Here is a 72,089-nt window from a genome sequence, read left to right as displayed (position 1 = left end):
CGTAGGAGGCTCGGGAGGCGGAGCCCAAGAAGGCTTGCGAGGCTTGCGAGGTGGAGCCCTGGGAGGCTCGAGAGACTTGAGGGGCGGAGCCCCGGAAGGCTCGAGAGGCTTGAGAGGCGGAGCCCTGGGAGGCTCGAGAGACTCGAGGGGTGGAGCCCTGGGAGACTCGAGGGGCGGAGCCCTGGGAGACTCGAGAGATTTGAGGGGCAGAGCCCTAGAAGGCTCGAGAGGCTTGAGGGGCGGAGCCCTGGGAGGCTCGAGAGGCTTGAGGGGCGGAGCCCTGGGAGGCTCGAGAGGCTTGAGGGGCGGAGCCCTGGGAGGCGGAGCCCTGGGAGGCTCGAGAGACTTGAGGGGCGGAGCCCTAGAAGGCTCGAGAGGCTTGAGGGGCGGAGCCCTGGGAGGCTCGAGAGGCTTGAGGGGTGGAGCCCCGGAAGGCTCGAGAGGCTTGACAGGCAGAGCCCCGGAAGGCTCGAGAGGCTTGAGAAGCGGAGCCCTGGGAGGCTCGAGAGGCGGAGCCCTGGAAGGCTCGAGAGGCTTGAGGGGCGGAGCCCTAGAAGGCTCGAGAGGCTTGAGAGGCGGAGCCCTGGAAGGCTTGAGAGGCGGAGCCCTGGGAGGCTCGAGAGACTCGAGGGGTGGAGCCCTGGGAGACTCGAGAGACTTGAGGGGCGGAGCCCTAGAGGGCTCGAGAGGCTTGAGGGGCGGAGCCCTGGAAGGCTCGAAAGGCTTGAGAGGCGGAGCCCTGGGAGGCTCGGGAGGAGGAGCCCTGGAAGACTCGAGAGACTGGAGAGGCGGAGCCCTAGGAGGCTCGGGAGGAGGAGCCCTGGAAGACTCGAGAGACTTGAGAGGCGGAGCCCTGGGAGGCTCGGGAGGAGGAGCCCTGGAAGACTCGAGAGACTGGAGAGGCGGAGCCCTGGGAGGCTTGAGAGGTGCTGAATCTTGGACGGGCATGACCACTGGCACTGGCTCTTGGACGGTCATGGCTACTGGCGCTGGCTCTTGGACAGTCATGGCTACTGGCACTGGCTCTTGGACGGTCATGGCTACTGGCACTGGGACGGTCGAGACCACTGGTGCTGACTCAGTGACGGTCGAGGCTACAGGCGCTGTCTCAGGGACGGTCGAGGCTACAGGAGCTGGCTCAGGGACGGTCGAGGCTACAGGCGCAGGCTCACTGACATCGGGTGCTAATGGCTCTGGCTGGTTGACCGTGGGTGATGCAGGCTCTGGCTCGTTGACCGGGGCAGGCGTGGGCTCTGGCTCGCAGACCGGGGCAGGCGTGGGCTCTGGCTCGCATACCGGGGCAGGCATGGACCGGGAGGCGGAAGCCCGCCTTCTCTTCCTCCTCCGGGCAGACGAAGTGGGCCGTGCAGGCTCGAGGATCGCGGATGCGAGGCACACCGGCTCTGAAGCGGACGAGGTTGGCAGCGTGTAGGTCAGGACAGGCGTGGAGAGACGAATCGTGGCGGACAGGGGGAGTATCTTCGTGGGAGGAGCGTCATCCTCCAGAACGCCCACAGTGGGCGGCGATCCGCTGACCCGCAGGGTCTCCTCCACGAAACCGAGGAGCGTCCAGCAACGACTCGCCAGCGGCAACCGCTCCCTCAGAGACTCGTTCAAGTTACCCCGGAAGAATGCCACCAGGGCGTGGTCGGGGAAGTCAGAGATGTGTGCCAGCTCCAGAAAATCCTGGATGTGGTCCTCCAAAGGGCGGTCCCCCTGCTTGAGGCAAAGGAGCCAGTAATTCGCCGAATAGGCTGCTGGATCCATGTGTGTTGGTCAGTCGTTCTGTAACGAATGAGGCAGCGAAGGCAGATGAGGAGAGTGGATCCAAATGCAACTTAGCTTTATTCAAACAAACAAACAAACAAACAAACAAATAAACACAAAGGAAAAACCCACAATGGGAAAACAGGAAACTTAAACGCGATGAAACAAAACTGAGAACTCGGGCAGGGAACACATACCAGGCTTAACTACATTCAACCATTGACAGCGGGGAGTGAAAACAACCGGGTTAAAATACATGAACATGGGAAAATGGGAGCCAATGAACAAACAGAACTCAAACAAGGTGACAGGGTAATAAACAGAAACCAATGGCAAACTAACGAGGGCAGGTGAAAACAATGAACAGAGAACACGAAAGCTAACAAGGACACTATGGAGCTACAAGGGTGACAAAAGTGAAAACTTAGGAACTAAAAAAGTGACAAAAATGACAAACAAAGTGAACAGAGAGACAAGACAAGGTATACATAACAGCGCAACACTGGTTGACCACGTTGTCAACCACGGCCTGACGCTGAGGGAGGCTGGACTGCGAGTACAGCCAAATCTAAGCCGATACACAGTGGCAAGTGTGATAAGAACATTTCGACTGGAAAATAGGTATTGTAAAAATATCATCATCATATCAAAAACATCTGCACGGTTTCAGTAACTGCTTACAGTACTGTATTCTATGCACTATCAGCACTTCTGTTACCTTTTCCTGTGAAATTACTGTACTATTGTATACTGTTTTTTTTTCTACATAGGATTGAGGGTCAGGAACGACAAGGGGGAAGGGCTCCTATGTTCACAGAACAGCAAGAGAGGGAGATAGTAAACATGGTTTTGGCCAACAATGCTATAACACTCAATCAGCTCCAAGCTAACATTGTCAATAACCACACCAGTTTCAACGATATCCATCAGGTCTCAACATCAACACTGGCACGCATCCTAAAAAAAAACATATTCAAATGAAGCAAATTTATCGAGTGCCTTTCGAGCGCAATTCCGAAAGGGTGAAACGACTGTGGCATGATTATGCAGAGGTATGTATTCACTTTAGCAGTGTGATCTTGCATATTGTCTCATAATCTTTTACTGTACTGTAATATGTATACTAGATCTACACTGAACTACACAATTTTGCCTGACACTGTTCTTCAGAGAGTTTTACGAATGGATGGAGAGGAGATCCAGCATGAGTTCATTTACATAGATGAGGCTGGGTTCAACCTGACGAGAACACGAAGGAGGGGAAGAAACATCATTGGCCACAGGGCTATAGTCAATGTCCCAGGGCAACGTATAACACTCTGTGCAGCCATTACACAGAATGGGGTCCTCCACCGCCATCCCCATATGGGCCCTTACAACACAGCACTCATACTTACATTCTTGGACCAATGCACAACAGCAGCAAATCAAATCGATCATATGCAATACACTGTTGTCTGGGACAATGTGTCTTTCCACCGCTCTGCTCTGGTTCAGAACTGGTTTCAGCAACATCCACATTTCACCGTCCTATATCTTCCACCATACTCTCCATTCCTCAACCCTATAGAAGAGTTTTTCTTGGCATGGCGGTGGAAGGTATATGATCTCCGTCTCCAGGCTGAGGTACCCCTCATCCAAGCCATGGAGGAGGCCTGTGACCTGATGGAGGTAGCAGCAATGCAAGGATGGATTCGTCATTCAAGACATTTCTTTCCAAGGTGTCTTGCTAATGACAACATTGCCTGCGATGTTGATGAAATTCTCTGGCCAGATCCAGCTAGGTGAAGAAACAATGTCTAGGTTTTTTTTTATTTTTTGTTGTTGTTTTATTTTTACAGTAAAGTTACAGTACAATACGTAAAGTGACATTTTGTTACAGTATTATGAATCTCCATGTCAACATTTTGGGCGTGTTGAGAAATAAATGAGTTTCTTCAGTCTGCAACATTGGTCTTGTGTAGTGTTTGGTGAATTTACATTATATTTGTACTTTGTTGAAGGTAGCCTACTCTAATCATAGGGAAGTAGAAGTGCTAAAAGTGTTTTAGGTTTATCACAGCAGAGTGTAACTCGTGCAAACAGAGTACAGTAATGTGAAATGTGTGTGTTTCATATGGTAACAAAGTGTGGTTTTTAAACAGAAGTGTACAGTTTTTACAAGAGTGGCAAAGGATCTGTAGTGTTTTGCTAATTGGGTGTGCGGTTGTGCTAATTGTGTGTAGTGTTTTGAAAACATGGGCCCTGTTTTGAAAATCGTGCTTAAGCAATCCAAAAAAACTGTAAAATCATCAAATTCAGCAGTCACAGAATAAATACATAAAGCAATTTAGACAAAACTACAGACAGAGAAAGCACCTTTTGTATTTGTTTTATTTCAATAGAAGCTATTTTTCTATGGTGAGGAATGAGGACATGGGGCTCGTTGGTTAATATTTAAAGGTAAAACAAAAATCTGAAACAGTAAGTTCAGTATCCTGTCAATTATATCCGTAGTAATCATGGGGACACACAACACACAGATTCCTGAGAATTATCTCATTTTTGGGATCACACTGGGTTTTGGATCTGCAATTTCAATGATTACATTACCACCACCACACCATCAAAATGTGTGTGTGTGTATTTGTGTGTGTGTTTGTTTGTGTGTGTGTGTGTGTGTGTGTGTGTGTGTGTGAGTGTGTGTGTGTGTGTGTGTGTGTGTGTCTGTCTGTCTGTGTGTGTGAGTGTGTGTCAATTTGAATTAAATTGTATGTGTTTACTTTTAGATGTGGGCTACATTTGGCTAAAGTACAAGCAGAAATGGTAACGTTTTATTTGTACCTTTATGTGTGTGGTTTACACATGACATGATATCTTATTCATCAGCTGATTTATGTACTGTTTAAAATATATAGGTATTGCTATATTCTGCTAATGTTGTGGTTCAAGAGTTGAAGCGTCTTACATATTTGCATGTGTTTGAGGTGCTGAAATATTAGTAATTAGCCAAAGCATCAAGAGGATGAAATTCTGTCAAACAAAAAACAATATCACACCACTCATTTTACAGCCATGCAGAATGTGAGCGCGCGCACACACACACACACACACACACATGAACACACACACACTCAAATGACTTGTCTTTTTAATGTAGCATGTTAAAGATAAAAAACGTGACGGAATGTTTACCATCCACAGGATGTTAGGTAATAATAATAGGTGTTGTGTTATCAACTGAAGCCATTATGACATGGAAGAGGCGTGTATCAGGCTTGGATTGTGTTGCACTGGCTTGAAACTCAAGCTCGTCTCATAACGAGGCGCAGCCAATTAAGATGACAGCTTGAACTTGGTGATGGAAGGGTCATTTTTTTATAGAAATGAAATAATGGATTCGACCATGAGGATAAAAAAACATCTAGATATCAGTGATTGAAGTGCAAAATCAATATTTGTATCTGTTTATATTGTATCTAAGGGGTAGCAGGGATCACTAATAGTGCGATCACCCCGTCCCTGGCCAAGTGGCTCCTTTATGGGGCCCGATCCGTTATGAGTCCTCTGCTTACGCATGATGCTTTCGGATCAGGCCATGTATGCACTGATTCCTGCCGCACTGCTCAGGTGTGTAAAATGGGCACAGGGGTTAGCTCCCCCTGTGCCGTCAAACCTCTGCTACAAATCTAGAAAGAAAGCCTCGAAACAAACGAATTACCCAATGTCGACCACTGCATGGACCACGACTACGAATTAACGAATCCGATTTGACTATCCTTGAAGTGAACATCAGAGGACTACGGTCCAATATTGGGGATCTTGCCAACTGTTGCTCAGTGAAGAAACCCTCCATAGTCATCATAGTCGAGACTTTTCTTGACTCCACCACTCCAGACGGGGCTGACTCCATCCAGATCCCTGGCTACTCGCTCAACTGTCGCAGAGATCGCACTCGAAAAAACGGTGGTGGCCGTTTCACAATCCAGGGTCCAGCTAGAGACCCTGATGACCTTGAGCTTATGTGGTTTACTGTTGCTCTGAAAACCAGGACACTCCTGATAGGTGCTATTTACCGCCCCCCAAGTGCCTCCTGCGATATCATGGACTACCTTGATAAGAACACATTCGCAGTGATGGACGAATATAGAGCACAGTCCGTAATGCTCATAGTCGACTTCAATGTACACCACCACGAGTGGCTGGGCAGTAACAAAACTGACACTGCTGGACGGCGAATCTTACAACTTGCCAATTGTCTGTGACTAGATCAGATTGTCATGGAACCAAATAGAGGAGATAATATTCTAGATCTAGTTCTCTCAGACACACCAGCAACTACTACCACCTTAGCACAAATGGTATCCTCTGACCACAACCCTGTTCTAATACAGCTACAAATCCCAGTCTTCAGAGACAAGCCATACAAGAGAACAGTATGGAGATACGATAAGGCTCACTTCTGGGAAATGAGAGGTTACCTCTCCAACATCAACTGGCCCTGTATTCTCAAGGATGAAGATCCTGAAATCATCTGCACAAACTTTACCACCATACTGCGAGACGCCATGGCATTATATATTCCCAACAAGACCATCACCAAAAAGCCCGGGGATAAAGCCTGGTTCAACGCAGAGTGTAGAAGATTAGCCATGGTAAAAAGAAAGCTTTATTACAACATACGGACCTCTGATGACCCGGCTATGAAACGGAAGTTCCTCAAGGCAAGAGCAGTTTTCAATCAAGCTGAAAAGAGGGCAAAAAGGGAGTATTACATCAAATTGAGGAATGAACTTGCAGACAACTCAATAAGCTCAAAAAAATGGTGGGGCATAGTAAATTCACTTTCAGGCAGAAGTGGTTTCACAGACATCCCGGTCATTGAACACCGGGGTCCCACCCACATCAGTGCCAGTGCAAAGGCTAACATTTTCTGTCAAACCTTTGCAGAGAAGTGTACTTTACCTGATGCATCTGCGCACTCGTTGCCTCAGTGCCAGCAACCAACATCCTCTTTTGCCAATGTGCACTTCAAACCCAAAGACATTAGAAATATTCTTCGTAACCTTGATCCAGCAAAGGCAACGGGATCTGATGAAATACCAACAAAAGTCCTTAGAGAATGTGCAGCGGAATTGGCCAGCCCCCTCAGTCGTCTCTTTCAAATTCTCTTTTCACATGTCGTGTTCCCCAAACGATGGAAAAACGCCAGAGTGATTCCAATACATAAAAGAGGCTCTAAATCAGATCCAACAAATTATCGTCCCATATCCCTCCTTCCAGTCCTTAGCAAAGTGATGGAATCCTCAGTTCATAAACAGCTCCAGGGCTACCTCTTCTATCATAATTTAATTTCTAATAAACAGTATGGATTTAAACCGAACCACTGCACAGCAGACCTCCTTACAGTTCTATCGCAGACGTGGAACAACATCTTAGACAAAGGAGGTGAGGTGTATATTGTTGCACTAGACATTAAAGGAGCGTTCGACCAGGTTTGGCACAATGGCCTTCTTGATAAGCTTTCTGCTAAAGGCATAACTGGGCCATTACATTCTTGGCTACAGAATTACCTGGAAGGAAGGTCCATCCAGGTCGTGCTCTCTGGTCAGTCCTCATCACCTAAACCAATCAACGCCTCGGTGCCCCAGGGATCCATTATCGGCCCGCTATTATTCTTCATCTTCATTGACGATGTTGTAGAACAGTGCAATAATAGCATTTTTCTATACGCGGATGATTCCACCATTTATGGCCCAGTAACAACACTTAATGGTCCCAATGTGGCAGCATCCCTAAATAAAGGTCTGGAGAATATTTGCAGATGGGCAGATACTTGGAAGGTCACGTTCCAAACCCAGCAAATGCAAGGCTATGGTTCTGCCCGGACCTGTTCTTTGGGGCAATCAGAATTGACCTCTTTGAGCAGTTGAATATTCTGGGACTATGTATCGATAAGAAGTTGCTATGGACTAATCACCTGTCAAACATCGGCAAGCGTGCTGGACAGTGTCTTGGAGCTCTGCATGGGTTGGCCAACAAGCTTGATGTCAAAGGTAGGGCCAATGTCTACAAGGCACAAGTCAGGAGTACCTTGGAGTACTCATGCCTTGCCTGGATGAACGCATCACAGACCACCCTTGGGCAGCTTGACAACATCCAGAAAAAGGCACTGAAAATCATTGGGGAGGATGAGGACACTGCCCTAAGGAAATATGCAGTCAGTCAGCTCAGCCATCGTAGAACTGTTGCAGCAACAACTGTGCTTTTCAAAATGCACACTGAGAACTGTCCAGAGGATCTCAAAGCTTTGCTACCCCCACCAGATCTCGTTTGCCGAACCACTCGAAGAGCATGACCAAGTCACGCCCTAAAACGCCCCAAGTCTAACACCAAATGCTTGGGAAGGAGCTTTCTTAATTCGGCTGTAACAACCTGGAACTTCCTCCCCTCTACTGTAGTAGGTGAAATCACCTCAAAGAATGTTCAGGCCTTCAAGAAGAGACTAAACAAACATCTCCTTAGTAAAAATAAAACTGTAATTTCTTGATGCTTAATGTCACTTATCCCATATTCTTAGTCCTGAGTAGCTGCAGATCACGATAGGCTTTCGGGCCACGAACTGCTAAAGCCTGTATCTGCACAAATAAAAAAAAATAATAATAAATCTCCAATCTACTAATAACTGTATCACAGAGGGATCCCTTGAGCAAATTATTATGTGGTTTAAGTGCGACATATGTGAATATTTATATTACTACATCACACAGAATGGCCAGTTGAAAGTATGTATGTTTATGGTTCTCGCTGTGTAAATGATCCAAGATACACAAGGAAATATTTCATATTTTGTAATGCTAAAGATCACACATTTTCAAACTTGACTGTTTTACACACTTGTGTATTGTCGGGATGTTAAGTGTCGGTAATAGCACATACAGTATATCTAATTATACAGTATCTTAAACAAATGTTGTTAATGAAATGGTGGGTGTGTAATTGAAAATTTCAGGATAATTAGTGCTTGGTGTGCACAGGGCATGGACAATTGCATGTGCAGAATGCTTTCCCAGCAGGCCACGAATGACTTATGAATATTACCATTTTAACATAAATGATATGTGCGCTATGAAAGAGAGAGAGAGAGACAGACCTCACTGTATTATTACTGTACTTTTGTAGATGTCTTCCAGTGACTTTGAAGCTCAGCAAAGCAAATCATGAAATGAGACATAAAATATGAAGATGTAAAAATTATTAAACTTAATCCAAATTAGGATCCTCATAATCAACTGTTATGTTCAGGTTTGTAATGTTGGTAAATCTGTGTCCACTTAAGGTACATTTTCATAGGTTATGAAAGTGTTATTAAGCATTAATTAATTAATTATTATTACTGCATATCAATCATATATTGAACCCCTTTAGAAAATCTTAAGAAATGAAACATTAATGTAAAGTGTATCAAAAGTATCACTATATTATCACAGCACAAGGAATTGAAATAGAAATTGATTGATCGATTGATTGCTTTATTATTATCCCCTTAGGGAAATTTTTGTTGCTTGTGTTTCAACATGCGTACATATAAGACCAACAATATACATGTAACAAATATGCAGATTTATATACAAAATAAATAAAAACAAATTCTAATCTTCACTGAGACCCGCTCAGTGAACACCCACACTACCTATCATTTAATAATTTTACTGCCTGTGACAAGAAGGAATTTTTCCCCCTGTTTTTAAAAATTGCTGGCATCCTGAATCTACTATCTGAGGGTAATATCTCAAATGTATCAAACAGAGGATGTCTATTGTCTGATATAATTTGTCTTACTTTACTAAGGCATCTAGTTTTATAAATTTGTTCAAGACCTCTTAAAGGGATACCAATTAATTTACTCGCAGTAATCAAGACCTTTCTAAGCGAACTTTTTTGCTTCACTGTGACATTTCCAAACCAGCAGGTGATGCAAAATGTAAAAACACTTTCAATAAAAGAATCATAAAATACTCTTAGGATTGAAACATTTACATTAAATGTCAGCATCTTCCTAAGCCTTTGCTGTCCTTTTTTGTGCACAGCTTCAGTCCATTTATCCCACCTTAGTTTGTGATCAAAGACTACCCCAAGATATAGAAATAGAATGTATTATTTTGGACAGTAAAACCTCAGTACATGTTTCCTGATTTTATTACTAGAGTATTATCTATTACAGTTTTTCCCGATCTAAGGTCACTGCTTTCAAAACAATTAACAAAGCCATCAGGGGGTCTGTGTATCTCAGTGAGTATTGACGCTGACTGTCACAGCTGGAGTCGTGAGTTTGAATCCTGGGCGTGCTGAGTGACTCCAGTCAGGTCTCTTTAGCAACCAAATTGGCCGGTTGCTAGGGAGGGTAGTGTCACATGGGGTAACCTCCCCGTGGTCACTATAATGTGGTTCTCACTCTCGGTGGGGCGTGTGGCGGGTTGTGTGTGGATGACGCGGAGAATAGCGTGAAGCCTCCACACGCGCTACGTCTCCACGGTAACACACTCAATAAGTCACGTGATAAGATGCGCAGATTGACGGTCTCAGATGCGGACGCAACTTGGATTGAGGCGAGTCACTACGAAACCACGAGGACTTAGAGCGCATTGGGAAATCCAAATCGGGGAGAAAAGGGGAGGAAAAAAAACACACAAAAAACAAAGCCATCTGAACACTTTGTAATTGTAAATTGTTCTTGATTTTCATCATTTTCTCTAAACACTACACACAAATCTCTCTGATCCAAGATTCACACTTTCAAAACTCAACTAAATGAAATTCATATTGTCATGTATATATGGATGTGTTGTGCTAGTGATGCACACAGCACAGAAAATGCCATTTACTATATTTCAATCTTTCACACAACTATCATATCTTTCATATCTATAAAAAGGGTCAAATATGAAAATTTAGAGCAAACAAACAATGAGGATGATGATGATGAAGATGTTCAAACTGAGAAGAGGTAGATTAGGTAATGAAAGAGGAAATAGGAGGAAGACATTATGAGAAAAGGGGAAGGCATGATGTTTCACGTAGGCTCATACAATATAGCAATATTCTTTATTTATTTTATTATTTGACAACTTCCTCCACCTCTTTGTAGAGGAAGAGCAGAACAACTAGAAATGTTGATACATTTGACAAAAACAGATGGAAACTTTATTGTGTATTTTTAGGATGAATGTGTTGTTTGTGTGTCTACAGCTGAAAATGTTATGACTTCAATAGAAATCACATCTATAGTTTTAATACATGCATTATCAGAAAATAATTCATTGATTCATTATGTTGTGTAATGTCTCTGGTCTGCAGAACTGAGTGTCTGTTTCGTCGGCCATGTGACAGTAGTTTGGAGAAATGTATAAAATCAATTGAGAAAAACTGTAACGTCTGATATTCTTGAGATTGAGAGATGTTATAGAACTGAACTATTCAGTGAGCTGTCAATCAAATGACAGCTGTGACTGACAGTAACAGACTGCTGGGAAACTGAATACACACGTTGACATGACAAGAATGGATTTTTGTGTAAAGAAAGAATAAAAAAACAACAGTAGGAATTGTGAAGAAAAAAAAACCAATACAGCAAAATACAAAATAGTTTGGATTGCAAACAAATTGCGGACAGTGGAGAACAGGATGTTGACCGGAGATCCGTACATGTCTGGTCCACTGTTTCTTGCTCAACAGAATTTGTACTTTATCTGCCTGTAACCAGTGAAGTGTATACGTGAAATCCTTAGAAAGATAGGTGTGAATACACTGTATACTCTTCAAAAATGAACAACAAATATGTTTTTGGCTCGTAACTTTTCAATATACTAAAGTGATCACACAGCATGGCTGAATGAATTGTGATTTTGTGTTATTTTAAAAGGGGTACAGAGATTCTGTCTAAAGGACTTGCACACCAAACATGAGTTTCACCAAGATTTCTCGCCACGATTAACATTGTGAATAAAAACATTGGATTCATATGAAGCTCATATGGAGTGAACATTTGTGAGTTTTACATTTTCTTTCTTTGCCCAGCAATGAAATGCCCTGAGCAATAACATGAGCTTTAGGTCACATGTCAGGAGCCACTGCAGTTACTAAACCCAGCACAACCGGTGGCACTTAAGAACAGAAAGCAGTTTTGACCACCAAACTTAAAATCTGCAAAGTAATGTGAGGAAGAAATCCTGAACCAGCAGTAAGGATGTGTATTTTGTTTGCATCAAATGCCTTAAAAATTCTCTTAATATGCAAATGATATTGCTGCATCACTGACTTGCATCGCCTTTAACCCCCTGAGACCCGAGCATGACCTTTTAATTGTTAACTAGTAGCCCCAAAGAAACATAATAAATAAATATTTAGACCAAATAGCTTTCCTAAAAATGTATGTCACATATGTAGACAGCGGGACAAAGTTGCAACATTTTAATCATACCAAGCTATAGAAAGTACGATTTTCTTTCAATCAAATTGTATCTTTATGTTTCCAGGAGTGTTGGTTATTCATGTTTTTATAAATAATTCTGATTCAAAGTAATGACCAGGATCATCCCATCACTGGCAAACTTGTTAAAATAAAATGACACATTATAAAATTCTGAATTGTGAGCGAATGCACTTAGAATCCTGAATAGAGAGCTATAGGATGCTCCCTTGCTCCCTATTTAGTGAATGACTTAATCTCCAGTGTGCTTTCAGAACAGTTCGAAATGCACCTTATTTTCATCTTAACTCTATATGAAGCCTCTGAAAGCAACATTTTGCAGCTTTTGGATGAACTCATTTATTCTCAATGTGATCATGTACAGTAAATATAGGAATGCATTTATTAATGTAATAAATAAAGTGATAACATCATCAAATTGAACAAAATGTAGTTTAAAATGTAGCAAAGTGTCCCACAGATGTTTTAATGTTGAAATGTTGTTAAAATAACTCACTGATTCTTGAGATAAGGGACAAAATCTGTTTTTGAGTTTTGAATTTTCATTTGAAATGGATATATTTGTAGAAAAAGGTCTCCGCTAACGAATGATGTAAGGGAAGACATTTTAATAAAAACATTTATTCAATTCATAACATGCATCTTACTGTCATTTGTGTCCACTCCGTCAGACACACCAAAAAGTATGTTATTTTAATATGATTCATCCAGCAAGTGTAAAATGTTGAATGATTTAATAATATTGTTCAGTAAAGGAGTTAAGTGATCTTAACCATGTGTTGTACCCTCAGTTGAAGATGCCTCTATAAACTAAAATGCCAAAATTGATCACACAATTCTAACAGAAATGATAATAATGGGAATGATGGAGTTGACAAGTTGAAGCTGTGACCGCAGAGACTTGAAAAATACGTACCAGACCACGTGTCCTACTGTTGCATCCACCATGAGCAGGAAGTGGGAAAGGGGTACTTGGTGTTAAAGCTGATCAGGACATTTTCTGATATATTCATGATTTTAAAACAAATCTGACGGAGTTGACTCAAAGGGAGGACACTTTTTTTGTTGACAATATAATTGTACGTTTTCTCAATGTATTGTTTGATATCTTTAAACACTTTGTTTGGCAGTTTAACATCGTGACCTCTGGATGAGGACAGGTTAAATTAGCATGCATCTTAAAACATTTGAATCAAATTATTTTAAAATCTAAGTAAAAAAATGCCCTGAGTATATACATTTGCTTAAATTGAACTTTTGCAGTATTTTCATTGTTATGAGTTTCTTGATTTTTTAAATAAAGACGACTTTTGTATAAGATATGTTTTGTCCCTTATCTCAAGAATCAGTTAACTATTATGTTTTTCAAATTTTGAGGGAATAATGACCCAAAACAATGTATGTAGTCATCACGCTTATCAGAGAGCTGACACATGAAAAAGTTTTTAAAGCAGCATGTCATTGTCATTTCCTGAGAAATAGGTAATTGCACTGAGATAAGACCTGCTCTTAAAATTCAGTTCCTGCATTTGCAGTTTGGAGAGTCCAAACTCTGAAAATAGAGTGGAACATCAAATGTCCCTGACAATTGCCATTTTCATGAAACATAAACGTATCTATAGGTCATGGTTTATTTTTCAAACTTTATTCTATATATTTTTGCAATATTACACGAGCAAAAGTGCGATATGCCCCTACATCAGCACTGCTGTGATTCGGCCGCATGCACGAGGCCGCAGGTAATTACAGCAGTGCTGATGTAGGGCCATTTCGCATGAGTGTGATATTGCTTATATACAACAGTTTAATGAACAAGTACATTTAAAAGGTTCTAACCCCACGGCCACCACCATTGTGTCCTTGAGCAAGACACTTAACTCCAGGTTGTTCCGGGGGAGATTGTCCCTGTAATAAGTGCACTGTAAGTCGCTTTGGATAAAAGCGTCTGCCAAATGCATAAATGAAAATGTAAATGTAAATGTAAAAAAACACATTTGTGTATGGAACTACATTCTTACCGGATGGATCAGAATCTGCTGTTGCTGGTTCAAAACTAATGATGCCTCCAAGCCTTCATTAGTAATTCAAAAATGTCACTTCAGAAATAGTATCTCGGTTGTGCTGTTTCAACAGGTTATTGGATAAACATGGATGTGTGTGTGCGTGTGAGGGTGCGAGAGACAGAAAGTGGGAGAGACAGAGCGTGTGTGATCACCTGTTGCCACACCCAAGCAAAGATGCTGTCAGCTTTCTGAAGATCAGCTCAGTGGAAAAATAGCAGCCAAACGTGAGTATTTCTCCCTATTGCGCGGTAGCCTGTGCGCAAGAGTCGATCACTGTAGAAAACGCAATGTCCTCCGCCATTTTCAGCAGCACCCATTGTGTAATTAATCAGTCTGTCGTGTCTCTCATCTGTGTCTGTTCATTTAACGCCATTTAAAGCTATTTCCTAGCTTTTGTAGTGTAGTAGTAATACAAGCGATCACTGTTGTATTTAGATGCAGATTGACTTCACGTCACATAACTGGCAAATATTACACACAAAAATTATCTTTTGCCACCACCTGCTGGCTAACATATGTAATGTAAAAAATAAAATAAAAAAAAGAAGCTATTAACAGAGCTACACTGCTCTTACACTTTAGTTTAGAACGACATGAACACAAGCAGAGTGATACACACAGTAAAGCGTCACAGTGATGACGGTGTCAGACCATCCGTGCACATGGAACGTCTCTCGTCCAATCAGATTGGAGGACTGGAACTAACTGTTGTATATACATATATACAGTATATATATATATATATATATATATATATATATATAGAGAGAGATATACTGTCTCTACATTACTGCAGAGATTCTTTCAGTTCTGAAGTAGGAATGATGAGATCTTTTGGATTAAGGATCTGAATGTTCGTTATAAATGAGGTCTTGTCTCAAATTACACTTTGACAGGAAATTATAAGGTGTAATGTAATGGCACTTTACTCTACTTCACATTTCAGTTAATTTCTACATCTGATTACCATATCATTATTTCAATTTATTAATAATATTCTGGGCAATCGATTCATCTCATAATATTCCGCTGCCATGAGAAATCCTTATAAAGTCTTTGTGTGTTCAGGTGAACAAACACATTGGACAGAAATCAGCTGTTCATTGAAATATATCTATATTGTAAAAATACATAATGACTACAAAGCCTTAAACTGGTCAACTTTGAAAAATCCAATTTGTTCATTAGGAACACAATCAATATCAGGCGTTATGTTGAGACTGATGTGTTTAGTAGTGATGAAGGGTTTGTGTACATTACATTTGTGCTATTTATCTGTGAAGCATTGTTGAATATTCATTACTGTAAAATGTATGTACTGTAATACAGAAGTGTTTGCTTCAGCAAAATATTGTTTTACTAAACACAAAAAATTATTTATTATCTACCACAATAACTATTGATCACACTGTGCAGTATTTGATTCCTGTGTATTTATTGAGTATTAAACTACATGTGATTTATGTGTTATTATTTAGAGATGCTTCTTGAAATGTTATTTCAAAACACATTGTTATTGTAAATATTTCTAGTAATGTAATATGTGTAACATGAATATGAAGTGTTATTAAAAATCAGAAAACGTTTTATTTTACAGTGTTCATGTTACTGCGTATTTACGGTTATTACTGAGTAATACTAATGAACTAGATGTATTTTCTGTTTCATTATTCTGTACAGCTGCTTGTACTTTCAATTGTTATTACTATAGTAATTAATAATAGTAGCATGAAAAAAATAAAATGTTACCGAAAATGAGTTCTGATAATGCGGTTCTTCATGCATAATTATTTATTTTATGTAATTACAATCAATCATATATATATATTTGAGGGAAAATATCAAAATGACACCAATTAATATAAACTAACAGAATATTATATAGATTATTTTTGTCAATAAATGATACAAATACAGCTTTAAATCTACTTATAGTCTGTAATCTGAATAAATAAGTGAAGAATAAAAGAAGACAGGCAGCTCTTGTGTTGTGCTGTTTTATTGTAGATGAAGCACATCAGTAACACTGATCTACATGTGCAGCATGGAATAATATCACACAGCTCTCTAATGATCTGCTGTAAAGGAAGCTCACGGTCAACTGTCTGAAACAAGCGGACGTGAGTTAGTGATAGTGATCTGACCACCAGCATAAGCTCTACAATTTCACTCTTGTGCCTCAGGACAGAGACGAAGAGCTTCGCCTGGTGACCATCACCACCGGCCTGCAGCGGAGCACCTACATTTGTTATGTTAAAGCCGGATGCTACAAGTGTGTTTCATTTAGAACACTTTTCCTATATTGACAGATTTTTATTTTTCTCATCTTAATCCAAGATGCGAATGCAGAAGATCTTGAAATATTGTTATTCTGATTTATATTTGAAAAGTTTCACTCAAAACACACGAGACTGAACTGGCCGAGTCCAAATAGTTGACCAGCACATAAAGACAGAAATGAAGATATTCTGCTCAAGTTTGTGTTCTCGTTGTCACCATTTACAGAAATTGCTTCTTTGTCTCTTACATTCACAGATGATCTTTCTGTGATAACATGTTCAATATTTATGCATCCATTTAATCCAATAAAATAAATATTTGACATTTTTATATTTAAAATAGTAATAGAGAAAGGACTGAGGGCTGATATTTAGTCAGACAGATGTTATTAGATCTTATTAGGATTTTACTTATTTTTCACCATTGGTCAAAAGTACATAATATATATATATATATATATATATATATATATATATATATATATATATATATATATATATATATATATATATCAAATATAAAATGTATAAACATTTAATAAATACAACATTTAAAACCTATAATACTAAAATGATTTTTTTTTAGGTGTAAATTGTTGATAAGTGTTCATCTAGACTATTCAGTGTGTATTATCAGCTTAAAATCAGGTAACATTGTCATTGATATTACTATGAAATAACATAAGAAGAATCATTTATTTGACAACTGTGAAATCATTGAATTCTTTTTGCCTTTTTTTAGTCCCAAGACGATCCAAAACAGCAAAGGAGCAAAACAGAAAAAGCTGAAAGGCCATGAAAAGACGACAAATCTGGTATTTGCATTTAAAGTACCTATCTAACATCCAGAAGCCCTGAAAATAGGATCGGCTTCCTGTCGGGCAGATTTACCGTGCTGGTTTGCCTCCTGCATCATCATAGTGCAGCTCTCGCTGGATCAATGACAATATTTACAGCCGCTGTTTCAGAACCGCTCACAGCATCACACCGATGTAAGACAGCATGCTCACAACCACAAATATCTCAAGAAAATATGATTTCATTGTTTAGTGTAATATGTTGGAACTCAGCTTCCCTGTCTTAATATATTACCTCACAAAAGTCAGTATTCTGTAAAAGCCAAATTATTATTGGATGAACTAAGCGTACATATCTGCACATTTGCCTTTTGGGGTCCCCAAAAGCATCAATTTGATTTGTGTTATATAACAGTAACAGTGTTCCACAGTAAATACAGCACTGCTGCTCAATCCTCATCTAACACCATAATTGAAATCACGGCTTCCTTTCACAAAGTGCTATTATAACTTCTACATATTAAATTATATGATAACATTTCATAAGATTACTCCATTCTCAGACTAGAACAAAAGTCTTTATATTTTAGCCAACCTTAGTGATTGTTGCCGATAAGCACAAAGGAATGGCTGGAATGCAATCGTCCAAAAAAAACACAAAAGAAGCAGAAAAAGCTGTGTCAGATGGAGAGAATCGAGATATTCATTCTCAAAGAATGTTTCGAGTAATGTTTAGGGTACGAGGCTTTTGGGAGGCACAAATGTAATAAAAGGAAAATGGATTCACATGAGTTCCATTAGCACTTTATCACAACCTCTTCTGTTTAGTTTCAGTTCATTAGCACAAGCTTTAACTGCTACAAGTCTGTGAGTATATTGAGGTCATATTGCTCTCAAACAGCCCCATGCACAGGTCATGTTTCAGAGATATGTGAAAGTGTGAGTTTAATCTTAATGAGAGGCTTAAAACAAGAGATTGTTGACATTTCTTTATTATTAACTACACTGAAAAAAAAAGCACAAACCTACGATTGTTACCTTAAGGAGCTATTTCTACCTGATCTAAACTTCAAATATTGACTTGAATAAAAGCATTTCATTTTTTTAGGTGTATATGTTGAACTGTAGTTATATGGCTATCGTGTCGCTCATTTCACTATACTTGCTGCGTTGTGATCAGGCTCACATATTACATTTTATATGATTACATCAAATTTCGAGTCCCTCATTGGATCAAGCAATTATGGTGTCTGCAGCACGGTCATGAATATCATCTGTTGAATGTGGCTGTAATTTCATTCAGTCTGGTGTTTACATGCAGCGTTCCATAATCATATTTGTCATCTGTATCATATTCAAGGTTTTTATTTTTATCTGGGGCTGATCTTATTTTATGCTTCATGCTGCAAAGTTCTTCAATTTACTTAACATCTGAGATTTGTTGCTCGATTATAATTAGAAACCAGGAACTGCTTGAAGTATTCTGGAAACTCACAATTCTTGTTAAACATAACTCCGATGGCATTAATATAATGTAACACATGGCAAGCTTAGTGTTATTACGATGAGTGTGAGCTCTACAGACAAGTTTTCTGGCTTTTTTCAACGAGGTAATTCATTTATTATTTGATTTGTTAAATCATCAATGTATACATACTGTATGTATATATTATATTTGTAATAATTGTGAATCAGAAAACAACTTTTCTGCTAAAAACGTCACCAGATAAATCTGACAAAACCTTCATGTGGACATCAAAAGGAAAGGTTAAAGCAAATACTACTTATTATTCTAAAAGTACTGTTATGGGTAAAGTTCATTACAGTTTGTTTTATTTAAAACATCTATATATGACCTTATTTAGATAAGTGTGTGTGTGTGTGTGTGTGTGTGTGTGTGTGTGTGTGTGTGTGTGTGTGTGTGTGCTGATGTATAATGCCAATTTCAGAGACAGATGACCACCTGCACATACTAGATGTCATGTACAGCACCTAACTCAACTCATAACACATTTCCAACACACACACACACACACACACACACACACACACTCACACGCAGTGTCTCAAATATCACAAAATATATATATTGTATTAAAATGTTTTCTTTTGTTTTAAGGCTCTGAGCTGTGACATAAACATCAACCCTTTGAAATATATCTGCAAATGGGCATTGATAAAATGATATACAGTGGGTACAGAAAGTATTCAGACCCCCTTACATTTTTCACTCTTTGTTATATTGCAGCCATTTGCTAAAATAATTTAAGTTCATTTTTTTTCCTCATTATTGTACACACAGCACCCCACATTAGGACCATGTGATATTTCAGTTTTTCTTTTTTAATAAATGTGCAAAAATGTCAACAATTCTGTGTTTTTCTGTCAATATGGGGTGCTGTGTGTACAATAATGAGGAAAAAAATGAACTTAAATGATTTTAGCAAATGGCTGCAATATAACAAAGAGTGAAAAATTTAAGGGGGTCTGAATTCTTTCCGTACCCACTGTATATATAGAGTAATATCACATGAGCGAGAGTGCGATATGGCCCTACATCAGCACTGCTGTGATTCGGCTGCATGCATGGGGCCGCAGGCCGTGTGCAGTATGTCAGGGGACCATGGAAAATTTTAGAAGAAGAAAAAAGATATGTAAAGATATATAAAAAGAAAAAAGATATGCTGTCAATGTACTACAAAATTCGCAAAATTATTCCAGATAATTGGGATGCGACCTGTCCAGGGTGTCCCCCGCCTTTCGCCCAATGTTAGCTGGGATAGGCTCCAGCCCCCCGCGACCTTGTACACAGGATAAGCGGTTGACGATGGATGGATGGATGGATGGATGGATGGATAATTGGGATGCACTGAAAAAACATTTGCTGAAACAATACAGATTTGAACAAAAAACTATAGGCCGATACTGGTATTTTGCATCTTTATGTTTTCAAAATGTACACAGAGATAGAAAAAAAAAAGCTATTTTATTGTTCTCACAATAAACAATTTCCATTGAACATAGATTAGATCATTAGATCACATATGACACGCCAACATTTGGCAATAATAAGAGATAAATACAAGATACAAAACAAATATTTTGGAAAAAAGAGACTATTTTAAAGTTCTAAACAACAGAACTCACAATTGACATATTATGATTGAACATTACAAATATATATTATGAATTATTATATTTGACATGCTTTACTTTTTGGGATTTAATTTATTTTGGTAGAAAAGTCTTTAGATTCCACACAGGAAAATTATTATAAATGTATTGCAGTGCAATAAATGTACATAATAAACCATCAGTTTTTCAAATGGGTATTTTCATGCTTCTGCAGTCATAAGCATGAAAATGGCAACATCAAAATTGGTGGTTAAAATTGGCGGTTTATGTCAATGGTTTTAGCCAATGGCTTTTATTTGGTCAATAATTGGGCGATACATCAGTGCATACCTACAGATAATATTTTAATAATTCATTTTGACTTTACCACAATAACAAAATAAAAGCTACTTATTTAAATGATCTTTATATAATATCACACTTTAAATATTTCTCTGGTCTTTATACACAAACATATGTAGCGGCATTTATATATTTTTTGAAGTGGGTACTTTGCAAGCTGGTTGTCATATTTGGGGGTCCTTGCCATCAAAAAGTTTGAAAACCCCTGCAGTAGGTAATCACAGCAGTGCTGATGTAGGGCCATATAGCACGAGTGCGAGTGTGATCCTGCTTATATACATGAGATATATGTGAGTGGTGGTGGTGTAGTGGTCTAAAGCACATAACTGGTAAACTGGTAATCAGAAGGTTGCTGGTTTGATCCCCACAGTCACCACCATTGTGTCCTTGAGCAAGGCACTTAACTCCAGGTTGCTCTGGGGGAATTGTCCCTGTGATAAGAGCTCTATAAGTCGCTTTGGATAAAAGCGTCTGCCAAATGCATAAATGTAAATATACAACAGTTCAATGAACATGTACATTTTTAAAAATTAGGAAAAACTGAGTACAGTCATAAAAAATGCATTTGTGCATGGAACTACATTCTTACGCGATGGATCAGAATCTGCCGTTGCTGGTTCAAACCAAATGATGCCTCAAACCTCTCAAGAACATCACTTTAGAACAACTAGTATCAATGCTTGGGCTGTTTCTAACATGTTATTGGAGAAACAAAGGTGTGTGTGTGTGTGTGTGTGTGTGTGTGTGTGTGTGTGTGTGTGTGTGTGTGTGTGTGTGTGTGTGTGTGTGTGTGTGTGTGTGTGTGTGTGTGTAGAGAGAGAGAGAGAGAGAGAGAGAGAGAGAGAGAGATGGAACCTGTTGATGATGCTGTAGTCTGTTAGTAAGCTTTCTGAAGATAATGTCTTTTTGGTCAAATTCATCATATTCCTCAGTGGAAAAATAGCCATCCAAGCGGGATATTTCTCCCTATTTCATGGTAGCTGGTACACAAGAGTCATTCACTATAGAAACCGCAAACTCTTCCTCCATTTTGAACAGTGCATCCTCTCCAATGTGGAAACTCAGATAAGAGGTAAGTGCCAGAGTTTGTGTAATGAATCAGTCTGTTGTGTCTCTCAGCTGTGATGATCCGTAATACTGAAATTGTTTGTTTAAAGCTGTTTCCTAGCTTTAGTAGTGTAGTAGTAATATAATCACGGAGTGCTATTGGATGTAAACTGGCTCATATTGCACCACCTGCTGGCCAACATATGTAATGTCACAAAATTAAATGTAAAGACACAGATAGCTCTCAACAGATCTGCACTGTTCTTAAACTTTAGTTTAGAATGGCAGGAACACAAGCAGAGTGATACACACAGTGAAGCGTCGCAGTGCTGATGGTGTCAGACCATCCATGCTCATGAAACGTCTCTCATCCAATCAGATTCAAGGACCAGAACTAACTGTTGTATGTGTGTGTATATATATATATATATATATATATATATATATATGGGGGTGGAAAAACAATGGCTATACATAGGACATGAAACTCCATTAACAGACACAATCTGTTCTCATTTTATTTGATTTTGATTGGACAGGATGTCTGAAGATTTTGGTGCAGGGGCCAAAGGCTCTTATTTTTGCCCATAGCCAGAACTCACATTTACAAACCCCACAAGCGAACAGGAATAAAGGAAAGAGTTACAGATAGCTCAGTCCTATTGTTAATAAAATCTCAGACATGACCATTCCTCAAAAAAGTGCATTCACAAACATGTCAAATTCCAAATCAACATATCTTTTGTGATGCTACAAAATATTTTACCAGGTTTGTTTGTCCTAAGTATACACAATGTTTATGAAGATCTCTTTTTTATTTCTTTACAAAGGTTAAAATCAGGCTTGTGAGTAAAGCAGCTTTAGATATCGTAGCTGTCCCATTGTGTAGCACATCTGTTACACAAATGCATGCTAGATACAAAAAATATATAAAGAAAACTTCACAATATGTCTGCACTGGTAAGATGAAGAAATGCTCTGTCTTTATTTCAAGATATAATTTGAATAATATAATAAATAAATAAAATAAAATGGATTAATATAACCCCAGGGCCATTAAATACATTTTTTACCCGCTTTTTTATATCATAAATCCTAAAGACATAGGACACTCATGAGACAATGTCAGGATAATAAATGTAAAGGTTAAAATAGTTAAGACTTTTTTCCTATCGGTTGTCTAGTTAATGAATTAAAAAAGCTCAGCACGACATTATCCAATTTCATGTTCTCTTTCACATAAAGCAACCATTTCTTTTTTGTCTTTTTTACCCATGTCAACTGACACTCACGTATATATCAGAGCATCATACAACTAGAAAACATACTGGTAGAAACCATTAAGTACCATGCAAACCTTGCAAGACAACAGATTTTCAAACAAGACAGTTTTCCTTCTATGAATGAAATAGTATGACTGAGGGGTACTAAAACTAAACAGCATATCAGACTTTATAGCTACATAATATAGTACATAAGAACTCAAACTGTATTAATAGTTCCCTTTCAAATTGTAATAAATTCATTAGTCTTTTTGTCTGTGTCATTTTCTATATGTAAGTCATTAATTGATCCCAATCTCTTTGTTTTCTTCCATGAATCTGGAGAAGGGACGTCCAGTTCTCAACTCCAGGTTAGTTTTCTCTAGTCCAGTCACTGGAGGGCTGCTCCCAGTACGAGATCTCTCCATTCCTCCAGTCATTGTGCCTACAGCAGGGATGCCACCCCCACCCAGGCTAATGGGGATTGTAGGAATGCCTCCATTCTGAATGACTGAGATCTCGTTGTTTTTCAGTGCCAGTCCATTGGTGATGGCTGCAGCGTACTGATTCCAGAAGCCTGGGTCTACGTTAATTGCTCGCGCTGCGAGATCTTTCTGACACATCTCACTGAATTTCATAGCGTCTCCACCTAGAAGAGCCATAGGGTTCTCCACAGAGAGCCGTCTTCCCCGCCGGGCTGGGGCGTTGTTCCACATGTGGGTTCCCATGTGGACCTGAAGTAAGAAGGATCACGCTAGTTCAGTTCATATGCATCACAAACACAGACACTAAAATCTTTATTTACGTGTATTCCTAATGCACTTATGAATATGAAGTGCAAATGTGGAAATAAATGCAGAATTAAATGTTAGTAACTAGTAAATATATTAAGTTAAATCTACAATGTGTGACAAGAATAATATAATTTCAAATGAAGAACCTGGTATATACTATTGATTAGTTCAATTAAGTCATCCATACTATTTAAATTCATGGTTGTCACAAGCAAGAATACATACACATAGGTACCATTTATATTTAAGTATTTTGGCCATACCTTGAGATTTCCCTTTGTGGTAAATGCTCTACCACAGATGGAACAGCCAAAGGGTTTTTCTCCTGTGTGAGTGCGCTCATGGATCTGAAGAGCACTGGCTGACGAAAAATTCTTCCCACATGAGTGGCAGTTATGTTGTTTGGGGGTACGCCGAGATGGGGGCGGTGCCAGCATTGGAGTGAGGTTGGGGCTTATTGTTGCCTGAGGGGCAGTAGCAGGTGCCAGGAGGCCTACTGGTAAGTGGGAGCTCTCATGCACGGACAGTGCCTTACTGTGTCCATTCATCTCAAGTTTGACTATGCTTGCTTCTGAGCTCATAATTTTTGAAGTGTTTAAACCTAGAAAAGCACATAGAAATGACAAGAAAACGTATTTTATTTAATGGCTCATGTTTTCAATATAGCAGCAGAAACAATATGTAGAAGTACAAAATAGTAAAATCACTGATTTTGTCAGGTATTTGTAAATATGTATTTGTACAAATCTACAGAATAAAATGAGAAAAAAAGCCTGTTGATGGGCAAAATGACTACCTCTGTCTCTACCAAGGAACAGCAGACTGAATTGGTTCTCATTTTTGACAAACGGCCTGGCAGGCTGTGTGGCAGTGAGATCCAATGCACCGGTGTTCTCTGATCCAGCAGAAGGGGTATCGGAATTTTCAGACTTCACTGTTGTATTAATTGCTGTGGGATCCTGAGCCTCATCCTTGCCGCAGCTGACTACCTGACTTGGGGACTTTGAGTAGTGGTTATCAGACTGGCTGAGGGCAGGAGACAAAGCCTGCATAGAGCTGGATGATTCAGACTGCGCCGGACTCCCAATACTGTGATTCTCTATGTCTCCTACAGTAGAAGATGAGTCATTCTTAAACATGTCTCCATTTTCCCAATCAGTTCCACTACCATTTTCTGGAGGCTTCGGGCTGAAGAAGGGGGGCATGTTAACTGCTGGGTCAGTCAGCTTTATTTCATTCTCCAAGGCAACAATGCTAGAGAAAAGAGAGGTTGGGGGTGAGTTACTTAGAGACATTTTGTAGTATGAATGGAGTGGTTTAGATGGGTCCACATCTCCCTCTTTGAGACCAACTTCATCTTCCATTGCTTGCTCAATCTCATCAATTAGCTCATCATCATAGTCATCTAGGCTCTTTTCATCAAAGGAGAGATCTCTGTCCATGTCCTGAAAACCCTCAGGCAGGGGCGTGTTAGGAATCTGCCCCCCCATATGCATGCGGATGTGTTGCTGCAGAACTACTGCATTAGTGAACTTCTTTTGGCATATAGGGCAAGAGTGCTGTACTCGAAGAGGGGGCTTGGACCTGTGGACCCCAAAGTGCGTTTTCAAATTCCCCTTGGTTGTGAAAGCACGGCCACATATTTTACATTTAAAGGGTCTTTCTCCTGTGTGGATGCGATAATGCATCTTTAGGGCACTCTGACAGCTAAGCACACGATGACAGATGACACACTGGTTAGGGTCTGTCATCTTCTTATCAATGTTTTCCACAAGTTGCTGTAGTTTGGATGTCTCTGATGTTTGCATAGAGTCCAGGAGGCCACCAAAAGGAAACGTGGCCTTAAACTGATTGGAGACAATTTGTAGAGAGGGAGTATTTACTGAGTCTGTGATCTGTGTTCTGGTGCTAGTTGTGGTTGTGACAGTGGACAAAGGAATCACTTGGGGAATGGAAGTGGTGGATATACTGACCTCCCCATGACTGGTGGTGCAACTGGGTGGTATATGAATGGCTTCGGATTTGAGAACTGGAGGTGTGTCACTCACCGCACTATGTTGTGGTGAACTGGAAATGTGTGCCATGCTGGCCTCAAAATTTAGGTGATTAGGAGACAGAGATGTACACTCACTTGATGGCGGTGATGGCCTTTGAGGTGACCTGCTTAAAGGGGTGAGACTACACGATTCCCCATAGCCTCCAATTATGCTGGGTATAGTTGGAGGGAGTTGCAGTGCTACTGAGGTTGGGATAGTAGACAAAACAGGCTTGCTGTCCAGCCATGTGGTAACAGGCTTTTCTGGGGGCAATGACATTCCATAAGGAATACCTGAGCTAGTTGGTACATTGTCCAGATACTCAGGCACTGGATAGGGGTTCATTTGGATGTGAGGATACTTTTCTTTGTGTCTCTGAAAATGAACTTTCAAGTTTCCCTTTGTGGAGAAGCGATTTCCACAAATGTTGCATTTAAAAGGTCTTTCGCCAGTATGGGAACGAAGATGGATTTGCAGGGCACTGTCACTTCCAAACACCTTGGCACAAAATCGACACTTATGTTTAAAGAAGGGGTCTTCTGAACTGGGTTTGGTGTCAAACACAGTGACATTTGGGGGCTTTCCCTTGCGGTGCTTCATCAGTGCAGAAAGAGGATCAAGAGCGTTTGCTGTTGCCGCAATACTGGCCAGAGGATTAGGGTAGATAACACTGCTGGATGAGCTGTGAGGTATGATGGGGAGGCTGGAGGGGGATGTTAACAATCTTCCGTGAGTCAGCATTAGAGGACTAGGTGTGTTTCTTGGAAGTGAAATACCACAACTGATTCCACCCCCAGTTCCGGTGCTAATACTGGTGCAGCTACTGCTACTGCTGCTATTAGATGTTGAGCATAGTGGCAGTTGGGAGGCAGGCATATTATAGCTGCTTGTTTGATATGAGGAATTTGTTGTGGTATTGCTGCTCATCCCAGAGCTGGTCAGGTGGCCACCTGTCTGTGAAACATTGGAGAGGGTGTCCTCCAAAGCAGAAGATAATGAAGATGGAACCTGTCCGTTTAAAGAGGGCACCTTGATGGGAAGCTGATGTACAGGGGGTGTAATAAAGTCACATAGCTGGAGCTGACCAGTCACTGTGGGTATGCTGGATGATGAGGTTACTTTTGAACCAGGATTCATGCTATGGTCTTTATGTTGGTTAAGGGCTTGCTGCGTTGGGGCCTGTTTGTTTATTAGGGCCACCTGACTCCGAATCTGCTCTATTAATTGGAGCTGGTGGATTTGTTGCTGTTGCAAGGCCATGAGCTGATCCAGAATCATAGGTATGGCCATAGTTGACACTCCTGCAGCTAGTGCACCTTGGGAGAACTGAGCAACAGCCACACGGGTTCCATTAAGTGTTTCCAGTGTGACATTAGTGCTGGGTATAGTGTATCCTGCCCCAGAGGACTGGCTGCAGTCCTCAAGTTGAGGTAGACTAATGTCTGGCTCTGCCTGTGCATCTTGATCTTCAGCGTCTTCTGGTTTCTCAGGAGACATTTCCACTTCCATGGGCTCATCCTCTTTGTCCAATACAGTACCCTGTTCCAGCATCATCTCTGCTCCATAATCACCTTCAGCAGGCATGTGGATGCCCTCACCTGCATCCTCGCTGTCTGCAGGCTCATTGGTGCAGCTGGGCACAGGTGATGGTACGTACTCCTGTGCTGGGTCTGAAGTCACTTCATTGTCACTGATAATTAGCACCAGTGGATTCTTGGTACAGCTCTTCAGATGTTCACAGAAATCTGACCACTTAAAGAACTCGGCACAACACTTCTCACACACATGGGTCTCTTCACTCCCACTGCGGCTCTCATTTCCACTGTCTGAATCATCCACTCCTTCACCTGAGACTGAAATGGAGAGGAAATTACAGCACAAAAATAAATGAATAAATAATCTTTTCGTGCAACAATTAATGTGTTCTTTTCTATTCTGAAACTAATTTCCCCAGCTGAACCACTAGTTTTGGTAAATTCACTCTCCTTTATATATACACATCTAATAATTTTCTTTGTGCAGTCCATCAAATTATGAAGGCCTAACAGTTGTGGATATTGCCACTTAAAGGAATTCCATGCAAGCCATTGATTTCCAATATTTCATACATTTCAAAGCCACTTTGTCTGAGTACAAATCAAGTCTTTGAGTGTCTCCATTAGTACTGTCAGAATAATGTGCATTCTATGCTATAGCAAATACTTAGCAACTTGCCTACAAAATATATGCCCCCCTGACAGACTGCAGCAGTTACAATCATTGATTTAAACTGTAACATGAGTGTATTTTATAAATGCATGTCCATTATAGTTTAAATGTAAGTTAACAGAGCATAATTAGCATCTGATCAAACTGTTTATATCTTGCATTTTCATCTGCAAATTTAATACAATGCCAAATGTTTTGTGTGTCATGAGTTTAATGTTAATTATCCCTATGTGTGCTTGGCTGCAATATTTTGGTTGGGTTTGGATTTGATTGTCTTTGAATTGAATCACAGTTTTCTGTTGAACAAAATTACAGTGTCAATCATGCCTGACATTATTAGTGATTATAACTTGGAAAAAATTTTTTTTTTACTTTTTAACATTCTGCAGTTCATGGTATGCTTATCTTGGATTGACTGGTAGGTAGATCAGTTCTTGCATGTGTTCCATTATAATGCAGATGCATATATTCAACATACAACAACACAAATTATTTGTTACATTGTGTTTCAGTTTTATGGGCTTGTTAAGCTCATTTTGCAGTTACAGATCTTTTATTCATGAAATGTGTCCGCATGTGTTTTTCTATATTCTGTATCTAAGAAGTTTAACCCCATTTTCCCTTTCTTAAGCCAGTCTTCTTAAATAGAATCTTAGGTGTTCTGAAATACACCAACAAACCACGAGATGAAAAAACTGAAAGTAGCATCTTAGAATACATATACACATATACATACACAAAAGAATTGGGCATTTATTTGACAACAGAACATAAATGATGATAATAATGATAATATATATTTTTGTAATCAATACCTTTAGTGACTGAATACGTAAAACCGTTTCGATTTAACAAATAATAAAACAGTTAACCATGGAAATCCTTTTTTTATAATTCTTTTCTATTTATTTTTCTATTGTATTTGCTAATACATTGAGCAATCTTCGCTAACTTAACTAACAGTCATTAATGCTTTTCCCTGTTAAAAGACACTGCAAATACAGATTTGTCCTTCAGTATTTCAAAAATTTATTATAAAAGACTGATTCAATACAATACGTATGCGCTCTCAAGTATGAACAAAAGTCAGATTTCAGGATTCAAAAATGCTTAAAATGAAAATTATTCAAAAATGTTTAGACTTTGTGTGCTATTTTGGTGTAAAGTATTATAATGTGCTAGTGCCAACCTACAGCTTTGTGCTGTGTCATTCCCCAGTAATTAAGAAATGAGAGCACATTTCTACCTTAAGCATAAAGATAAACACTCAAAGAATAAGAGAAAGAGGCCTTCCCAAGCTTTGCCCTTATAGCACTATAAGCACAGTATATTCTTCAAAACAAATGTAGGTCAGATATGAACTATTTGTATTAGTATGCGTTCTGATACCGTATTCAGTGACAGCAATACATCTGCAAGACTGTTACGCATGATGCTGACTGACTGCTGTTAACTGGAGAATCATATTAGTTCTGAGCACTGGACAGGAATTACACCGATCAAGCCAGCTTCATTGGTGAAACATCTCTGGCATATCAACGTACGTTAATACAGACGTCCACTAAATAGTTTGAATAGATGTTTAAAAAATGACTGTGAATAAACAAATGCAAACAGGAACTTGGGAGGTTTCTCTCTCTCTTTCAAAAGAATGACATCATCTACACTGAACAAATTAACAACTTAAAGTAAATGTACTTCTGTGCATCAAATGGCAACATTTAAATGAACTGCAAAATAAAATGCAATATGAGTGAATCAGCCAGACTGCATTAAGTTTCACCAACCAAAGTGTCTTTTAAGGGACAGACCAGATAGAAATATCTCCCTTAAGTAACTTCTGCACATTTTCACTCACACACACACACGCACACACACTGTATATACACTAAATATCGGCAGCAGGATTTTCTTTTGAAATAAAACAAGTTATCAGGGATGTAATAAAAGAGTTTAACAGGACCCCTTTAGCTGGGTTTTGTAGACACCAGTAAGATGATCATAACGAATACTTCATTGGACATATTCAAGCCACTTTGCCAAGGTAAATGAAACATCTGTACAGCTTGCATTTAAAGCTTGACAGCAATTGGCCACTCTTGGCTGAGCCACGCAGCCAAAGCTTTAGATCATGCGGTATCAAAGCAACTTTGAATCGGCCCTCCTCAGGGGCAAGTGAAGCTGTGATCTGAGGAGGGGAGGTGTGACATGGCTCTGTTTCACGGCACGTCATGAGTTCCCACACAAAAGAGTCCACTTAGCCATCTTTTGACAACAATGTAAACTCACAAAAGCCAAACAAACAAAAGCAATACGAGCATTTAAATACCAGTCCCGAGCAAACAGAGAGAAACACGGTCACCATGCAGCACAGAAGCGGACAAATCTACTCAAATAAACGTTCTTACTGGAATACTCTACATTACATGACATATGACCAGCGAAGTATGACAAGGGTGAACTGGGCACTCAGACCATATGATTACATTCTTACAGCATTAGTGATTATTTCATTAAATTACTGTAATAGGAAAACAATCAATACTTTTGCTGCATTTCTAATGCAGTACAATTCACATTATGTGACATGAGGCTTGCATGTGTGGAGCTGGTGGATATTAGACTGCCTAACGCATGCTATTTATCTAGATCAATAGTATGTTATTGACAGAAATACAAATATAAATCAATATATGTTCAATACTAGTAAAGATGTAAAAGTTCAGCATCTTTATTTGTAAAAATTTACTCTCTCTCTTTCTATTTTTATATATGTTTGTCATTGCAAGTGTGCACCTACAGTATGTGTATTTATATTCAGCCTGAGATTGGATTTTTGGGGTACTGGGACTATTCTAATGTATCTGCAAGACATGCAAAATGAACATTTATTCTGAAATTCTAATAAACAGTGATTCAAGGAAACTAGAGAAATTCGAAGAATTTCTTTTGACATGTAAATAATATTTTATATCTAATATAAAACATACGTATTCAAGTTAATTGATGAAAAATCATGTGTTTTCATTTTTTTTTTCATCATCTATGAAAACACATAATTTGTGGTAAAATATTGAAGTAACTTAGAATTGACTTAAGAGTAATGAGTGGATATCCTAGATGAAATGTATATTTAATGTGCCTAAATATATAAAGAGGAAAAAAGCAGGTGTTTCACTCAGCTGAACATACCAGTTGTGTCTGTGATCAATTAGTATATTTTTAATTACAACAAAACACAAAAATCGGGGAACAGTTTTTGACAATGATCGGAAAAAAAAAAAAAGTTTTTTTATTGTTTTAATTCATTTTGATTAATAATTATTAATGCGAAATTGTAGGTAAAGGTTGTTTTAAGTCTCTGTTATGGATTATAACAAACTTAACATTACCGTAGAAGACACAAAATAACAATATTGCCTAAGTGTGTGTGTGTGTGTGTGTGTGTGTGTGTGTGTGTGTGTGTGTGTGTGTGTGTGTGTGTGTGAGAGAGAGAGAGAGAGAGAGATATGTGATTTTTGAACACACGGATTTACCTGACACTTTTCTTTCTTTCTTTCCGATTTGGCTTGTTTAACAACAAAGAAGTCCTGAAGAGCCCTGAACATTAATCAGGAAATAAAAATCATTACAAAAAACAAAACAAAACTGCTTTTAAATATGATCCGGAAATGAAAATGCCTTTCTTTCAAAACTAACAACGGTGAGGCAAAACGAGTTTTTAAGAACCCGAAGGGCCTCAGAAAAAAAAAACGCTACTTTCAGGAGTTTTTGTAAACACAAATACTGTAGGCTATAATAAATTCATTTGAGATGAAACTGTCAATCTGTATCACTATTTCCGTCGTGCGAATTTATTGTAATGGTGTTTTCTAGGCTATACATCCCCAAATCCACAGCGTTCGTTTGCCGCCAATACTGTTCATTCGAAAAAGCTATTTTATTTATATTATATTTAAGAAAAATTAAAACATTTGAATAACTAGTCTATCGTTTACTAATAATGTTATAATGTGAAATACATTTAAATTAGGCCTACCATAATGCGATTAAATTAAGCATTTAAAGCGTATTACCCTTTAGTCATATAATATTGTTAATAGTTTATTCGTTGTGCACTATTAAATAAAATATAATGTCAATTATTTTTTAAGGGTGCATATACAAAATTACACGCGCGTTATGGACACCCGCTATTTTGGCAAAACGCACATTATAATTTTGCTACATTTGTTAACTGCTTTACAATAAATTGAACAATTTGAAAACACTTCTTTATGGTTGTTAGTCTTATTTGCGCAGATGAAATAAAGCAGCAGTAAGTGACTGAACAGCAGCAGCCTTTAACACTCACCGTGTTCGGGCAGCAGCTCCAGCAGTGAAGGGTCCTCGTCTGATATGAGTTGCTGTGGTTTCGCTTGCTTCCGACGGGACATTCTTCTGCTAAGAAATCTTCCACCTCCAAATACATCAGCAGAGACCCACTGAAAAGGACGAGCTGCACAATAACGGAAATTATCTGATGTTGTGAGGATATATCATTATGATAGTGAATGATGCATTGGATTGGCCGAGCTCCAGTGGACACACTGATATGGAAATGAGGGACGGACTCCGCAATTAACCACTTCACCCTCAACTACCACCATTCATCCAAAATCACCTCGACCGCCCAGAGGAGGAGGAAGGTCAGCTGCTTTCCTTGCTTTTAAGGGCTTTCTCACAAGTTAATTTCACTACGCTTTTATAATTTGAACTTGATTTGCACATTTCCAAAAGCTACCCAGAGAAAAAGTCAGTGATACGGACTCTTCCAGTTCACTCAACTTTCATGTGTGTGTTTTTTGAGTTTTCCTCTCTTCCCTCAGCCGGTGAACGTTTGACACAAGCCGTTTTCTCTCAATAAAAAAGTTGTCCTCCAAAGTAGATAATTCTGTCTTTATCAGGAAACTGGAGCGCAAGAGTTTACGAATTCGACTCCGACAGAGGGTTTTTCGTAAAAAAACCAAACAAATAAATGCTAAACAGCACAAACTTTATTTAAAGATAGTTAAAGTGTTCAAATCATTAAAAGTTTATCAGATTAACGCATTTTTGCCGTATAAAAGTACGTTTTTCAGGAGTTCGTCGTGTGTGGGTCGGTCTTCCTCTTCCCCGCTAAAGGCGTCTTGCTCCCGGCCAAAAAAGCAGCAAGAACCGCAAAGCTATCTAGTCCGGAGATACAGAGAGTTTATTTTACTGCCGTTACATCTGCAGCGTTCAGGTTCAAGTTGCATTAAGGGCGATGCAAAAGACGGCGGCAGAAGTTTGTCGGTTGTCTGTGATGCAAGCTGGTGGAGAGGTGTGTGTGTTTGTATGTGAGACTGTGTGTTCGTGTGTCAGGGGTTTGCTGAAGGTTTCGATTGAGCCCATTGCGGGGAGCGACCGCTAGGATGTACCAGGACACACCGATTCACCTCAGCCCTCGTTACTGCATGAAACTGACCTGAGGAAATGACTCAAATGCTTATTAATTGACGTATGAATATAATAACGTGTTTTCAGGTGTGCAGAAATAAAAGTAAATCAAATGGTGGTAAATCAAATAGGTCTATAAAAAAATCGCCTTAAAACCTATTTGAACATAGCAAACAAAAGCACACACACACACACACACACACACACACACACACATATATATATTAACTGTTTTTATGAGCCTCACATTCATGGATAGTCTAAATTTAGTTTTTATTTAATTTGTAAATTATTTTTTTCAGTACGTCTCACACCATTGAAACGGTGACCGTTTCTTTGACAGCAAGGTTATCCCATGTAACCAAACTTTTTTTTTTCAATCCCACCCCATCACCCCCTTTAAAAGTTATGTCCAAAAGCTTTATTATCTGCTATTAATAGATGCGGAAGACAAAATCAGCCATTGATAATTGCAGGAGTAGCGCTGCTCCCGTATCGATCGGTGTGTCCTGCTATAGAGAGATAAGAAGACTCACTCTTTACTTCAATATCATTTCTTTTGACCTATCTGCTCGCTACAGACTTATGATGAATAGCCGGAGCAGCTAAAGTCCTTTATCACGAGAGTAACCCCTTGATATAATATCGATTCTTTATAACTAACTCGACACACAGAAATCAAAATGTCCACTTGACCATCATAATCAGTATCATCACTAAGGGCTGGTCCTGTGGAGAGATTTATCTCCTTTGCCATCTGTATGTGGGCAACGATGAAAGAACGAGACAAAGAAAAAAAGAAAGAAAGATTTCAATAAGTCAAGATAAATAACATTCTCCAAAAGCTTACGGGTAACGGCGTAAAGAAAATAGAATGACAAAACATGCGTTAAACTATTAAAAGATATATAAAGTTTCACATATATGAATATTTGATTTAGAGACGATAAACAAGGGTGTTGATTGCAGAACGGATTTGACTAATGTGTGAGGGCTGCAGCGGGGAGGGTCTCATCTGATCTCCGTTCAGCGCTTCACATGCACGCAAAGCAAATGTGTGCTAACGAATCAGCCTTAATGTTGCGCGAGCTGATCGTAAAACACTGCTACTGGTGCTGCTAAATGTGTCTTAGTCCCAGCACTGGAGGAGACGAGCTAAAGAGTCAAACTTAAGGCAGAAGTGAACCGGGACGTGAAACACAGCGATGCTATATACAGGTAAAATGTGTATTAGAGTTCTCATTCTGAATAAGACTAAAATGACGTTTGTTCTGCTGCTGAATAAATTGTTATTAAGAGTTAGGCTATTAAGAAGTTAATCACTGTAATATTTATTCTGATTTCCTTTATTTCACACAAGCTTGTTTAATTTTTCTCTCTAATAACATTAGCTGCATTGCGTTTGATGGTCATATGTGCAGTGTCTCTGTCCCACTGAGATCTCCTGCATCTCATGTACGTCATTAAAACCATAACCAAGTAATTCCGTTTTCACTTCTTGTTTTCTCAATACAGCCACTTTATTCTTCAGAAACAACTTTTGTAATAATACATAAAAAATATAATAATAAAAAAAAGGATCCATGTGAAAACAGAAGCATGTTTTGTTAAGACAAGATATAAATTCTGGGTGTCTGTTAAATGTATAATGCATTTGACTTTGTGACTCTATTCTTAATATCCAAATAATGCCAAATGATTCAGTTTGGGCACACACAAACACACATACACACACGCGCGCGCGCACGCACACTCACTCACGCACACACACACACACACACACACACTCACATACACACTCACACACACTCACATACACAGACTCACACTCACACATACACACACACACTCACACACACACAAACTATCATATATGGTTTATGAGGACTTTCCATAATTGTTTTTATACTTAGCTAATGATATTTTCTATCCCATAACCCTTGCCCCAAATTTCACAAAAATATTTCTGCGTTTTTTTTTTTTTTAATTTTCTTACATTTGTGTTTAGTATATTTACTGTATATACTATATTTATACAGAGGAAATGTTTATGATGATTGATGACACCCCCCACACACACACACACACACATGTTGGTCTACCTATCATTATGAGGAATTTCCATAGACCTAATGATTTTTATACTGTACAATCTATAGATTCTATCCCCTAACCATAACAAAACCCCTAAACCTCACAGAACCCCTAAACCCAACATAACCCCTAAACCCAACACATCCCCTAAACCTCACAGAACCCCTAAACCCAACACAACCCCTAAACCCAACACATCCCCTAAACCCAACGCAAACCCTAAACCCAACACAACCCCTAAACCTCACACAACCCCTAAACCCAACACAACCCCTAAACCCAACACAACCCCTAAACCTCACACAACTCCTAAACCCAACACAACCCCTAAACCCAACACAACCCCTAAACCTCACAGAACCCCTAAACCCAACACAACCCCTAAACCTAACACAACCCCTAAACCCAACACAACCCCTAAACCTCACAGAACCCCTAAACCCAACACAACCCCTAAACCTCACAGAACTCCTAAACCCAACACAACCCCTAAACCTAACACAACCCCTAAACCCAACACAACCCCTATACATCACAGAACCCCTAAACCCAACACAACCCCTAAACATAACACAACCCCTAAACCCAACACAACCCCTAACCTAACCCTCACAGAAAACTTTCTGCATTTTTACATTTTCAAAAAACATAATTTAGTATCACAGACACACACTCACAGACACACACACGCTCAAGCACACACACACGCACACACACACACGCACGCACACACACGCAGACACACGCAGACACACACACACACACGCACGCACACACACGCACACACACACACGCTCACACACACGCACACACGCTCACACACACGCTCACACACACACGCTCACACACACACGCTCACACACACAAGCACTCTCACACACACGCTCACACACACACACACACACACACACACACACACGGAAGTTCGTCCTTCGTTTCGAAGAAGACCAACTTTGTCACCATCGTAGAGTAGGGAAGGAGAAGGGAAGATATGTTCATTGATCAGCAACATTGCGCTCTGAATGTCCGGTTGCAGTGGGGGCAAACCGGAAGTGGTGCAGTAGCCGTGGCGATTGGGATTCGGATTCCTCCTTTTCTTTTTGTCGTTTTTCTTTGGCTGCAGCAATCCGACTGGCTTCGAAGTTGGTGGCTTCTGATTTTACAGCAGTCCTCCAGGTGTTGCGATCCTGCGTGTTTGCTTCCCAGTTGTAGGGGTCAATCCCGAAATCCTTGAGTGTTGTCTTCAGCGCATCCTTGTAACATCTATTTGGCCCGCAGCGTGATCGCAGCTCCATTCTCCAGTTCTCCATAGAAGATGCGCTTTGGTAATTGCTCGTCCGACATGCGTGCGACGTGTCCACTCCAGCGCAGCTGAATTGGTTTCAACATTGTAAAGACGCTTGGTAGCTTCGTTCTCTCCAGGACTTCAGTGTCCGGGATTCTGTCCTGCCACGTGATGTTGAGGATGCACCGCAGGCAGATGAGATGGAAGTGGTTCAGTTTCCTGGCGTGTCGTTGATAGATGGTCCACGTTTCCGAGCCATACAGCATAGAGGACAGGACGACGGCCTTGTACATCCGTAACTTCATGGACAAGTTAATTCCACGCCTATTCCAAACCGATGAGCATAAGCGTCCAAAGTTGCAGCTGGCTTTTGAGATTCGGGAAATAACTTAATCGTTGATCAACACATGTCGAGAGATGGTGCTTCCAAGATAGGTAAATTTCTCAACGGCAGATAGAACTTGATTGTTGATGCTCAATACCGGTTCTTCGTAGGGCGTGCCTGGAGCAGGTTGATGCATCACAACTGTCTTTTCTGTACTGATTGCTAGTCCGAAGTTGTCACAGGCGGTGGAGAACAAGTCCAAACTTCTTTGCATATCCATCACGGTGGTGGCATTAAGAGCACAGTCGTCGGCAAAGAGCAACTCGCACACATGTTCAAAGGAGACCTTCGTCACTGCTTGAAGCCTTCGCAGGTTGAACAGTTTCCCATCTGTGCGGTAACAGAGTTTGATGCCGGGGTTCTCGTCTTTGTAGGCATCCCACAACATCGCGGAGAAAACAAGACAGAAGAGCGTTAGGGCAAGAACACATCCTTGTTTAAATCCGGTGGTGACAGGAAAGGGTTCCGAAGCGACACCATTGTTGATAACGCGGGCGAGCATACCGTCGTGTAGTCCGCGGATGATTTGAATGTATTTGTCCGGACAGCCGTATTTCCGCATGATTTTCCATAGGCCATCTCTGTTTACAGTGTCTAAGGCTTTTGTGAGGTCGATGAATGCTGTGAAGAGACTGACATTTTGCTCCTGACATTTTACTTGGAGTTGACGAACTGCGAAGATCATGTCCACGGTGCTCCGTTCTTTGTGGAAGCTGCATTGTGTTTCGGGCAGAAGGCCTGATTCCAGATGTGTTGTAAGGCAGTTGCTAAGAATCCTGGCCAGGATTTTGCCAGCGATGTTCAGGAGTGAAATTCCTCTGTGATTGTCGCAGATTTGGCCCTGTGTCCAAATTTCTTGAAAAAGCTGAGTCAATCGCCGGAGGAGCTGGATGCCGCCATTCTTATATGTCTCCACCGGAATCACGTCCGATCCTGGCGCCTTTCCGTTTGACAGTTGTCTGACTGCCTTCTGAGTTTCATCCAGGGAGGGGAGCAGATCCAGAGCATCGTTGGTTTCGACATGCGGCAGCCTGTCCAGTGCTTCCTGGTTGATAGCCGATGGTCGGTTTGACACGCTTTGAAAGTGTTCGACCCTTCGCAGCAGTATCTGCGATTTTTCCGTGAGGATAGTGGATCGATCGTCGCTGAGAAGAGGAGAAGTGCCCACCGCTTGAGGTCCATAGAGAGCCTTGATTGAATTGAAGAATTATATAGTTTCTCCACGATCGGCGAGGCCTTGGATTTCTTCTGCTTTCTTCAGCAGCCAAGAGTTTTCCATCTCTCTTAGCTTGCATTGTACTCTGCATTTCATCTTCCTGTTGATTTGTTCCTCCAGGGTTTGCCTGACCATGTTTTCTTGGAGTCCTTATACATTTAGCAGCCGCGATGCCTGCTTTCCTTGTGGATGACGAATCTTCAGATTCATTCTGGAAACGAGTAGGCAATGATCTGTCCAGCATTCGGCACCGCACATGGCCTTTGTGACTTTGACATCCTGTCTGTCGCGCTTTCGGACAATGACATAATCCAGGATACGCCAGTGGCGCGATCGTGGGTGCTTCCAAGTCGTCTTGTTCCTGTTCGGTAGACGGAACGTCGTGTTGGTGATGAGAAGATGGACTGCACTGGAGGTGCAGTCCATTGCTGTTGCACACACACACACACACACACACACACACACACACACACACACACACACACACACACACACACACACACACACACACGCTCACACACACACACACTCAAACACTCACACACACACACACACACACACACACACACTCACACATGTTGTGTTTCCATGTTTTATGGGGACTTTCCATAGACATAATGGTTTTTATACTGTACAAACTTTATATTCTATCCCCTAAACCTAACCCTACCCCTAAACCTAACCCTCACATTTTTTTTCTGTATTTTTACATTTTCAAAAAACATAATTTAGTATGAATTATAAGCTGTTTTCCTCATGGGGACCGACAAAATGTCCCCACAAGGTCAAACATTTCGGGTTTAACTATCCTTATGGGGACATTTGGTCCCCACAAAGTGATAAATACACGCTCACACACACACACAAACTCTCACACACACATACACTCACACACTCACTCACACTCACACAGCCTCTTTCTCACATGTCAGGTTTGTAATTGAGAACGCATACATTAGTAACAAGAGTTGTACATAGACATTGTAGTCGGCTATTCAGTCTGTGTTTGCACTGTGATTCATTTCATCACACTGTTTATCCCAGTTAGATGATATTTCAATTGATATTGAAAATCATTTGAAATAAATTGTCACAGTCTGGCCTACAATAAATTGTTGTCATTAAACCAATCATGCCCTTATATTAATTTATCCAAATACAAAGAGAATGACTAAAATGCAGCAAATAACATGATGTGTAACATGTGATCTGACAGGACGAATCAAACCTAATTGAAATGAATTGACTAATTGAATGTGTCAGCATAATTCAGTTAGCAGCTGGGGTTTAATTGAACAACAGATAACTAAGAGAAAAAACAGAGGTTAAGAGTGTGAATGTGTGTGTGTTTGTGCTTAAAGGGTGAGAGTGTGATCAGAGACTTGTGCGCACGTTAGTTCAGTGTCAGCAAGAGGGATTTGTGCTGAATGCAGTGTTGTACTGTGTCCTCATGTCTCGTCTCAAGCTGTGTGAGATCTGCCGGTATTCAGTCTAATCCACAATAAGCAGGCTGGGGGTCAGTCTCTGACTCTTCACTTGATTATAAGCAGAAACAACATAGCGATTATCTCTTTGTGAATGCTGTAGTAAATATCACATGTTTTAATGATCTTGTATGTCCTTATGTCTTCATTTGAAATGTTCCCAATCACTTTTCTACCAAAAGATCTGTATCTCTCTAAAAAAAAAAAGTGCTAACCTGCAATTGTTACAAGGATCGATGTTACCACATGAAGCACACTTTTAGGTAACCTCAAATTTTGTTAAAAAGTGTGTTTACTTTAACTATACTTTGGCACAAAATTCTCCCCAGAATGTAACAAAAGCTTCCTTAATGTAAACCTGATTAATAAATATAGTAAATAATGTTTAAAGTAAACTAAATCATGCTCAGTTTTAGGTTACATTTACGAGTAGGGTTAGGGTTTGTGTCTGCAGTAATTATAGTTATCTTTATATTCAGACATTAGAAGTCTACATTTTGACTTCATTTAGAAATCTATGTAAATGTGTGTGATTAGCTATAGTTTTGGGACAAAATTGTAAGCAAAATCTCACTAAACCTCCCTGGGGACATCTTCATATTGTTTTTTTTTTTATTATTAAAAAAATGCAATCAATTTTCTTTTAGGGTTAGGCTATAGTAATTAGAAGCTTTATATCAAAACAAAAGAAGTCTATGGTATGACCTCATTTAGAAATCTTAGTGAGTGTGTGTGTGTGTGCGTGCACTGGTAATGCCATTTCTGGGAGCAATGAGAAAATGATGTAATGCTTATCAGGATTCCTCTTCAGTGTTTAAAAAATATACCCCACATGCTTTACACTTCTATTGTTTTTATGTAAAGTTAATTATAATGACTAAAGACTAGCTGAAACTCGAATCCTACCTCCTTAAAAAAAATTAAAATAATGGAGACAAATTTTCAAATGTATTTTAATTCACACCAAAACATCACAACTGTGAACAGAAACCAAAAAAAGAATTTGCATAACAATGCAACTTTAATTATGAGCAGAAGATGGTGTGCATGAATCGACAGATTTCACCGTTTCATGATTCTTTTGATGATCTTGTTGTATGAAATCAAGGGAATATTACATAAATAGTTGTCATGATAGATAATCCAGATTGATTTCTTAATTTTATTTTTTTATTTACATTCTATGCTAATGTTGACATGGAATATGCTGTGTGTGTGTGTGTGTGTGTGCTGTGAGTGTGTGTGTGTGTGTGTTGTGAGTATGCGTGTGTGTGTTATGAGTGTGTGTGATTTGTGAGTGTGTGTGTGTGTTATGAGTGTGTCTGTGTGAGTGTGTGTGTGTGTGTGTGTGTGTGTGTGTGTGTGTGTGTGTGTGTGTGTGTGTCGCTAACAGCACTTGCCCCTACAGTCTGTTCAGGCTAAATGGGGGATCTTTGTGTGTGTGTGTGTGTGTGTGAATGCTGAGAAAATCTCTCACTGTGAAGTCAGTGTTACAGGGTAGCTTTTAATTATCAGAATGTTTTAGTAAAAACTGGGCTCGACTCTCACAATTCACTGTCTGATTACAAATCAGCTCATTGATTTGACGAGTGTGAGATGTTTGTTAAAACTGCCCCAGCGTCTGTTGGTCGTGATTGAGCAGTGACCCCAGTGGCTATTATTCTCCAAGATACGCATGTCAGCATCTCAGACATTTTACACGTTCACGGCAGTGATTTCATTCATGCTCGGTAAACATCAAACAGACATACAATCCATATACAACACAACACCATAAACTTTTAGAATCACACAAAATGATTCTTATCTAGATGCAACAATAAATTATTGGGTGAGTGAATTTGCTGTGCCCTCTTAACACATTAACATATTTAAACCGATTCCAGCAGAAAAAGAGCACAAATATACAGTAATGATAATAATAATACCTCTACAGCATTTTTCATGTCATAAATTAGCAGACATGAATGAGGAATTGAATTTATTTGAATTGTATTCTGTTTCTTGAAAGTAAATCACAATTAATTTTCCTTCATAACTAGTACTACTGGTGCTTGTGAACTTGAACCAGTTGTCATGATAGACATTTGCCTTAAACTGGATTCAACACATGTTGTGGGGGTGTTGCAGTATGATCTTTATCTAAATTTGCCACTTAAAGCATTAGATGATGGTCAGCTGTTCGTTCTCATCTGAGAACGGAATGAGAATTGAGATGTGAGTGACCCTGAACGACATCAGTCTCTTTCTGCTTCACAATTTCTTACTTCCAAAAATGGTTGCAGGGTTGTAATCTTTTGTAATGTTGCATGTCACACTCACATGATGGAATTACTATAACTATTATTTGTTTTTCCGCAGTAGAGAGGATAAGAAACATTTCCCCAAAGCAAAATCTGGCAAAACCTCACTTTAAGGAGATCTTCAATGGGAAATTCTAAAATAATGCAAAAAGTTTTCTTTTGGGGGCACGATTTGGGGTTGTCTGTAATTAGCCATATGCAAAAAACATTAAAAGTATATGGTATTTTCCCATGTTGATAAGTAAATGTGTGTGTGTGTCTCTTTGTTGGTTTACTCAGGTAGTAACATGCTCTGTGTTGAGTACAGTAAGTGTAAGGAGGTCAGGTCAGATGATGTGTGACCTCTGACATCTGGGGTTCCAGTTAGCACAGGATTGGTGTGTTATAAAATACTAAAGCAGCTCGCCTCTCTGTGTTTGTGAGTGGAGTCATCAAGCAACTCCTATAGATTTCAAAAGATGTGCTCTTAAACCGTTAAACGAAGAGTTCACTGACAAAAATCCTGACATGATTTACTTACAAACCTGTATGACTTTCTGCCTTCTATGGAACACAAAAGTAACAATATGTCAAAATCTTCTCACATCTATTCACTGTATAATAAATGTGCTTTCATTTATTTTATTTTTTCAATAATTACAATTTTATTTGATGTATATATTTGTTTTTGCTTGTTTATACCTGTATACATTTTTATTTTATTTTACACTTCCTATTTATTTTGTCTTTTTATGGATTGTCTGCATTCGGTCTGCATAGGCTCTGGCAGGGTAATGCAGTGTTATTTGTCATGCCAAAAAGCCATGTGAACCCGATGAGAGAGAGACAGAGAGGGTGAGAGAAAGACAGAAAATGCACTGGTGCTGGATGACAGACAGTTGGGAAGATAGGGTTGTTAGTTTATGTAGGCAGCAGGCTGAGTCGACTGGAAAATTTTGATCACTTTAATTTAGTAAATCCTGCGTGGGCTCTCTCCCTGTCCAACGCTTTTATCAAGGCCTCTGCACCCGTATTGATTTTTTATTTTCTATTCAGGATAGAAGACAGAGACCCCATGAATGAGGAACCTTCCTCAGATTGCTGCTATTCTCCACTTTATTGCATCCTGTCATGTGTAGTTTCGGCTGATGTCCAGTATAGTAGAGCAGCTCTGACCAATAAAACAGCAGGCTAACAATAGAAGAGAGAGAGAGAGAGAGAGAGAGAGAGAGAGAGAGAGAGAGAGAGAGAGATGCAATAGACCTGTTTCACACAGGCTTGTCCATATGTCCTGTTAAGTGTTTCTTGAGCACAGTTACTTCCTTTTTATATTTTATCAATTGCAACGAACACAGGACAGAATTATGGTTGATTTACAGAAATGCTTCATTTGAACTACCCTAACTTACATTCCAATGATTTCCCAGAGATGATGAAACATAGAAAATGGGTCTAAATGGTTTGTCTGGATGAAAGCATTATGGTTTCAAAGGGCAGAGTACAAGCAGCAGTTCACAGAGTCTGACTAGTTATTTATAAACAAAAGAAAAGTAATTAAAGTATTAAATCCTAAGCACTCACACGAGACGATTAGGGTTATATAGGGTCATATCAGTAACCTTATAACAGCTGTTTTATTGTACGTTAAGAGGGTCCCCTCATGGATCACACAACCAGCAAATACTACTCACTTAATCTCAGTAGCTGCCCTGTTACTGGACACTTTCAGTCATGTATTAAATTAATCATGGCTGATTGTGTTAAGTGAGACCCCGTTTCCATCTAGTATTAAGATGCGGTTTGGGTGATCCTAATGCAGTTGCAAATTGCATATTACCATTTGCATTTTAATTTACACAAACATACAAAGTCTGCCAAATTTCAATTGGAAAAGCAAAGTCCATTTGCAATTGCATGTCTTACAATGTCTTACAAGTTATGATACTGTCATATTGAAAAAGCTATATTAATTACTCTGTTTGCTTTGCACTTGCATTTCTGATGCCTTACAGAGACACCTGTCAATCAGTTTTGGGGGAGGGATGTATACTGTATCACAGCTGCTAATTGTTCAGGGCAAGTCAGAACCATAATGGGGAAAGAGGGCAATCCTGTCGGGTGCCTCTATCCAGAGTAAATAATCTGAATTTAATCAATTTGTTTGTTCCGTGTCTATACAGTAACTTAATCCATCCAATAAAAGTATTCCCGAACTCATTTATTTCCAAAATCTTAAAAAGATAATCCCATTCTACCATATCAAACACCATTTCAGCATCAAGTGAGATGGCAGTGACCTGAGTCTGATCATTCACCACTGACAACATGATATTGATGAAATCATCCAGAATTACACCACCTAATCTGTATGATAAGAGATGTCATAACTTTACTTAATCGGTTAGCCAAAACTTTTGAAAATATTGTAATGTCTAGCTGGATCAGGAAAATGGGACAGTAACTAAAAAAGTAACTGATAAAAGTATCAGTCTGATCCGGGCTTGTGTCATGGTTGGCGGAAGCTTTCCATTCTTTAATGTTTCCGTATAAACTTCTAACAAAAGTGGAATCTGTTCTGTAGCATGAGATCTAAAAAATTCTGCGGCAATGCCATCTGGCCCCAGAGCCTTGCCTTTAGGTAAAGCCTTAAATACCTCGTCAAGCTCCTCCAAGTTTATCTCAGAATCAAGATAATTTTTTTGCTCAGTTGTCAGTTTACGGAGTTCTAATGGTTCTAAAGTCTAAAGTTTCTAATATCTTAATCAGTAGACAAAGATGTAGAACTAAAGAGATCATAAAATTCCTTAAAAGCATTATTAATATCAATGGCTGAGGTAAAAAGACTCTCTCTGCTTTATATATCTAGCCAAATCCTAATGAGGTTTTGGAATGCAAGAAAAAAGTCAATGGTAAAATGGTCTTAAATTAATAAATGATAAGTAAATAATTAAATAATAATTGTATTTATTGTCCCAGTGAGCATGCTGAAGGCGACTGTGGCAAGGAACACAAAACTCCATAAGATGTTGATTAATGGAGAAAAATAACCTTGCGAGAAACCAGACTCACTGTGGGGGCCAGTTCCCCTCTGAATAACATCATGAATATAATGACAATATTAAGTCAAGTCAAGTCAAGTCAATTTTATTTGTATAGCGCCTTTCACAACACACATCGTTTCAAAGCAGCTTTAAAGAGGATCAGGCATTAACAGACGATAAAACTAATGTCTATAATGTCGATGAATCATCATTGTGTAATTAGATAAAATATGATTGTTTATCGTGTTTAAAAATAAGTAATTCAATAATAATTGTATTAATAACCCCAGTGAGCAAGCTGAAAGTGACTGTGGCAAGGAACACAAAACTCCATAAGATGTTGATTAATGGAGGAAAAATAACCTTGGGAGAAACCAGACTCACTGTGGGGGCCAGTTTCCCTCTGACTAACCTCATGAATATAATGTACATTTGACTTATGTATAGTGCAAGTCATGGTTTAAAATTATTAAACTAAGTAAGTGTTAAGGGTCAGTGTTTAAACATCTATTTTGTTTGAACTTTAAGATTAATGACCAATGTTTTGAAGTCCATCCTGGATTAACTGCAGAAGTTCACATTGGGGCAATTGTCCTTGTTAATTGGCTGATGAAGGCTTTTGTTGGCAATTGTTAGTCTATGCATTCTATTTCAAGATTGTAGTCCATCAATAGACCATGGTCATGCAGGCAGATATCAGGGATGTGAAACGCAGTTCAACCTGGCCGGTAATTTCTGTGAGGTTCGGTGTAATCCATCCTAAATACACGGTTCAGAAAATGGCATATGAAGTATCCCAAGTCTTATGGTTAGAGTTGGCATCAGTTAAGTCCATCATAATAGACTGAAGTGATGTTTGGCTGGCACCGGCTACATTTAGTCATCATCATTCAGCAACACGTAGCAGTGGAGTCCAACATGAAGCATGAATGGTGCTGGATCCAGCCGGTTCTGGTGACCTCAGGATAGGAGTCCCGAGGTTGAGACAGGGAAACAAATTAAATGATATAAGCATAGATGCCACTCAATTTATGGCAGAGATATAAATCATGATCAATGTTTCTGGTTTCTGGTTCTGGCAGACTAAACTAAAGCAGCCTAATTGTGGGTTGGAGGATAAATTAGGTGTATGCCTGGCTAAATAGAGGAGTCTTTAGTCTAGACTTAAACTGAGTGAGTGTGTCTGAGTCCCGAACAGTTTTAAGGAGACTATTCCATAGTTTAGGAGCCAAATATGAAAAGGATCTTCCTCCTTTTGTGGATTTTGATATTCTAGGAACTATTAACAGGCCAGAATTTTGTTATCATAATGAACGTGATGGAATATAGCGTGGTAGAAGGTCACTGAAGTTCTCCGTAGCTAGAACATTAAAAGCTTTGTATGTAGTTAACAGAAATTTAAAATGAATATGGAATTTAACAGGTAGCCAATTTAACGATGATAAAATGGGGCTAATATGATCATATTTCTTGGTTCTCGTTAGCACTCTGGCTGCTGCATTTTGAAGCAATTGAAGTTTATTTATTGATTTTGCTGGACATCCTCCCAGTAATGCATTACAATAATTTAGTCTTGAGGTCATGAACGCATGAATTAGTTTTTCGGCATCAGCAACAGAGAGCATGTGCCGTAGTTTAGCAATATTTCTTAGGTGGAAGAATGCTGTTCCACAAACATTGGTAATTTGATTTTCAAAGGACAGATTGGTTTCAAATATAACACCCAAGTTCTTCGCCGTTGAAGATGATGTAACTACAAATTATATTGTAGTGGCTTATTTTTAGAGTTTTTTGGTCCAATAATTAGTACCTCTGTTTTGTCAGAATTGAGTAGAAGGAAATTTCTGACCTCCAATCTTTTATTTCATTGATACATGCATCTCATCAGGTTTTGAAAAAATGTAAAGTTGTGTATCGTCGGCATAGCAGCAGAAACTTATTCCACGATTCCTGATAATGTCTCCCAGGGGAAGCATATACATGGAGAAAATTAGAGGCCCTAAAACTGATCCCTGTGGCACTCCATATTTTACTTTTTTTTGGTTTGACAATTCATCATTTACATATAATATAAATGATGGCTAAATATAACCTAAACCATTATAATGCAACTCCACAAATGCCAACATAATTCTCTAGCCTATTCAAGAGAATGTCGTGATCTATCGTGTTGAATGCAGCACTAAGATCTAAAAGCACTAGAAGTTAAATATAGCCGCGATCAGTTGATAAGAGCAAGTCATTTGTAACTCTGAAAAGTGCAGTCTCTGTACTGTAATGAGGCCTAAATCCTGACTGAAATTCTTTGTATATACTATTGCTCTGTAGAAATGAACATATTTGGGAGGATACTGCTTTTTCTAGTATTTTTGACATAAACGGGAGATTTGAAATCAGTCTGTAATTAGCCAATTCTCCAGGATCAAGTTGTGGCTTCTTAATAAGTGGTTTGATAATTGCCATTTTAAAGTTTCTATGGACGTGTCCTAAGCATAGCGAGGAGTTAATAATATTAAGAAGAGGTTCTGAGATTACAGGGGATACCTCTTTTAAGAGCTTAGTTGGTATAGGATCTAACATACATGTTGTGGCTTTTGACATTTCGATACATTTTGTTAGCTCTTCATGACCTATGACAAAGAAGGATTGAAGTTGCACGTAAGGAAAATTATTAGACATTGTTTTCTGAGGTGCTATGACAGATGATTGCATAATTCCATTTCTGATTATTTCAATTTTATCTGTAAAGAAATTCATGAAGTCATTACTCTTGTGCAGCGACGGAATATCTGGTTCTGTTGAGGCTTTATTCCTAACCAATTTAGCCACAGTACTGAATAAACATCTAGGATTGTTGTGGTTATTTTCTATGAGTTTACTGAAATATGCTGACCTGGCAGCATTTAGTGCCTGTCTGTATCCACAGACACTTTCCTTCCATGCACCACGAAATACTTCTAATTTTGTATTTTTCCACATGCGCTCCATTTTCCGAACTGCTCTCTTGAGAGCATGAGTGTGATCATTGTACCATGGTGCAGGGTTTATTTATTTAATTTTCTTTAATCTAAGTGGGGCGATAATATCAATAGTGCTAGAGAAGACTGCATTTATATTTTTTGTTATTTCATCAAGTTCTTCTGAGCTTTGGGGTTTATTGAGTGTATGAGATAGATCTGGAAGATTATTAGTGAAGCAATCTTTAGTGGTCGAAAGAATAGTTCTACCTGAACAATAGCGTGGTGTAGATTGAGTAACATTAGCTGATTGCAGCATACAAGAGACGAGGTAATGATCCAAGATGTCATCGCTCTGCTGCAGAATATCTATATTATCAACATCATCTCCATATGACAGAATTAAATCTAGCGTATGATTATTGCGATGAGTTGGTCCTGTTACATTTTGTCTGACTCCAAGAGAGTTGAGAATATCGATAAATGCTAATCCCAATGTATCATTTTCATTATCTATGTGAATGTTGAAGTCACCAAAAATTAAAGACGACAGAGATTTTTTATTTATATTTGACGGTGTCACATTAAGCATTATTAGTTCAAAAGACTTACATTTATATCCTGTCCTCTCAGTAACACCAAAAACGTAACTGTAAATTGTAGCAACACCATTCTGAACTTATTAGGACATATTTCAAATGTCAATACTCTGAATCCTGGCTGGCAAGTCTGGAAACAGTCCCACTAGTAAAATATTTACATGTTTATATAAAATAGCATGTCAACTAATGAAAACTAAATGACTTACTAGTCCGAAATTGTATCCTCGGCTGGATCAAGTCTCTCTTCAAAATACAAATGTTCATCGGAGTCCCGCTCTTCTCCTGAGGAAAATGTTAACTCTTCCTCACTATCCAGGAGTTTCCTTGCATGTGTATCATTACAAATGCACTGTAAAGTTAATTAATTGTTTACATCAAACCTCTGATCATTTCCCTTGATCGTCTCAGCACATTACCGTATGAATGGCGCGCTCTGCTGGTGGGTGTGATCACATTATCTATAATTAGATGAACCGGTAAAAAATGTACATCGCTTTGTTTCATACAGTGGAGTGGTGGTGGCGTAGGTGGAGTGGTGGTGGCATAGTGGCTAAAGCACAGGGCTGTAGCACAGGGCTGGTAATCAGAAGGTTGCTGGTTCGAACCCCACAGCCAGCACCATTGTGTCCTTGAGCAAGGCACTTAACTCCAGGTTGTTCCGGGGGGATTGTCCCTGTAATAACTGCACTGTAAGTCGCTTTGGATAAAAGCGTCTGCCAAATGCATAAATGTAAATGTAAATACAAATTACATTACAGGAGAATATATGTTTTAAATTTGATTTGTTTTATTTAAAAGTAGGGTTAGGGTTAGGGTTAGGGAGTTTCAGTTCATTTTTGTGACGTGTTTCTGAAATATGCTCGTGAACACAGAGACTGCTGAAAGCTCACCCTTTTTATGATCTTTATTTTACAAAAGAACAAGGTTTTGTTGTTATTGTGAGTGTACACCTATAAAAGTAGACCCTTTATAGTCTCTAGCGATGTCTTACACTTATCTGTATGCCCCAAAATGACAGAGTATTTTAAGTTGTTTCTGCTTTAATGACGAAAATATCCAGCAGGACGCGCCGGCGCATCCGTCAACCCCAGAGGGTTAAGTGAACTTCATTTTCGCACATACAACAAATTAAAATAGCGGGCATATGTTTGCAGTATTCACTCTCAATGAGGACTAACACATTCTCCACTGATGTGGTTTATCTATAGGGAACTAACAAGAAAGTTCACATCCCACAAAAAAGTTAGTCACTTTGGAAGAACATACAATGTGTACATTTTCAGCACTTACACAAATATTTAAGAAACCGATTTACAGTTGCACTTGAGTATTGAATGTTGTATATAAAGTTTTATAGTTATTTTTATTATTATTCCACCAAAATTGGGTTCAATTCAGTGGAGCACAGAGCATAAACTCATTTCCTTTTCTAGTGAAGGTGGAGACTGCTGACGGCCAACACCCTAGATAAAAAAAATATATACATGCATTCCGGAACCCTTCAAAATCTCCTCTGAAGGAGGATGCAGTAACAGAGCAACAGTGTGATAATAAGCAGTTTTGATTGGCTGTCATGCACCACTTACTCCGTCAAACAGAATAAACAATGAGAAGATATTTGAGATAGACTACAGTTATTTTATGTTGTTTTTAAAGTTGTATATTATTGTATTTTAATGGATTTATTTATTAAATGCAAACAAAAAATGTATAAATTGGGGAAAGAATGTTTCATAATTTAAATACATTTCTCTATTAATGTGACCCCTTCTCTGAAGGCTTTGAAGGGGCTGACTGCACACCACTGGATATATCCAAGTATTTGAAAAGGAAAGTGTATGATAATAGTGCAGAGGAGGAGAGGAGAGGTTATCGTCAGTTTGATAAAAGATGTCTCCAAAACACTAATTAAAATTGACTACCCTCACAAACGCAGCACAACATGTTATCTGCGGCTAATTCATTTAGAGCCACTGTCTCAGTTTGAGCTTTTACCTTTAATCGCCATAGCTTTAGTACTTAAATATTCTCTCTGCTTTTATTTCATTTTCCCTCTCGTTGTATTTTAGGGACTTGAAAGCGATGATTCTTTTTTCTTCACTCCATCACTTCAAAAGTGGATGCTAATCGAATAGAATCAGCTACTGTTTTGGTTCCTGAAGCTTTCCCCATGCCACATCTATAAGATGTTTAAAAAATGCACTGTTTCTCATATTAAGGCAACCATTCTAATCATTAGCACGAAACACAAAGCAGTGTCTCCCACAGAGCAATTTGAGCAAAGCTTCACACGGCTGAATTGAACCCCAAACACAAAAAACAAAGAGGAAAAGCAGCTGATATTTTGTGATTTTCATTGTCAAACATGAGAAGTCCACAACACTTGCATTTACAGGCAAACAGAGAATTATCGCACACACACATAAAATGAAACATCAAATGGAAACTCATTTTTAAAATGACAACACTAGGGATGCACTGATATGGAATTTCTGGGCTGACATTGATAATTCACAGCTCATTGTGCCATAAACCAATAATTTACTATTGTCATCTTTTTTAACATCATACATCCTTCAAAATATCTTTGTTTTGTTCCCCACAAGAAAGTAATAAGAATTTGAGATTGCATGAGGGTAAGTAAATGTTAAGGGACTTATCATTTTTAAGTAAACAATTATTTAAGTAAATGAAGTAAAGCTGGGATACAAGAAAGAATTTTAACATGACAAAATGACAAATCAGTTTTAAGAATTATTACACGATCTAGCTTTTTGGGACGTATTAAGAGTTAGTAGTAGAATAATAATTTTGTCCAGGACCATGCTAAACATACGTAGTCTGAATATCACTGAACCTGTTTCTGCATTCAGGAAATACTGTTTGAAAGTCAAAGTAGGTTTATTGTCAATTCTTGGTGGTAGGAAAGGAAGTGAAATACAGTGAAACCTTGAGCCACCCTGAACAACATGTAACAGAACATCAGACATACAAATGCAGATATTTTGGTATGTAGCAATAAATACAAACATATTTGTAATGATGTCGCTGGCACTGATGAAGATGATGACGATGGAGTGAAGAACCCAAGAGCAATTTATTTACAAAGTGAGATCCAAAACCCTAACTATAAATGTAAACTAAACTAAACTAAACATAAACATGAACTTGAACACTCTGTAAAGGTGATATATTTTTACTAAGGGACTTTTACTTTGGTGGATGGCGCTGTCTATTTTGTGTGCGAAAGAGAAGAGGAAGAAGACAGTCGCACCTTAGGCTTTAAAGAAGACAGTCGATCTGTGCTCGTGAAGAGATTAACGCTGTACTAGCTGTGCGAGAGGTCGACATTTTCTCAGCTGAAGATGTAAAGGACGACGGAGGCATACAGTCAGTTTAAGTTACGTGAATTTAGTGTTTTCAGTATTAATTCAAACAGTCGCTTGAGCACCTGCCTGACATGCTGCACATGGTCCTGGACATTAATAGAGAAGATCAGAATATTGTCTAGGTAAACGAACACGAGTTTACATCGACTATTTCTCAAAATACATAATTCACGAGCCTCTAGAAGACGGCGAGGTGTTGACCAATCCAAAAGGCATACACAAATATTTTAAGTGCCCCCATGGGTGTTAAATGCCATCTTCCACTCATCCCCCTCCTTGATTCGGATAAGGTAATAAACATGCGTAGGTCCACTTCGTAAAGAAGTGGACCTAAGTCCACTTGACTGCATGCGAAACTCAGTTGATTTCCTTGGGAGAGTCCAGACAAAATCCTTGCCACCTCCTGACCTTGAGCCACGCGATCAAACAATCTGTGGAACTCCGAAATAAATGTCAGATAAGAAGCGTAGCATGGATGTTGATTTTCCCACATAGTAGTGCCCCATTCACCAGCCTTACCAGTGAGGTGTGTACTGACACAAGCCACCTTCATGGTGTCCGAGGGGAACGTGGAGGGCTGCAACGTAAATAACATAGAAAACTGTGAGATTAATGCGCTTCAAAACCAGAATACACAGGCATTGCGGTGGCTGGTGATGAAACCTCCCATGGAGATTAAGGAGTCAGAGATGGGCAGAGCTGTTGCACATAGGAGGTGAAATCAGTGAAACATGAGGCAATCTCCTCCAAAGCCTGGTTTGCGGCAGTGATCTGGTCTTGCTGACATCCCAGCAGAACTCCCTGCTGAGAAAGGGTGGAACAAAGAGTGGAATCATCCGCTGGGTCCGTGCTGTTGGCTGGATTATTCTGTAATGTTCTGGTGCTAGACAAACGGACCCAAGAGCAGAGGTCACAGTTCCAAAATATTTATTAAAAAAGTCAATGATACGCCACTGTGCAGAGAGTAGTGTGTTCGTCATTGTGGAAGTTAGGAGGAGCTTGGCAGAATCCTCTGTTGAAGCTTGGCGAGGAGTAGGGTGTCCAGTGGACAATGCGAGCAATAGCTGATCTGTAGATCAAGTGGGAATAGATCTTAATTCCTTTATGGATTTCCAGGCTGAACTCAGAGAACACTGGAATGCAAACCACAACCCGAACAATGCGGGTAAACCAACAGAGTGATGAGACAGGACCAACTAAACAAGTAGAGTGAGGTTAGTACTCATCATACAATAATAATCTGGCAAAGAAACAGAAAGACATGAGGGCTTTATGTAGGGAGTGCAATCAGGCTGGAACAGGTGTAGCTCGACAAGCAATCAGTGGCATGATCGGCGCCACCCTGAGAACAGTGAACGTTCCCATTGAAACGTTGATCATGCCAGTTGAGCGTGCCTGTGAAACACAAGGGATAGAAAATAACAAAACAAACCTGCAGGCTTACCAGAACTATGACAGGTTTATAACTAAGAAGTACATATAACTGGCCATGTAAAACATTGCGCCAAGCCTTTTTTCCATCAATTGGAAAAAGCCAACCAAATCTGCCAAGTGTTCTGTAGCGCATAAAAGTGAATGAAGTCACGTGACTAGTCATTGGGCAGCCTCCATGGTGTGCTGGCCCATAGGCCTCTCAGTACTAGGGTTGTGCCGATGGACGATATCATCGTCCATCGTGATGGCTGACCAACATCACGATGTAGAGCCACCATCGTGATGCCACGCCCCCTTTTGCGAGTCTTGCTAGTGTGACTCACTAATCCTAGTCTCTACTATAGTTAACCTAAAAACTTTGCAGGGATTGCTCTGTAAATTAAATTGAGAATATAACTAATGCATATATGCTATTTTAAATACTGTAGTATATGCCAGAGATGTGACGTGTTAGTCTGTGAAAATACCGTGTCAGGCAGGCTACACAAATATTGATCTTGACATTGTTAGCTTCTTGTCTTTTTTACATGTCTTACACTGTACATTTAGATTAAAATATTTTATGTTGTAGGCTACAAGAAAATAGCCTTTATTAATTCATTATTAGTAGTTGTAGTGTCTCAGAAAATCTTGCTCATTGTCACATAGCTCTTGTATACACTGAAGCGGCAGTTTAAGATAAACCCAGACCAGCGAACGTCAAATAACTTTTGTCTGGTTAATACTTTTAAAGAAAAATTTCCTTGGCCATAAATCCACAATGTCAAATCAAATGAAAGAAAGGTGAATATGAATAACACACATTTATTAAAACATAGAAGAACAACAAATAAAGAACAAGAAAACGGAACAACACTCAGACCGAAACTCGGCATTAACATTTCACTTATAATTAGCAGCACAATTAACTTCAGCACAGGCTACAAAATAAATTATGTTATTGAAATATTGTAAAGTGGTCATATCACAAATGAACGTTTAAAAAATAATATGCAAAATCGAATAGCTCCGCAACGGATGGCGAAAAATGCATAAATAAGTCTAATATCTTTTACCATAGACCATGTTTAAATTTCGATGTTTCTGGCCAGAAATACCAACATATTCACTTTATCTGGTTTTAATAAGCTGCGGATTGGAGTAACTACACTACCCGCTGTGCTGAAGACCCGCTCTGATGGAGTACTGGTAGCACATATGCACAGATATTTCCGTGCTAATCTTGCCATGAACGGAAACCTTTTGTCGTTCGTTTTCCACCAAGTCAGCGGGTCCTCTTCCCCATCAATGGTCATTTCTGCCTCGACCTTTTGCTCATCAGTGAGTAAAATAACGAAATTATAGTTTTTAAGTGGAAAATAGTATTTATGTAAAGAGATATATTAAAATAAAAAGTGCACAACTCTTCTTAAGTGAAAGCTAAAAAAAAAAATGCTTCACGTGTCGTGCAACCTACTGATAAAGCACCGACGAGTCATTAGTTGGGTTAGTTAAATAACGAAATTATAATTTTTCATATCATTTTTGAAAATATAATCCCACCCCGCCACACCCCACCGACGATATCATCGTCCATCGCGATGTTTTACTGTCAACATCGTCAACTGCCAATTTAGGGGACATCGCCCAACCCTACTCAGTACTTAATCTGTCCTTGGGGATGGGGTAAAAATGATTGTGCAAATAATGTTAAGAATTCACAACTCTAACAGTGCTGGATATAATTTAGTTAAGTGCCGGAGAGTTTTAGTGTTTCATTGCTTTCTGTTCTATACTAACACAAGATATGAGAAAATGTGGGGTTTGTTTAGGTCAGCATCTCATTGGCTGCTGTGTTTGTGAATCTATAATGTGATGTGATGTATAATGGTTCTTTTACAGTTTAAAATGGCCCAAATAGTTGTAGAAATTTCTAGATAACTCCCCTGCCATAACTGATCTAAGAAAGGCTTGCAGAAAATATCAAAAATTATTAGTAGCAGTGAAAGTAAATTAATTATTTTAAAGGGTTTTGTTTAGGCTATGAATGTACTCCTGTGAGCTCTCACAGATGAAGATGTGTCAATACTGTCTGTATTCAAGTGCTGCTTGGGTTGATGCATATGAGACCGCTTCAGCCTTGAGTCCCTAGATGGGCATGGCGCCACAGCACATACCGTGTGATAATCACCCCTTCCTGCCGTCAGACTTTCAACCCTTGGACAGACCTCTGTTTTCTGCAGACCGGAATCCCCCTACAGCAGGTATCCAGACATATCGTTGTCATCACAGACGCCTCTCAACCGGGCATGCTGCCGCTGGCTCCTGATTCCTTGCTCTGCGGAGGTATCTCCCGCTGATTCGGGGCAAGCACGTCTTGATCTGTTCAGAGAGCACTGCGACGGTAGCATTCATAAATCGCCAAGGCTGCGAGCGCTCTCTTCATATGTCACAACTCGCCCGCCATCTCCTCCTTTGGAGTCAGCAGCGACTCACGTTGCTGCACGCCACTCATATCCCTGGCAACCGCAACACAACGGCGAATGCACTGTCGCAACAGGTTTTGCCAAGCGGAGAGTGGAGGATCCACCCCCAGGTGGTTCAGCTGATTTGGGGCCGATTTGGCATGGGACAGGTACCAGGACAACACTCATTGCCCACTCTGGTACTCCCTGACACAAGCCCCTCTCAGGACAGATGCGTTGACAGATGAGTCACCTTGGTGGCTCCTTATTGGCCCACCTGGACTTGGTTCTCAGATCTCACGTTCCTTGCGACAGCACCTCCCAGGAAATTCCTCCTGAGGATGGACCTTCTTTCTCAGCAACGGGGCACCCTCTGGCACCCACGCCCAGACCTCTGGAACCTCCATGTCTCACCCCTGGACAGGACGCAGAAGATCTGAGTGATCTACCACCTGCATTCGTAGACATGATCAACCAAGCCAGGGCTCCTTCCACCAGGCAACTTTATGCCCTGACGTGGCGCTTGTTCATGAATTGGTGTTCTTCCCGAGCCGAAGATCCGCAGAGATGCACAGTTCGGCCAGTGCTTTCATTCCTGCAAAAGAGGCTGGAGGGGAGGCTGTCCCCTCCACCTTGAAGATGTATGTAGCCGCTATCGCGGCCCACCACGACGCAGTGGATGGCAAGTCCTTGGGTAAGCACGACTTGATTATCAGGTTCCTTAGAGGTGTCCGGAGACTGAACCCTCCTGGGATCTTTCAGTGGTCCTCTCGGGCCTTCAGAGATCCCACTTCGAGCCGCTTGACTCATTTAAGCTCAAGGGGCTCTCCCTGAAGACGGCCCTCCTGATAGCGCTAGCTTCCATTAAGAGGGTTGGGGATCTGCAAGCATTCTCTGTCAGTGACACTTGCCTGGAGTTCGGTCCAGCACATACTCACGTTATCCTGAGGCCACGACTGGGCTACGTGCCCAAGGTTCCTACGACCCCTTTCAGGGATCAGGTTGTGAACCTGCAAGCACTGCCCCGGGAGGAGGCAGACCCAGCCCTATTGTTGCTGTGCTATTTGGACCGCACGCAGAGCTTTAGATGTTCTGAGCAGCTCTTTATCTGCTTTGGTGGATGGCGGAAAGGGAACGCTGTCTCCAAACAGAAGTTAGCTCACTGGGTCATTGACACCATCTCTCTAGCTTACCCAGTACAGAACATTTGTGGCTTGTAGTGGGTCTGATCGCAAATTGCTCTGCTGAATTGGCAGGCCAGAAGGCTAGAGAGAAAGAACATCCAGAAAGCGACACTTAGTGGCTAACCAGGGAGAGAAAGCACACTGGATCAACTTGGTGAATCCACGTGGTGTATTTGCAACATGTCACCTCCCCCTAGTCTGGGCAGGATGTGGCTTCTGTAGGGTCTTTTCCCACTGAAAGAATAGGATTGAGAAAGACCGCCTTCCCCGATGCATTTCATAGCGTTAAGATGCGATAGACATAGAGAGAGAAAAGGCTGTGGCTGCCGGGCTTGCTCCCATGCTAGTCATGTAGCACCTGTTCCCCACTCAGGGATGCTGGGAACCTAAGGTCTGCATATTTCTGGGGGTGTTGGAGAGGGTTACGTGCAGCCGATACAGTGGCTTCTAGCATGCAGCAGCCTGCTTGCACCTGTGTCAGCAGTTCACATAACACGGTCTAGTGCATGGCGCTTTTGAATGGGACCCCTTGTTTCACTTCATTCGACACAACGTCGAGTGAGTGACAGAAGGGGAACTTCACGGTTACTGTTGTAACCTCCATTCCCTGAGGGAGGGAACGAGACGTTGTATACCTTCTGCCATGACAGTAGACCTACCACTGTAAACGGTTGTACCTTATTCTCAGCTCCATACAAAAACCTGACTGATAGACGCACGCTGCTTCCCTTTATACCCGTATGTTTGGGGGCGGGACATGCAAATTTTGTCTGCCAATTTCTCATTGGCCTTTTTTAAAGTTCAGAGGTATGCTAGGCTCCCAAGGAAGACCCCTTGTGTCACTTCATTCGACACAATGTCTTGTTCCATCATTCAGGGAACAGAGGTAACAACAGTAACCATGACGTTTTGTGTTGTAGCTACGGTGTACACCCAGTGCACATCTGTAGGCCTCTGTTAACCTGCTAGCTAATTTGACAGTATTGAAATAGTTAATCAGCTGCGGGCCCACTTTTACCTACAATTGTTTAGAATTATGCAAATTGTTTGTCGTTCTTACTATCATGAATAGTGATCAAGTGTGGAGATGGATTTATTTTTAAAAACTGTAATTTATAGTCTCCAATCCACTGTAGTGCTTGGCTAATGCTATGTAATGTTATTGTTTTGGTAAGGGTTTACAATTCAGCTGTGGGCCGCTTTTACCTAAAACTGAGTAACAAAATGGTCAATCACAAGAGTCTTATATAATTATATAATTACAAGCTCAAAATCGATGTTTAAACACTGACCCTCAACACTTAGTTTAATAATTTTAAACCATGACTTTAACTATACTATTCTTTCGACCACTAAAGATAGCTTCACTAATACTCTTCCAGATCTATCTCATATACTCAATAAACCCCAAAGCCCAGAAGAACTTGATGAAATAACAAAAAATTTAAATGCAGTCTTCCCTAGCACCCTTGATGTTGTCGCCCCACTTCGATTAAAGAAAAATTAAAGAAATAAGCCCTGCACCATGGTACAATGATCACACTCATGCTCTCAAGAGAGCAGCTCGGAAAATGGAGCGCATGTGGAAAAATACAAAATTAGAAGTATTTCATGGTGCATGGAAGGGTAGTGTCTGTATTTACAAACACGCACTCAAAGCTGCCAGGTCAGCATATTTTAGTAAACTCATAGAAAATAACCACAACAATCCTAGATGTTTATTCAGTACTGTGGCTAAATTAGTTAGGAATAAAGCCTCAACCGAACCAGATATTATGTCACAGCTCAAGAGTAATGACTTCATGAATTTCTTCACAGATAAAATTGAAATAATCAGAAATAAAATTGGAATTATGCAATCATCTGTCATAGCACCTCAGAAAAACAGTGTCGAATAATTTCCCTCATGTGCAACTTCAATCCTTCGCTATCATAGGTCATGAAGAGCTAACAGAACTTATCGAAACATCAAAAGCCACAACTTGTTTGTTAGATCCTATACCAACTAAGCTCTTAAAAGAGGTATCTCCTGTAATATCAGAACCTCTTCTTAATATCATTAACTCCTCGCTATGCTTAGGACATGTCCCAAGAAACTTTAAAATGGCAATTATCAAACCGCTAATTAAGAAGCCACAACTTAATCTTGGAGAACTTGCTAATTATAGACCGATTTCAAATCTCCCGTTTATGTCAAAAATACTAGAAAAGGTAGTATCCTCCCAAATATGTTCATTTCTACAGAGAAATAGTATATATGAAGAATTTCAATCAGGATTTAGGCCTCATCACAGTACAGAGACTGCACTTATCAGAGTTACAAATGACTTGCTCTTATCATCTGATCGCGGCTGCATTTCTCTTCTAGTGCTTTTAGATCTTAGTGCTGCATTCAACACGATAGATCACAACATTCTCTTGAATAGGCTAGAGAATTATGTTGGAATTTGTGGAGTGGCATTAGCATGGTTTAGGTCATATTTAGCAGACCGCTACCACTTTGTCTATGTAAATGAGGAATTGTCAAACCAAACAAAAGTAAAATATGGAGTGCCACAGGGATCAGTTTTAGGGCCTCTGCTTTTCTCCATGGATATGCTTCCCCAGGGAGATATTATCAGGAATCGTGGAATAAGTTTCCACTGCTATGCTGATGATACACAACTTTATATTTCTTCAAAACCTGATGAGATTTCACAATTCTCAAAATTAGCAGAGTGTATTAATGAAATAAAAGATTGGATGGCCAGAAATTTCCTTCTACTCAATTCTGACAAAACAGAGGTTCTAATTATTGGACCAAAAAACTCTAAAAATAAGCCACTAAAATATAATTTGACTCTAGATGGATGTACTGTTACATCATCTTCAACAGCGAAGAACTTAGGTGTTATATTTGATACCAATCTGTCCTTTGAAAATCAAATTACAAATGTTTGTAGAACAACATTCTTCCACCTAAGAAATATTGCTAAATTAAGGCATATGCTCTCGGTTGCTGATGCCGAAAAACTAATTCATGCGTTCATGACCTCAAGACTAGATTATTGTAATGCATTACTGGGAGGATGTCCAGCAAGATCAATAAATAAACTTCAACTGGTTCAAAATGCAGCAGCCAGAGTGCTGACGAGAACCAAGAAATATGATCATATTAGCCCCATTTTATCATCGTTACATTGGCTACCTGTTAAATTCCGTATTGATTTTAAAATTCTGTTAACTACGTACAAAGCTTTGAATGGTCTAGCTCCGCAGTACTTAAGTGATCTTCTACAACGCTATATTCCAACACGTTCATTAAGATCGCAAAATTCTGGCCTATTAATAGTTCCTAGAATATCAAAATCCACTAGAGGAAGATCCTTTTCATATTTGGCTCCTAAACTATAGAATAGTCTCCCAAACACTGTTCGAGATGCAGACACACTCTCTCAGTTTAAGTCTAGACTAAAGACTCATCTATTTAGCCAGGCATACACCTAATTTATCCTCCAACCCACAATTAGGCTGCTTTAGTTGGGTCTGCCAGAACCAGAAACATTGAGCATGATCTCTTACTCTGCAATAAATTAAATGGCATCTACGCTTACATCTTTTTATTTGTTTCCCTGTCTCAACCTCGGGACTCCTATCCTGAGGTCACCAGAACCGGCTGGATCCAGCACCATTCCTGCATCATGTTGGACTCCACTGCTACAAGTCGCAGAATGATGATGACTAAATGCAGCCGGTGCCAGCCAAACATCACTTCAATCTATTATGACGGACTTCAGAGGATGAAATGATGCCAACTCCAACCTGCATCACCTCGGCCTATTTATGGACTACGATCTTGAAATGGAATGCATAGACTAACTATTGCCAACAAAAGCCTTCATCAGCCAATTAACAAGGACAATTGCATCTATGTGAACTTCTGCAATTAATCAAGATGGACTTCAAAGACTTTGGTCATTAATCTTACAGTTCAAACACAATCGATGTTTAATCACTGACCCTTAACACTTAGTTTAATAATTTTAAACCATGATTTTACCTATACATAATTAATATTTACATTACATTCATAATGTTAGCCAGAGGGGAACTGGCCCCCACAGTGAGTCTGGTTTCTCCCAAGGTTATTTTTCTTCATTAATCAACATCTTATGGAGTTTTGTGTTCCTTGCCACAGTCGCCCACAGCTTGCTCACTGGGGTTATTAATACAATTATCATTTAATTATTTTTAAACACTATTAAAAATCGTATTTTATCGAAATTACACAATGATGATTAATCGACTTTATAGACATTACAGTTTTATCGTCTGTTAATGCTTATATTCTGTAAAGCTGCTTTGAAACGATGTGTGTTGTGAAAGGCACTATACAAATAAAATTGAATTGAATTGAATTGAATATACACAAGTAATATTTACATTATATTCATGATGTTAGCCAGAGGGAAACTGGCCCCCACAGTGAGTCTGGTTTCTCCCAAGGTTATTTTCCTTCCATTAATCAACATCTTATGGAGTTTTGTGTTCCTTGCCACAGTCGCCCACAGCTTGCTCACTGGGGTTATTAATACAATTATCATTTAATTATTTTTAAACACTATTAAAAATCGTATTTTATCGAAATTACACAATGATGATTAATCGACTTTATAGACATTACAGTTTTATCGTCTGTTAATGCTTATATTCTGTAAAGCTGCTTTGAAACGATGTGTGTTGTGAAAGGCACTATACAAATAAAATTGAATTGAATTGAATTGAATATACACAAGTAATATTTACATTATATTCATGATGTTAGCCAGAGGGAAACTGGCCCCCACAGTGAGTCTGGTTTCTCCCAAGGTTATTTTCCCTCCATTAATCAACATCTTATGGAGTTTTGTGTTCCTTGCCACAGTCAGCCCACAGCTTGCTCACTGGGGTTATTAATACAATTATCATTTAATTATTTTTAAACACTATTAAAAATCGTATTTTATCGAAATTACACAATGATGATTAATCGACTTTATAGACATTACAGTTTTATCGTCTGTTAATGCTTATATTCTGTAAAGCTGCTTTGAAACGATGTGTGTTGTGAAAGGCACTATACAAATAAAATTGAATTGAATTGAATTGAATATACACAAGTAATATTTACATTATATTCATGATGTTAGCCAGAGGGAAACTGGCCCCCACAGTGAGTCTGGTTTCTCCCAAGGTTATTTTCCCTCCATTAATCAACATCTTATGGAGTTTTGTGTTCCTTGCCACAGTCAGCCCACAGCTTGCTCACTGGGGTTATTAATACAATTATCATTTAATTATTTTTAAACACTATTAAAAATCGTATTTTATCGAAATTACACAATGATGATTAATCGACTTTATAGACATTACAGTTTTATCGTCTGTTAATGCTTATATTCTGTAAAGCTGCTTTGAAACGATGTGTGTTGTGAAAGGCACTATACAAATAAAATTGAATTGAATTGAATTGAATATACACAAGTAATATTTACATTATATTCATGATGTTAGCCAGAGGGAAACTGGCCCCCACAGTGAGTCTGGTTTCTCCCAAGGTTATTTTCCCTCCATTAATCAACATCTTATGGAGTTTTGTGTTCCTTGCCACAGTCACTTTCAGCTTGCTCACTGGGGTTATTAATACAATTATTATTTAATTACTTGTTTTTACATTGATCTTCTGTAAAGCTGCTTTGAAATGATGTGTGTTGTGAAAGGCGCTATACAAATAAAATTGACTTGACTAGACAAGCTGTAATGTTATGGCCGCTATCCACTGTAGTCCACTGCTAACTTGCTCACTAACTCTCTAATACACCCGGTAATGTAAGCCTCTGTTCTCCGTTCATATCTCGGGCAAAAAAAAGTTTGGTAACACCCATTCCAGCAAAAGATGATGAACATAGATTCACTACATGTCTTTTACTTGAAGCTTGAAACAGAATATGAGAAACTGTTACACACCATTACTTAAGCAAATTCTCCCATTTAAAACAAGCCTAAAAACACTGTGATACTATGTGTAGATTCTGAGGTACTGTAATCTTCAAGGAGTGCATTTGACATCTGTAGGATATTTGGTACTGATGAATTTAGAAGGGAACCGTTAAAGTGCCCTCATTCTAAGGGAATTGTTATGGAATTTAGGATCTTGAAATTTGAGCTATGAACTAAATTAAGTTAATTGAATGATGTCACTAGTAAAACGTAGTAGGATGTAGTATGACCCGGGAGCAGCCTCCTGACTTCACTTCAGATGCTCAGATGTGTAGCATCTGGACATATCAGACACAAATTATTCATTATTTAATGAATAAGCCAAACAGATGTCTCAATACTGTAACAAGCAAAGGTCCAAGTAGGCCCCAGCCGACTCTGTTATGTCTGCTTCCCCACTGTCATTAATAACTGTCCTTATTGTACATTATTAGGTAAAGAAAAATATAATGGAATTAGCCAGGGGAAAATAGTGAGGCAGGACGTGTCTTTTAACTCCTGATGGAGGTCCCTCCTCTCGAGTCCCGTCAGTCAGTCATTGTCAACACTTCCTGTTGCTGACGGCACAGCACCTACGCACGCTGCACGAGAGTTTGTTTGTGGCCTGCTTAGCACTGCTTATTCTCATACGTTCAACGTTATAGTCATCGTTCATAGTTATTATTTGTCATTTTACCGCGTCGTTCATAGTTATATCCTTTGTCATTTTACCACGTTTCAGATTCTTCCGCTTTTTCTCCCGTTTCATCTGCGTGTATTTTACCGGTTGCTGCTGACACCTAACTAGAGTCTGTGTTTGTAGCTTTTAATCCTTAAACATCTGCCATTTTTAAGCACGCATCAGGTCTTCCCGTATTATTCTCTTATCGGGATTCAACTGCGTGCATATTCCACCTGCATTCCCGTTCTATTTTTATAGCGATTAAACTGCGTGCATTTTTTTCAGCGCAGCACCGTTTTTCTCCTCTGCGGTACACAGATTATTGCATCGATCTCAAAGCACCGCTTATCAAGAACAACCACCACCAACAACAAACAATTTTGTGAGGGATTCAAATCAACCTCAAAACCCTCACCGCTCAGGAACAACGAACAATTTGCGGTAAGTCATGGCATCGGCTCATGTTATTTGTTCATGCATTGCATGTCACATGTTTACAATAGCCTCCTCCGTCAGCAGTGAGGGATTCACTTGTGATAAATGTAAGGAATTAGTCAGGCTGACGGAGAAGGTTAATGAGTTAGAGACTCGCATCCGAACGCTAGTAGAGGTCAGTGAGAAAGAGAAGCCGGTAGATACTGTTTCGGATGCGGGCAGTACAGAGAGCAAGACACACACTTTGGTTCCGGCTATAGAGCCCCTGCAGCAGGGCATTTGGGTGACGTCTCGGCGGCATACTCGTTCAGCAAAGAGACACCACTCTCCCGTTCCTGTTAGGGTTTCCAATAAATTCTCCCCACTCAGTGATACACCCACTGAGAATCATATTGAAAGAGCCCTTGTTATCGGTGATTCTATTGTAAGGAACGTGGAAATAGAGACTCCAGCCACTATTGTTAATTGCATTTCGGGGCCAGAGCGTCTGACATCAAATCAAATTTACAAGTGCTGGCTAATGCTAAACGTAGATTTTCTAAAATTGTTATCCATGTCGGCACTAACGATGTCCGGCTTCGCCAGTCGGAGATCACTAAAGATAATGTTAAAGAGGTGTGCAAATTTGCAAAAACGATGTCAGACACTGTAATATGCTCTGGTCCCTCCCTGCTCGACGTGGTGACGAGGTTTATAGTAGATTAGTGTCACTGAATGGCTGGATGTCTGAGTGGTGTCTGCAGAATAAAATAGGATTTATAGACAATTGGAAAAGTTTTTGGGGTAGACCTGACCTGCTAAAGAGAGACGGACTCCATCCCTCCAGGGAAGGTGCCGCTCTCCTCTCTAGTAATTTGGCTCATAGACTTAATGATATTAATTGACTAACTGGGGCCCAGGTCAGGAAGCAGACAAACTGGTTAATCCGAACGTCTGCTAGCTGCCATGAGACGTCACACAGGTCACATAAACTACAACACATAGAGACAGTATCACCTAGATATCTCATAGAGACTGTGTCTGTTCCCGAACTACCAAACACAATACCCTCACTAAATCATTTAGAAAAAATTTGATTAAGGTCAAACTTGAACAAAACAAACAAATTAAAAATAAACATCATATAAAAATAGGGCTACTAAACATTAGATCTCTTGCTACCAAAGCACTAATTGTCAATGAAATGATTACAGATCATAGATTGGATGCGCTCTGTTTGACTGAAACCTGGCTTAAACCAGATGAATATATTAGTTTAAATGAATCTACTCCCCAGGTTATTGTTATAAACATGAGCCTCGTCTGAAGGGCCGAGGAGGAGGTGTTGCTACAATTTACAGTGAAGTTTTTGGTGTTACTCAGAGGACAGGATATAAATGTAAGTCTTTTGAACTAATAATGCTTAATGTGACACCGTCAAATACAAATATAAATAAAAAATCTCTGTCGTCCTTTACCCTTGCTACAGTGTATAGATCACCCGGGCCTTATTCAGATTTCCTTAGTGAATTTTCAAATTTTCTATCAGATCTTGTAGTTACTGTAGATAGAGCCTTAATTGTTGGTGACTTCAACATTCACATAGATAATGAAAATGATACATTGGGATTAGCATTTATCGATATTCTCAACTCTCTTGGAGTCAGACAAAATGTAACAGGACCAACTCATCGCCATAATCATACGCTAGATTTAATTCTTTCATATGGAGTTGATGTTGATAATATAGAAATTCTGCAGCAGAGCGATGACATCTCGGATCATTGCCTCGTCTCTTGTATGCTGCGATCAGCTACTGTTACTTAATCTACACCACGCTATCGTTTAGGTAGAACTATTCTTTCGACCACTAAAGATAGCTTCACTAATACTCTTCCAGATCTATCTCATACACTCAATAAACCGCAAAGCCCAGAAGAACTTGATGAAATAACAAAAAATTTAAATGCAGTCTTCTCTAGCACCCTTGATGTTGTCGCCCCACTTCGATTAAAAAAATAAAAAAATAAGCCCTGCACCATGGTACAATGATCACACTCATGCTCTCAAGAGAGCAGCTCGGAAAATGGAGCTATGTGGAAAAATACAAAATTAGAAGTATTTCAGGGTGCATGGAAGGATAGTATCTGTAGCTACAAACACGCACTAAAAGCTGCCAGGTCAGCATATTTTAGTAAACTCATAGAAAATAACCACAACAATCCTAGATGTTTATTCAGTACTGTGGCTAAATTGGTTAGGAATAAAGCCTCAACCGAACCAGATATTACGTCACACCTCAAGAGTAATGACTTCATGAATTTCTTTACAGATAAAATTGAAATAATCAGAAATAAAATTGGAATTATGCAATCATCTGTCATAGCACCTCAGAAATCAGAGTCGACTAATTTCCCTCATGTGCATCTTCAATCCTTCGCTATCATAGGTCATGAAGAGCTAACAAAACTTATCGAAACATCAAAAGCCACAACTTGTTTGTTAGATCCAATACCAACTAAGCTCTTAAAAGAGGTATCTCCTGTAATATCAGAACCTCTTCTTAATATCATTAACTCCTCGCTATGCTTAGGACATGTCCCAAGAAACTTTAAAATGGCAATTATCAAACCGCTAATTAAGAAGCCACAACTTGATTCTGGAGAACTTGCTAATTATAGACCGATTTCAAATCTCCCGTTTATGTCAAAAATACTAGAAAGGGTAGTATCCTCCCAAATATGTTCATTTCTACAGAAAAATAGTATATATGAAGAATTTCAATCTGGATTTAGGCCTCATCACAGTACAGAGACTGCACTTATCAGAGTTACAAATGACTTGCTCTTATCATCTGATCGCGGCAGCATTTCTCTTCTAGTGCTTTTAGATCTTAGTGCTGCATTCGACACGATAGATCACGACATTCTCTTGAATAGGCTGGAGAATTATGTTGGAATTTGTGGAGTGGCATTAGCATGGTTTAGGTCATATTTAGCAGACCGTTACCACTTTGTCTATGTAAATGAGGAATTGTCAAACCAAACAAAAGTAAAATATGGAGTGCCACAGGGATCAGTTTTAGGGCCTCTGCTTTTCTCCATGTATATGCTTCCCCTGGGAGATATTATCAGGAATCGTGGAATAAGTTTCCACTGCTATGCTGACGATACACAACTTTATATTTCTTCAAAACCTGATGAGATTTCACAATTATCAAAATTAACAGAGTGTATCAATGAAATAAAAGATTGGATGGCCAGAAATTTCCTTCTACTCAATTCTGACAAAACAGAGGTTCTAATTATTGGACCAAAAAGCTCTAAAAATAAGCCACTAAAATATAATTTGACTCTAGATGGATGTACCGTTACATCATCTTCAACAGCAAAGAACTTAGGTGTTATATTTGATACAAATCTGTCCTTTGAAAATCAAATTACAAATGTTTGTAGAACAGCATTCTTCCACCTAAGAAATATTGCTAAATTAAGGCACATGCTCTCGGTTGCTGATGCCGAAAAACTAATTCATGCGTTCATGACCTCAAGACTAGATTATTGTAATGCATTACTGGGAGGATGTCCAGCAAGATCAATAAATAAACTTCAATTGGTTCAAAATGCAGCAGCCAGAGTGCTGACGAGAACCAAGAAATATGATCATATTAGCCCCATTTTATCATCGCTACATTGGCTACCTGTTAAATTTCGTATTGATTTTAAAATTCTGTTATCTACGTACAAAGCTTTGAATGGTCTAGCTCCACAGTACTTAAGTGATCTTCTAACACGCTATATTCCAACACGTTCATTAAGATCGCAAAATTCTGGCCTATTAATAGTTCCTAGAATATCAAAATCCACAAAAGGAGGAAGATCCTTTTCATATTTGGCTCCTAAACTATGGAATAATCTCCCAAACACTGTTCGAGATGCAGACACACTCTCTCAGTTTAAGTCTAGACTAAAGACTCATCTATTTAGCCAGGCATACACCTAATTTATCCCACACTTAGGCTGCTTTAGTTGAGTCTGCCGGAACTAGAAACATTGAGCATGATCTCAAACTCTGCAATAAATTGAATGGCATCTACGCTTACATCTTTTTATTTGTTTCCCTGTCTCAACCTCGGGACTCCTATCCTGAGGTCACCAGAACCGGCTGGATCCAGCACCATTCCTGCTTCATGTTGGACTCCACTGCTACATGTCGCTGAATGATGATGACTAAATGCGGTCGATTGATGGACTACGATCGTGAAATGGAATGCATAGACTAACTATTGCCCACAAAAGCCTTCGTCGGCCAATTGACAGGGACACTTGCATCTATGTGAACCTCTACAATTAATCTAGATGGACTTCAAAGACTTTGGTCATTAATCTTACAGTTCAAACACAATCGATTTTTACTCACTGACACCTTAACACTTAGTTTAATAATTTTAAAACATGATTTTACCTATACATAATTAATATTTACATTACATTCATAATGTTAGCCAGAGGGAACTGGCCCCCACAGTGAGTCTGGTTTCTCCCAAGGTTATTTTTCTCCATTAATCTACATCTTATGGAGTTTTGTGTTCCTTGCCACAGTCAGCCTACGGCTTGCTCACTGGGGTTATTAACTCTTTCCCGCCAGCGTTTTAAAAAAAAAAAGTTGCCAGCCACCGCCAGGGTTTTTGACGATTTTCGCAAAACTTTAATGGCCCGCAGAATATTTAATTCCATGAATATATGAAGATGCTATATATCAAAATAAAGATCTGAGCCTCTGCTTTTAGGCAAATAAAAAACGATTTTATTTTATCTTCATTTGTTATTTTTAATGCCATTAAGGCATTAAAGGTAGGCTTTGTCAAAAACAACATTTCGGACAAAAAGCTGAGAAAAAGGCATTTCTATCTACATTTTGAGCTACATTCTCAAAACCCCACTTAAGTTTAAGACGATCGCAGTCTGTTTCTTTGATCAAAGAGTTGCGTACTCTTTCAAAACATGCGTCGTGGTCTTTCTTACAGTATTCCACCTAAAACACGGATACCAGGAAAATTCCGTGTTTGGCGGGAAGCTTTTTCATAAAACCCGGAAAATTCCGTGTTTGGAAGGGAAAGAGTTAATATAATTATCATTTAATTATTTTTAAACCATTAAAATCAAATTTTGTCTAAATTACACAATGATGATTAATCGACTTTATGGACGTTGCAGTTTTTGTCGTCTGTTAATGCTGATGTTCTGTGAAGCTGCTTTGAAACGATGTGTGTTGTGAAAGGCGCTATACAAATAAAATTGAATTGAATTGAATTGAATTGAGTCTGGCTTGACCAATGAGAATGGTGCAATTTCCAAGTGGGAAATGTTCCTTTGTTTGGAAGCTTACTCATTTGCATGATTGGGGGGTAAGTTGTTAATTTGTGCCCCTTTATGCGCTGATTAATATAGCAAAATGCATGCTATCAGAATTATATATATACTGTATATATTAGGGCTGTCGATTTAACACGTTAATTCGGTGCAATTAATTTGACAAAAAATAACGCGTTAAAAAAATGTACGCATATAATCGCAATGACCCCCGGACCAAAATAAGGAAGATTCCTGAGAAATCCAAGCTTGTAGTACCACCTGTTTACTCCAGAGGGCAGTAAGTCAAATTTCAGAAATTTCTGAAAATTTTGTTTGTTTGTACGTACCTCTATTTTAACTAGTTTTTCTTTGCTTTATACAGATGTTTTATTTGGTTCTCACAATTTTGATAACTTAAGTTAATATTTTCTGATTAATCTGTTTATTTTTCTTGCCAAGTCTTTTCAAGTCAAGTCAAGTGGTTTTTTATTGTCGTTTCAACCATAAACAGTTAGTACAGTACAAAGCAAAACGAGACAACGTTCTTCCAGGACCATGGTGCTACATGAAAACAACAAAGGACCAACACAGGACCACATGAGACTACACAACAAAATAAAATACCTATATAAAATACCTATATATACCTATATAAAGTGCATGTGCAAACATGTGCAAAAAGTACGGGACAGTACAACAAATTTCTGACAATGAACAGGACAATAGACACAGTGCAGCAGTACACAGTAGTGCAAAAAGATGACAGTTTCTAAAAACGTAAACATAACAAGTCAAGTCAAGTCAAGTGGTTTTTATTGCATAACATACTATAACATACTATAAGATAGCGTTCTATGCACATAGCAGTTATTGAGGTAGCAGACAGTTATAAAGTGACAGTAATTAAAGTGCAACTCAGGACACGTGTGTGTCAAACCAGTCTCTGAGTATTGATTATGTATGAGTATTCATACATAAGTGTAAATTTATGTCTATAAAGCCCCTATTTACACTTTTTTGTAAAGACTTGAAATATTATTTAAATACTCTTTGTACCTCCAACAACTCCAGAGCATTGAAAAACATTGCACTATGTAATGAATATAATGTCTTGGCATTATTGTAAAATATATCTGTAGTATTGTGTACTATGTATACCCCTGGCTTGTTTCTAAAAAATAAAATCTAAATTATAGAAAAAAGTTAAGAAACTTAAAAAAAATTCTAAACTCTATATACTGTATATATATATATAATTTTTTTATATTTAAAGATAACTATGTATAATTATTTCATCATTATATATTGAATTATTGTTATATGAGGGGGCTTGCCAGCAAATATTTGTATGTGCGATTATTCGCGATTAATTAATCGGGACACCATGTAATTAAATCTATTAAAATGTTTTATCAATTGACAGCCCTAATATATGGAAGCGTAGCGTAGTTCTAGCAGGAAGACTAGCAGCTGTACATCACATCACTAGCTGGGTAATTCCTAGCCAATCGCATGTAAGCCATTGCTTGATAAATCTGCTCACAATCTATCACATTGCTGTTTCAGTGTGCTAACACAGGCAACTAGACGCATTTCAACCTCTCCTGGCCACATGATAACCAGTGCACAGCACATCTCTGGAAGCCGGCCTTCCCTTTCCAACGACGTCGTCACTTCATCTCAACTTCTGCCAACATCAAACCCATGGGGATTAAACAACTAGAAAACCCAGATCTTCACCCATATCTCATTCACTCAGGAGATCTCTCTCAATTGCATTGCACGACCTGGCGCGGAAGGAGCGCGCGAATCCTGCAAAATCATCGGCTCAGGCAGCAGCCAGCTTCCATCAGAAATAAGCTTAGTAATTTTCATATCCATCAAATGCATTCAGATCTAGTCATGGGTCTAGACCTTCTGTTGCCATGCTACCTGTTCATCACAAAGTTGCAACGCCGCCTGTTCATCATAACGCATTCGCATCAATATTAAAAGCCAGTATTTCATGTCAACAGCGCATTCACTCTCATACTATGGCAGGCAATCGCGTAATCTCATGAGGGCAACTCGATCAAGGTTCATTCACTTGTCATTCACAGTCTGCATGCCCGAGTGTTCCCCATCGTTGAATTAACATAATTATTCAGGCATATCATCATGTACAGTCAACGCTTATCATACGGGCTCTCA

At 39.3% G+C, this 72,089-nt stretch overlaps 1 protein-coding gene across 1 annotated transcript; it reads right to left on the bottom strand.

The window, feature by feature from the left end:
* Nucleotides 1-22,449: 22,449 nt before the first annotated feature.
* LOC127656124 (sal-like protein 3) lies at nucleotides 22,450-32,689 on the bottom strand. The gene is made up of 4 exons (XM_052144306.1): nucleotides 32,553-32,689; nucleotides 24,751-27,843; nucleotides 24,218-24,555; nucleotides 22,450-23,894 (listed from the first exon to the last, which is right to left on the bottom strand). The coding sequence occupies exons 1-4, from the start codon at nucleotides 32,632-32,634 to the stop codon at nucleotides 23,463-23,465; spliced, it is 3,945 nt and encodes a 1,314-aa protein (XP_052000266.1). The 5' UTR covers nucleotides 32,635-32,689; the 3' UTR covers nucleotides 22,450-23,462.
* Nucleotides 32,690-72,089: the final 39,400 nt, after the last annotated feature.

The sequence above is a fragment of the Xyrauchen texanus genome, chromosome 15, assembly GCF_025860055.1.
Source record: "Xyrauchen texanus isolate HMW12.3.18 chromosome 15, RBS_HiC_50CHRs, whole genome shotgun sequence".
Lineage (NCBI taxonomy): Eukaryota > Metazoa > Chordata > Actinopteri > Cypriniformes > Catostomidae > Xyrauchen > Xyrauchen texanus.
The sequence above is the reverse complement of the archived record's forward strand: the minus strand, read 5'-3'. Positions and strand labels throughout refer to the sequence as shown.

What these genes read in the sequence shown, in the direction of transcription:
- LOC127656124 (XM_052144306.1), bottom strand. Translation starts at nt 32,634, where the DNA reads ATGTCCCGTCGGAAGCAAGCGAAACCACAGCAACTCATATCAGACGAG. An exon ending in GTTCCTTGGTAGAGACAGAG is followed by an intron (nt 24,556 to 24,750) that starts GTAGTCATTTTG and finishes GTGCTTTTCTAG; the next exon opens with GTTTAAACACTTCAAAAATT. An exon ending in CCACAAAGGGAAATCTCAAG is followed by an intron (nt 23,895 to 24,217) that starts GTATGGCCAAAA and finishes TTCTTACTTCAG; the next exon opens with GTCCACATGGGAACCCACAT.